The sequence below is a fragment of the Bos indicus genome, chromosome 16, assembly GCF_029378745.1.
Source record: "Bos indicus isolate NIAB-ARS_2022 breed Sahiwal x Tharparkar chromosome 16, NIAB-ARS_B.indTharparkar_mat_pri_1.0, whole genome shotgun sequence".
NCBI classification, from domain to species: Eukaryota; Metazoa; Chordata; class Mammalia; order Artiodactyla; family Bovidae; genus Bos; species Bos indicus.
In genome coordinates this window covers 79,905,640-79,977,364 of record NC_091775.1, presented here as the reverse complement: position 1 = coordinate 79,977,364, position 71,725 = coordinate 79,905,640, and the positions used below count along the sequence as shown (strand labels likewise).

The 71,725-nt window shown below is 45.2% G+C and overlaps 2 protein-coding genes across 3 annotated transcripts; one reads left to right on the top strand and one right to left on the bottom strand.

The window, feature by feature from the left end:
* Positions 1 to 18,505: 18,505 nt before the first annotated feature.
* Positions 18,506 to 57,307, bottom strand: LOC139176464 (uncharacterized). Its single transcript, XM_070768741.1, has 6 exons — positions 56,638 to 57,307; positions 51,199 to 51,343; positions 39,932 to 40,576; positions 37,236 to 38,563; positions 36,931 to 37,085; positions 18,506 to 36,817 (listed from the first exon to the last, which is right to left on the bottom strand). The coding sequence occupies exons 1-2, from the start codon at positions 57,247 to 57,249 to the stop codon at positions 51,326 to 51,328; spliced, it is 630 nt and encodes a 209-aa protein (XP_070624842.1). The 5' UTR covers positions 57,250 to 57,307; the 3' UTR covers positions 18,506 to 36,817; positions 36,931 to 37,085; positions 37,236 to 38,563; positions 39,932 to 40,576; positions 51,199 to 51,325.
* Positions 57,212 to 62,183, top strand: ZNF281 (zinc finger protein 281). Of its 2 annotated transcripts, none has more exons than XM_070768739.1 (2): positions 57,212 to 57,308; positions 57,454 to 62,183. In XM_070768739.1, exon 2 carries the CDS (start codon positions 57,472 to 57,474, stop codon positions 60,091 to 60,093), a length of 2,622 nt encoding a protein of 873 aa, XP_070624840.1. In that variant the 5' UTR covers positions 57,212 to 57,308; positions 57,454 to 57,471; the 3' UTR covers positions 60,094 to 62,183. The 2 variants fall into 2 exon arrangements, with proteins under 2 accessions (XP_070624840.1, XP_070624841.1); XM_070768740.1 differs by having other exon boundaries at positions 57,221 to 57,308; positions 57,458 to 62,183.
* Positions 62,184 to 71,725: the final 9,542 nt, after the last annotated feature.

Here is a 71,725-nt window from a genome sequence, read left to right as displayed (position 1 = left end):
AAATAGATGGACTAAAGAAAAAGTCACCCGTAGTTCTACTACTCAGAGAAGAGTCAGGGTTTTTTAATCTTCCTGAGTGGGAATACTTGGAAATTTTTAAACTTGTGCTTACGGTTATGAAAGCCAGACATCTTCATCACAGAAACTTTGGGAAAGGCAGAGAACCATAAAGAAGCAGAGAGGAAGTAGGTCATAATATAGAAAGATTTGTTGATGAAGAGTATTTCACCACGACATACATGGAAACAAAAACGTCAGAGCGGTTGAGAAACTCTAAAGAAAAAAACACAAGATAGAAATGTCTCTCTAGGGGAGTTCCCTGGAGGCCTGGCGGCTGGGATTCTGGGCGACATTACAGCTCTCAGGAACCATGCTGGGGACGCTGAGGAGGTGACGGCAAGGGGCTGAGAGTCACCTCCAGAGGCAGGGAGAAGGGTGAACGGCAGCAGTGCGTGTGGGTGCGTGGCGTGCGTGCGTGTGTGTGCGTGCGTGCGTGCGTGCGTGTGCGTGTGTGCACGTGTGCGCATGTGTGTGCATGTGTGTGCCTTGTGCATGCATGCGTGTGTGTGCACGTGTGTGCGCGTGTGTGCCTGTGTGCATACGTGTGTGTGTGTGCATACTCGTGGAGGAGATGGGGAAGGAGAAGGGCTTGCCTGCACACGCACTCAGGGTGGGGAAGGCCGAGGGGCGGGGAAAGGTGGGCGGTGGAGGCTACAGAGGTGGCCCTCGGGTCCTGGGGACGTCCGTCGGACACGGAGGTCCTAGTCCGCCCCAGACCCTCTCAGAAGCAGGTGGCCTTCTCTGGTGGGATTGTCTTGGTCACAGGTCACAGCTCCTGTGCTCCAGCTGGGGCACCATCTAGCCGGGGAGACTCGGCCAGGGTTACTGGAGGGGCCCCGTGGAGGGCCAGGCCTCCCGGACTTGGCTCCCGTGGGAGGCACACTCTAGAGGCTCACGACCGCCCCAGTGGCCAGCCTGTTCTGTTCATGCTGCTTTTTATTTTCAAGAGAAATCAATGCCTGCCTTGCTTACCTCTCTGGAGAATTACAAGAACAAAATGCAGCGGTGAACAGGAGAGACAATCACTGTTACTAACTGTGATATTCTGCGGCCGCTCCCCCTTGGATCTGTTAGGGTAGCACCCCCTCCAGAAGCCGCTGGGAGCCCCAGTCGGGGTGAGGTGACTCCAGTGGCAGCTGATGAGCGGTCAATTGGCGTCTCTGGCTGAGCCGGTGACCGGGGCTGGCGGCTCCCTGCACCCTCGTCCTGCACCTGGCGGGCTTCCTAGCGCTACTGGGGACGCAGTCAATCCATGACAGCTGCACGAGTGAGCACGTGTTGCTACTGAGTCCTTGCAGGGTATAATGCAACAGTCTCTCGTTTGCTTTTTATTCGAGGAAACCGAGACTGAGAGGAACAGCAGAACCAGGAGGCTCGGGCCACTCCAGGCGTGTTTGCAAGGCAGACTCGCCCACTTCGGCTGGAAGCGGCCCCAGGACAGAGCGCTGCTGCTACTCTCCCCGCCAAGCCGGCTCCTTGAGGATAGCAGGCTGGGGAGGAGGCGCGGGGCGTGCAGTGTCCCGGCCCCGAGTGAGCGGGCTGGGCACGCGATCGCTGCCCTGCAGGGGGACGCCCACGACACGTGGGTCCAGGGATATAGGTGTGGGCAGCGCCCAGAGAGATGGCGGGTTCGGCCGCGAACGCCCTTCTGCCTCGCTGTCTGACAAGAATCAGACCAGATCAGTCGCTTAGTCGTGTCCGACTCTTTGCGACCCCATGAATCGCAGCACGCCAGGCCGCCCTGTCCATCACCAACTCCCGGAGTTCACTGAGACTCACGTCCATCGAGTCAGTGATGCCATCCAGCCATCTCATCTTCTGTCATCCCCTTCTCCTCTTGCCCCCAGTCCCTCCCAGCATCAGAGTCTTTTCCAATGAATCAACTCTTCGCAAGAGGTGGCCAAAGTACTGGAGTTTCAGCTTTAGCATCAGTCCTTCCAAAGAAATCCCAGGGCTGATCTCCTTCAGAATGGACTGGTTGGATCTCCTTGCAGTCCAAGGGACTCTCAAGAGTCTTCTCCAACACCACAGTTCAAAAGCATCAATTCTTCGGCGCTTAGCCTTCTTCACAGTCCAACTCTCACATCCATACATGACCGCAGGAAAAACCATAGCCTTGACTAGACGAACCTTTGTTGGCAAAGTAATGTCTCTGCTTTTGAATATGCTATCTAGGTTGGTCATAACTTTCCTTCCAAGGAGTAAGCTCCTTCTAATTTCATGGCTGCAGTCACCATCTGTAGTGATTTTGGAGCCCAGGAAAATAAAGTCTGACACTGTTTCCCCATCTATTTCCCATGAAGTGGTGGGACCGGATGCCATGATCTTTGTTTTCTGAATGTTGAGCTTTAAGCCAACTCTTTCACTCTCCACTTTCACTTTCATCAAGAGGCTTTTGAGTTCCTCTTCACTTTCTGCCATAAGGGTGGTGTCATCTGCATATCTGAGGTTATTGATATTTCTCCCGGCAATATTGATTCCAGCTTGTGTTTCTTCCAGTCCAGCGTTTCTCATGATGTACTCTGCATATAAGTTAAATAAACAGGGTGACAATATACAGCCTTGACGAACTCCTTTTCCTATTTGGAACCAGTCTGTTGTTCCATGTCCAGTTCTAACTGTTGCTTCCTGACCTGCGTACAAATTTCTCAAGAGGCAGATCAGGTGGTGTGGTATTCCCATCTCTTGAAGAATTTTCCATAGTTTATTGTGATCCACACAGTCAAAGGCTTGGGCATAGTCAATAAAGCAGAAATAGATGTTTTTCTGGAACTCTCTTGCTTTTTCCGTGATCCAGCGGATGTTGGCAATTTGACAAGAATAGAGACACTTAAATCAAAGGTGTGAAAAGGCGGGATTTGGGCCGTGTGCCTGGCTGAGTCTATGTGGTCGGGGCTGGGGGCTGGGGGCTGGGGACCGGGGCGGGGCGGGGTGGGGTGGGGCGGGGCGGTGGGGCTGCACCCCACCCTGTTCATGGAGCTGGTTGTGCCCGTGAGGCATGCTAATGCTAAACAGAACAGCAGAAAGTCGGTGTGCGTGTGGGTGGGGGGCGGCTGGGGGAGCCCAATGGAGGTCTGGGAAGGTTAGAGCCGTTTATTGAATCACAGGTAATTTTCCTTTGCTATTTTTGGTAATTTTCTTAGGATGCAACGTATTCCCCATCGCCACATATTTGTATCACTTGGCTGATGGCTGGCCCCCAACTCCCGCAATTGTTCCTAGGCCCCAGACATTCTGTATTAAAACTGTAAAATCATCTCTAAGCACTTTGTCATTTTGTTGCTAGACTCTTGGCCTTATTCCATTTTCAAAGGACCTAACAAAGCAGCCAATATATGTCAGTGTTACACTGACACTGTGTTTAAGGTGTGCCTCATGGGTATAGGCGCAGAGTATCAAATATCTCCAACTTTAGCTTTCAGCATCAATGGCCCTGTATTCGAAAATGAGGCGCCTGCTTCTTGAATCTCAAAAGGAATATATTCAGGAAAGAACCAAACTGAGATTTGGATGGGTGGGACAAAAAAGTAATTTTATTTTCTTTAATAAAATATTTTTCAGGAGAAGACAGTTTTGTTTGGATGTAGGTATTGCGGGATGAACTTGTAATGGTCTCACTGCCTCTCTACCGTATTATCACTGTGCCTGCTGCTGCTGCTGCTGCTGCTAGGTCGCTGCAGTCGTGTCCGACTCTGTGCGACCCCAGAGATGGCAGCCTACCAGGCTCCCCCGTCCCTGGGATTTTCCAGGCAAGAACACTGGAGTGGGTTGCCATTTCCTTCTCCAAATCACTGTGCTTATTTAGGAGCAAAAAAATCTCCTCCTCAACTCAGGGCAGGACGTTTCAGATCCAGGAGCTGGGTCTAACCATCAAAAGAATAGTTGACTTTTTCTACTGTGCAATCCTTAAAAATCGGTGCATGTTTTGAGATTAGAGTGACCCATCATGCATAGAAATTCTCCATTATTACTCCACAAACTTTAAAAAAAATGGTGTTTCAAATGAAGAAAATAGGTTGCAGACTCATTTTGCCTGAGCCCAAAAGAAAAGCGAAGTTTATTCTCTTCCAACAGACAATGTCTAAAATTGATGTAGAAATAAGGTTTGTCCTTTGTTTGAACAGAACAATAGCTCGGCCCAGCGTGAGGGTGATTTACCTCTTGCTAAGCCGCCCTAACTGTTTATGACGGCGAGAAGACAGGGATCATCAACCTTAGGTGCTGAAAGCGTAGAATTCATGGGAACGACTTAGAGAAACACTCGCCAAGCCCCAGCCCTGAGTCTGTGGCCAGCAGGTGAGCCTCGTGAACCACCGCACAGACCCCTGATGGCACACAGGAGTGGGGTTTCAATATGGGGTGGGGGTCGGTTTTATGTCCTGTCTCTCTGAAGTTGAAGAAAAAAATTGTTTTTAGGAAAAATGGATCTATATTCCAATGAAGGTATTTTTCCAAGGCCCCAGAACCAAGTTTATTTGTAAATCCATAATTTACTGAACCGTTTTACCCCACGTTTTAAGTGGTTCCTGTGTAAATTAGGGGTGGATTCCTGATTAATTTACTTTTGCTGCTGTTCTTAGAAGTTAAAAGCTTGCATTCCTCAAGATCACCTTTCTTCACAAATATCTTCAATAAATTTCAGCCCAGAATGACAGCTCAAGCCCTTTTCTCCTTTGTGGGATGATATAATTGAGCATTCTAAAGCAAATATGAATTCGGTGACCCCCAAAATGTACCAGATTAAAACCCACCAATACAAAATGAAGTGAAAATACTCTGCAGGGAAATACCAGTGAAAACACTCTGCAGCTGCTCTTTGCTTTAGACGCAGAGCAGCACTGTGGATTTGGGATAAGATCTGGTCTCGGCATGGCATGCCTTAATTCACTTTAAAAAATCTTGTACATATGTTTATCTTCTTAGGAGCGTACTGCTGTACTACACTAGACTTACTTAAAATCTCTTGAGAGTATTGATTTTTTTAAAAGAAGAGTCACCATAGTAAGATGGTCTCTCTCCTCTTATAAAGCCCATTAGAGGAAACCAGAATCGTGTTGACATAAAGGAGAACACTTCCTAATGTACGTGACACGTCGCCGTGGTTCAGAAAACCCAACTCTCCTTCAAATCTAATTATCTGATTTTGTCAAGCTTGAACGCCAGCGGCAGTCTCAGCCTGCACCGTGATCGCACCTCTATCAACACCAACTCCCTTAGTTAGTAACCAGATGCAGCTGAAAAAACGGACTAATCAGAACAGAATCTAATATTTTACCACTGTGGTAACATTATAATCTAGCAATGACACAAACTGCTGGAATTTCACCTGGGCAGTTTTGTTTAGAGATAACGTTCAATTGCTATGAGACTGGAGTTTCAGAGTGTATGACTTAGCTGCAAGAGTTTAGTAAAACTCGATAGATAAAACAAATGCTCTGCATTCCCTTATTAGACATTATGATTTTGACATCCTCTTATTTTAAAGAGATTACTGAAAGTTTGACCAAACGAGCGGGGGTGGCTACCATTGAAGCTGACAGTGTCTACACGGGGAGAAGCAGGGAAATGATTACATTTAAGGGACCGGCCACCCCCGCCACCAGCACACGCTCTATTCTGGTGAAATGAGTGCATCTGGGAGCTGGAGCATCTGCTCGCTGCTTTTGTTCCTCTCCGCTGCATTTCAATTGGATTTCCTCACGCAGGTCCCAGGCCTGTCACCGCGGCCAGGCTCTGTTAAGCATGGCCACCGGGCCGCATTAAGGAGGAGGTTCAGGGCTAAGCTAATAACTCGCCTGCCTCCCTGACTGATCACAGGCGTGCTTTCTGCGGCCACTCATCCTCGGCTCCTGCGGAGGGGGCTCTTTCTCGTCCAAGCCTCTGGGGGGGACCGGTCTTGTCCCCCTGTTCCCAGATCCCATGTGAGAAGACAGAGCCTACTGTCGCTTCTGCAGGGCGCCTGTGTCCCCCCCCCCACCCCGCCCCAGGCCCTGTCGAAGGAACCAGCCTCGCTCTCGAGGTGTGTGCTCCTGGGATCACCTGTAGGTGATGATTCCCTTCCTGCGTCCCCCACCTGGAAACAAAGGACGGAATCTATCACTAAATACAGTTTAAAGAAAGCTTCCCAGGTGGCGCTAAGTGGTAAAGAACCTGCCTGCCAATGCAGGAGACGCAAGAGATGTGGGTTAGATCCCTGGGTCAGGAAGATCCCCTGGAGGAGGGCATGTCACTCCAGTATTCTTGCCTGGAGAATCCCACGGACTGAGGAGCCTGGCGGGGTACAGTCCATGGGGTCCCAAAGAGCTGGACACGACTGAAGTGAATGAGCACGCATGTGCACTGGCCCAGGTCCCCCGTGTGGATCTATTGCGAGATGGAAAAGAGATCCCGGTGAGGACTCACCCCAGAGTGAGCAGGTCTGGTTACTGAAGCGTTGGAAATGGGGTCAGGGCGCAAGGCTCCCCCGACCCAAGTGGTGGTCTTCTTTTGGGGGAGAAAAAGGACGAAAATATCCAGATTTCTAACTACAGAAGCCCTACCCCTGGCCTTTCTAAGTACAATAACGCCTCTTTTGTTCTGATTTTATCCGTTGCCTTTGCATATCCATTTTCCAAGGACTTCCGAAAAAGAATTCCACTTTCTAGCTGTGGAAACCTGCTTCTGAGCTTGGTTGTTAGAAGCCCAGAATTACATTGTTAAAGTGGTTTGAGCTTTAAAGAGGAAATAAATTGATGACGTAAAGAGTCAGTGGAAAATTCTAGCATTTTGGGGTGAGCCTGTGATTTTCCTTTTGAGTTTGCTGGTAAAACAAAGAAAAACAAACCAAAACACCCAGCAGCTGCGGACACCGCCGCTTCTGTGGACACCGCTGGCTGATTCTTTCGAGTCTCGACAAGGCCAGCCTTGGACTCTGCACCTCCCTGCCGTGTTTCTCTGTGTTCTCACAAGGATCCCATGAGGTCTCTGTTGCCTTTATGGTCACTGAGCTGAAGCAATGCGGTTGTTCTGAAAAGTCGTCTGCACAGCAGATACCTCCTCCTGCTGGACATGGCTGGTTCCCCCCACACTTCCCAGACCCCACTCCACCTGTGCCCTCAGGGGTCAAAACGACCTCCTGTCCCACGTCAGTGTAGGGGGAACCTGAGCCACCTAAGCAAGATTAATTCACACGCCTTGTTTCATTTAAAATTTTTTTTAAGATTTTTTTTTTATGTGGACCATTTTTTGAAGTCTTTATTGAATTTGTTTCAGTTTTGCTTCTGCTTTATGTTTTGATTTTTTGGCCGAGAGGCCTGTGGGATCCTAGCCCCCTGACCAGGGATGGAGCCCACACCCCAGCTGGATTTGAAGGTGAGGTCTTAACCACTGGGCAACCAGGGCAGTCCCCCCAAATATTTTATTTTTAAATGATTTCGTATACTACTTGTATTATCTCATGGGCAATAAATAAGAGTACCTGACCATAACTTTCTGTTTCTATTGTCGTTTTCTTATTTCGGAACTTTGTTTTACTTCGACACAGTTCTTCTCAGGCACCAGCTCAAGTCTGTACCCTAATTTTCTCCCCCTTAGCATTATATCCTAAGCGTAGCATTTGCCATGGTTTTAAATATGACACAGAGATAAGATTTTAATGGCTGTATAATATTCCATCCAGTGGGTGATCCAGTTACCCAATAGCTCATGCTTCAAAATATGAGTTTCCAAATTTTTACTGGCAAATGTTTGTATGTACAAACGTTTTAATAACTAGGATATCCTCTATGTCATCATCCAAGAATCACTGAGTTAAGCATCGTGTGTAGTTGGAGATAACTGAGATTCTTCAATTTTTTAATAACATAAAGAAAGCTGTCTTTCAATGATTTAGTTTAAAACTCCTATCGTGGTGAATTTGGTTATCTTATTAATTTTATCAATACATGGAGTGGTTCCTGACTTATTCAGAACCACTAAGGTGATAACCAAAGAGAAATGTAAGGTGAAAAAAAGCACCATTTCGTACTTTGTGTTCAATGCAAATTTTCCAGAAGAAAAAAAATCTGATTTATCTTCACATACCTATAAGTTTGGCTTGTGAATATATCTTAGGGAAGGCAGAATTAGAAGGATGCAAAACCAGAGAGGGTGTATTAATAGGTCTGTAATGATATAAAATTTATTCTGGGGGTGAGGTAAAACTTAATGGTTCATAAATAGCAAATTCATTATATTTCTCATCCTCAGGTTATATTAACACCATATAACATCTTTATGGTACCATTAGTAGCATTTAAATCCTTGACTCAACTTGAAAAAACAAACATTTCCAAATCTTGACCCTGAAATGATTAGCTAAATAAAATGTTTTAATAAATATTACTGAATGAGAACATGGTTTGTTGGGTCATAAACTGTCTTATAAATGTTTTATGTCATCTGTTACACTGCATTTTTAAATGTTAACAAATTAATTTATTTTAAAGGCCACATCAAGGTGAAAACACCTTGTTTTCACGGGGGCATTAGGCAACGGGACAATACATCATGCAGCCGTTTCTCATCCAGCCACATCCCTGGCAGAAGAGGTGTTAAGACATAAAAGGTTGTGTGGGTTTGTTAAATATTCATTTATAATTTGCATTCATTATTAAATTATGTGTTGGGCTGATCTTTAATTTTAAACATACACACAGTGTCATAAAGCTCTCAGAATACATAATAAATATTTCATAATTTAGTGTTACTTTAAGCATTGACTAGAATGCACACAAATGTTTGTCAGTCATGATACCTAAGTATTCTAAGGCAATCTGATCTGCATTGGGGTTGAGCTCTGTAATTCATTCCAGCCTTCAGGTGACTAAGAGAAATATCAGTTTAGGGGTGCCATCTTCTCGTGATGAATGGCGATCCAGCTTCGGGCCCCTAGGGTAATGCTGTCATTCTTTGCCCCAGACCATTTCAACACGGAGTGCTGACTTGTGAAGTGGTGGCTTAGAAGTGGCGGGATTGTTTTTTTGTGTGGTCTCAATTTCACTTGTGGGACCTTGAGAATTGAAATTCTTTGAGATTCAGTCCTGTGAATCGACTATCCCAGAATATAGTAAATTCCAGGCTAAGAATTTCCCATGCTTGAATAGTCAAGTATTTGACAAACCTCCATAGCCGTGAGATTCAATTTGCATTTGCTAAACTGAAAAAGTACAGCCATCGCGAGCAGGCGGCATGAGGCAGCGTGGTGATTTGTATTACAGGAGCCTGGTAGCTGCCCAATGAACCATGTAAAAACAGTTCATTAAAATGTTTATGTGCTTGGCTGGTTAATGCAAAGAGAGCTTTATTGCAGCCTTATAAGCCCTTGGTAACTTCAAGATGGAGTCAGATCAATTCACTGTAATAACTCAGGCATATGCTCTACTTCTCCTGGAGGGGAAGAGGATCCAAGAAACTTCCGCATCCTCCTTGCTTCTGTGACCACCTCTTTTCAAGTTTTTGAAGCTAATCTGGACTGTTTTCCTTTGGTTCTTTTTAAGCAAGATGAAATATTCCAAGTTCATTTGCAGGCAATTTGTAATAACTTTTATTTTTGCATAACACCATGGACTTTTGATCATAATAAACCCTGATCAATGAATATGTGACATTTCTGCATCTCTGCCTTTTGATACATCTGTATTTTATTTGGAGGTTAAATTTTTATGGAATCTGAACTGTGCTGATGCTGAAGCTCCAATACTTTGGCCATCTGGTTCAAAGAGCCAGTTCATTGAAAAAGGCCCTGATGCTGGGAAAGATTGAGGATAGGAGGAGAAGGGAGCAACAGACGATGAGATGGTTGGATGGCATCACCGACTCAATGGACATGAGTTTGAGCAAGCTCCGGGAGATAGTGAAGGACAGGGAGGCCTGGCGTGCTGCCGTCCAGTCCACGGGGTTGTAAAGAGTCAAATACGATTTAGCGACTGAACAACAACTATATTGAGCATCAAAAAATAATTGGTATTAAACTGGATGTCAGACATGTTAGTTTTCTCACCAGCTATTTTCCTTATTGCTTCAGTGATTCTGGGGATGCACAGACATATTTTCAGCTCATGAGGGTATGTCTAACAGACCAGGGTTAGTCATTTAAAAAAAACAACACTTAACTATTGGGTGTATAACAGAAAATGCTTTTTTTTTTAAAAAAAAAACTTCCTTAAAACTGGGACTTCGCTGGTGGTCCCGTGGCTAAGACTCTGAACTCCCAATGCAAGGGACCCAGGTTCAACCCCTGGTTTGGGAATTACTAATCGATCCCACAGGCTGCAACCAGGAGTTTACTCAGCTAAGACCTCAACTAAGACCTGGGCAACCAAATAAAACGAATAATTAAAAGAACACCCATTTAAAATAGAAAATTGATCCACATGGACATTTGCTTCCATGGGATAGACAGAACTAGACCTTTAGAGGAATAACAGTGTTTCCATCCATCTACACCATCTTCCAATAAACGGTTTATTCATTAGTTTGGTATGCTCAAAACTGTCTCCAAAACTACCATGAGGAAGAAAGATGCTTTCAGTTGGAAAACCAAGGCACTGAAATCCGAAAATAGTGTGATATTAAGACAGACATCCTGTATGTTTTCTCTCCTTCCGTCATTACACGTCACTATCGGTTATAATAAGCAGCACACGGAGGGAAGAGCCCAGAAGGCCCCGAGTCTGTGCCGACACTCAGAAGCCATCAGTTAAAATCAGGGCTCCTTGCATGCAGCATACTTCTCAGAACATTCTTAATGTTCTGTGCTCAGCAAACCATGGCATCTTAATGTACTGCTGCTGCTGCTGCTGTTAAGTCGCTTCAGTCGTGTCCAACTCTGTGCGACCCCATAGACGGCAGCCCACCAGGCTCCACCGTCCCTGGGATTCTCCAGGCAAGAACACTGGAGTGGGTTGCCATTTCCTTCTCCAAAGCATGAGAGTGAAAAGTGAAAGTGAAGTCGCTCAGTCATGTCCGACTCTTCTCCATTCCATGGACTGCAGGCCACCAGGCTCCTCCATCCATGGGATTTTCCAAGCAAGACTACTAGAGTGGGGTGCCATTGCCTTCTCCATCTTAATGTACTAGTGAGCATCAAAAACCACTCCCGCCCTCCCACCTCACGCCGAACTGGAGACTGGACAGCTGCCCCTCACTGGCAGCTGTTTTCCCCTAATTCCTAGGACTGTTCAGTCCTTCAGTCAGGGAGTTGTTTGGGGATTTGGTACTACATCAAATAAAGATGAATTTGACTCCAACACATGGTGAAAGTGAAAAGTGAAAGTGTTAGTTGCTCAATTGTGTCCAACTGTTGCGACCCCGTGGACTGAAGCCCCCCAGGCTCCTCTGTCCATGGGATTCTCCAGGCAGGAATCCTGGAGTGGGTAGCCATTCCCTTCTCCAGGGGATCTTCCCGACCTAGGGATTGAACCCGGATCTCCTGCATTGCAGGCGGATTCTTTACTGTCTGAGGCATCAGGAATATATTCAAAATTGTTAGTAACACCTGAAACCAACATTTAGCAAAATGTTTCACACATGGCAGTACTCAATAAACTTTTGTGGGATGAATGAATGTTTCTAGGAGTGGTCTTTTAAAGTCTTTGAAATCCAGTGGCTGGGTGCCCTCTTATCTGAGAATATGAGGCTGGAAGGAAGGAAAGGTAGAGAAGAATCCAGGAACTTAAATACTTACAGACAAATATATGTCTGCTCTGGAGCCCTAGCCTCTCTTCAGATGCACACGGAACTCCATTTAACATGTCTCTCAGCACACTGCTGGACGCCAGATATTCTCCTTCTCTATGTGGGTTTTAAAGGAGACTTGTGTTGTTGAATTGGGTCTGGAGCCACATGCACTCAAGAGCACCCGATCGAGAATCTCTTCTTATTTTGAACTGCAGTTCCATCAGCTTTCATATAAGACTCAGGACGTGAGCAGTGATACAGACTCTGAGTGCATCATCTCGACTGCAGACGGGACACTTAAACGCACTGACCTGTAGCTTACAGCAGCACAACGGACCGACGTCGACGGCAGACTGGGACTTGGATGGCTATTTTGAGCTTCAGAGGAGATTCAAAGCAAATCATACTGAGTGAAGTAAGTCAGACAGAGAAGACAAATATCATATGACGTCGCACAGATGTAGAATCTAAAAAAGCGGGACGAGTGAACTTACCGACATGTACAGAACAAAAACAGACTCACATATATGGAAAACAAACTTATGGTTACTGTGGGGGGGGGATGGAGGGATAAATTGAGCGATTGGGATTGACATGCACTCGGCTATGCATTCGATAAACAAGGACCTATTGTATAGCATGGGGAACTCTACGAAATACTCCGTCACGACCTATATGGGAAAAGAAGCTAAAAAAAGAGTAGCTTTGTGTGTATGTGTAACTGACTCACATTACTGCACACCTAAAGCTAACACATTGTGAATCACCTGCTGCTGCTGCCGCTGAGTCACTTCAGTCGTGTCCGACTCTGTGCGACCCCAGAGACGGCAGCCCACCAGGCTCCCCCGTCCCTGGGATTCTCCAGGCAAGAACACTGGAGTGGGTTGCCATTTCCTTCTCCAATGCATGAAAGTGAAAAGTGAAAGTGAAGTTGCTCAGTCATGTCCGACTCCTAACAACCCCATGGACTGCAGACCACCAAGCTCCTCTGTCCATGGAATTTGCCAGGCAAGAGTACTAGAGTGGGTTGCCATTGCCTTCTCTGGTAAATCAACTATACTCCAATAAAAATTTTAAAATGAAGAATCACTGTTTCCCAAATTTGACTAAAATCTGTGTATGTATGCATGGTGTAACTCTTAGTGTGTGACTACAGCGAGAAGGGGAACACTTCAAGACTTGAAACTCAATATACCTAAGGTCATGGCTTTTCGGATCCTACGATGAAAGAAGAGCTTGGATACGTTTAATTAAGCTTCCTCATCTCTCACAGCTTCAGAAAGCCCGAGTAGGGTGGAGAGGGGAAGGCTTTCGAGGCATGTGGGTCCGTCCCCTCAAGCTCCCTCCGATTTAATTGAGAGTGTAAATGACCCCCAGTCCTGCAGCATCTCAACCTGATGTGTGTAATTGACGGCCAAACATGTTTTACAGGCTGTTAAATGGTGCGCCCACAATGAAATGTATATACGGTTGATTAAAGTGATTTTTGTACAAAAGGGTCAGAGACATTAACAAGTTAAAAGAAAGCATGAGCTCTGTTCTTATTCTTCTAACCTTTGTTCGGTTTCCCCCCATAATTGACACCACATGTTTACTATGCCTGTTTTGGTCAAATTTAAGGCTGTAAGTATTGTATGTATTTAGAAGTGCTCTTGAGATTAGGGCTCTCGCGGAGTGCTCAGAAAGGTAGATTTCAGATATTATTGTAGCACATGATGAAGGGGAGAGATTGAAATAAACCCCTCCAGCGTGCCCTGCATTAAGTTGTCTGGCTCGTGATGGCAGACGAAAGTAACAGTCACTCTGAAAAGGATTCGAGTGGACATCTAAATGATAATTACCGGGTAATTTTGTTTTGGTTATAATTTGTGGTGTTATTTTTATAACTGACATGAGACATAATAGATTTTCAGGGCTCTGCAACAACTAAGCAACAAATGGAAGCTGTCAGAAAACATTTGTAGGAACGGTTCTTGAAGAAAGCTGTGACGCTGCTGAAACCTGCACAGGCCGAGCATGTTTTCAGCCCGCACGTCAGTGGAATAGTTTCCTAAAAATGTAACTGCCCCGGCTTGAAACATTCTCTGATTTTCATTAATGGGAAACCCACAAGGTCTCTTTCGGGATCTTTCAACACGTCCTGTGTTGCAACGTGAACATCGCTGGGCATCTGGTGCTGTGGGCGCTGGTCGTCTCCCCGCCCGGGGTCTGGCCCCGCCCTCCCTCGCCCTCTCTCTGCGTCTCTCGGTCTCTCCAAGGACGCTGCAGGCTCTTCAGCTCCTGGTCCTTAACTGGCAGCTCTCAAATCGACTGCGTGTACTGACCTCTGCCCGAGCCATGAACTGAGACCGACGCACAGACCACCCAAACTGCCCGCAACTACCAGATGGCGCTTACACTCGGCCCTTCCCGAGCAACGTAATTGGGTAGAATTGACCTCTCTGCTCATATGGCTCTGATTATTTGCTGACTTGTAATTTCAGGTCTTTATGTGCACGTCTGATCTTCCTCGCCCGACGATAAGCTCCTGGACCACAGGAGCGATGCTGCACGCTTTTCGTGGGTCTGCCCTCACTCCCTGAGCGTGGCGTGGTGCCCCGCACAAAGTGGAAAGTCGGTAGGGACGTGGAGTATCCTAAAGGCAATTGGCAATGCCCGGATTGGCCACATCCCTGGCTAAATCTGCAGCTACTCAAAGTATGTTTCCAGTACCTTATTTCCATAGGTAGGAAATCACGGGGGTTGGGGGGAGATATATATTTAAATTTCTACAGTATCTTATTTCCAGAGATTTGAAATCAAGATGTTCCATCTTCCTTCACTGAGTAGGAAATAGCTCTCATGGCCTGCAGTGGCAGTACAAGGCTGAAGGAGTTATAATAATCCTTGGACTCAAATCTGATAACACATTTTATTAACTGGTTGGGGACCGGAACAAGACTTGTGGGGGAAATCAGCATGACTCAAGCAATTCTATTCTCCAGGCACAGAAACTGTACTTTTATGTGAGCAATGGCTTTACTAAGGGAAATTCAACCAATTGTTTAATTTCTTTTTAATTATAGGAAAAGAGAAACTCAGCCTCAAGCACCCAGATACACTTGCTATTATAACAGTTAGGCTGGCATTGCATTTTGTTTGCTTCATGGTGATCTGGGGGAAATACACAAGAAGCTACCTATGTTTATTTATGAATGTTTCTGACTTTCCTAATTTTTCTTGACTCAGCTTTTCCATCACACAGGGCTCTTGCAATAATGAACGCACTTGGGACAAACCAGTGCTTTTCCATTTATGTTGTTTTCCAGAAAAAAAAGATCCTTTCATTCCCAACTATATTTGTCCTCAATTTCTGTCCAGTCCTTGATATTCAGTTTTAATTGAGATGAGATATTTTTCGAGTCACAAGCTCAAGAGTGCAGACAAGACCTTTCTGTTATAAGAGTGAAAATTCAAAAATGCCTAAGTTAGAAACCATGTTTCTGATGGTTTTTTCCCATGACTAACCCATGTCTATTCTCTATGAAATTGATGTCAGAAAAGTATTATATATTTTCAGTAGGAAATAGAAGGCTGCCCTCTACTATCCTTGTCAGGACGCCGTACCCCTTTAATCATACTTTTCATTTCGGTACATTGAAATTTCCGTTGCCAAGGACAACATCATAAATAAAAGTGTTTGTGAAATTTTACCTGCAGCTTTCTAACTTTGTGCATTAAGCATGAGGCCAGCAGAGAGGTGGTCAAATGTGAAAATTTATAATCATTTATTACATACGGCTGAAGCAAGGAGGGAATAAAAGCGTGAAGGCATACATCCATAAACGGAAGCCGAAAAGCTTAAATGAAAAGTAAAGTGAATTTCTGTGTCTTGTCACAAAGTAATGAGAAGCTAGAGCTTTTATTCATAGCAACCCAAGATGCATTTACTCTCAATCTAGCTTCGGCAGTAAACGCTTCCCTGATGTATTGCTTTGGACTTACAGAGAAATATTTGTGCTCTACATAATAGTATAGTTAGGAGAATTACTGCATGGTTGAGAAGATTCTATAAAGGTTTATAGCTGGCGGTGTTACTGTAATTTAATCACAATGTAGCTAATGTCGTACTTTAATATCACAGGTTACTTTTTTATTTACCATTTATTAGTAACTGACAGAGTCAATCATCTCTACATCATAAACAAATCATGGGAGGGTTCTATAGGAACCCTAAAACCCCAGAATAGATGGACTATGTTGTCATACACTGCCACATTTCCTGTAATGAGCTAACCGTCGGATTATTATTCAGATCTGTGAAATGCAAGTCAGGATTCTCGTTCGCAGCTCATTGGCCAAAGGAAACTTGAGAGCATTTTAACACATAATTAACACTGCACATCCTTTATACATGGAAACAAGTCACCGGTCCAGTATGAGCAGTGGTTAGGAGGGATTTCTGAAGACTCCTAAGGTATTCAGCTAGGGATTTTATCTACCTGTTTGTAACATATTCATGAACATTACCACAGTGCTAACCTCAGGTTTAATTGAAGTATAGCTGGTTTACAACACTGTGCTCGCTTCAGGTGCACGGCACAGTGATTCAGTGTTTTTGCAGATTATATTCCATTACAGGTTTTTACAAGATAATGGGTATTATCTTCTGTGCTATGCAGTCAATCCTTATTGCTTACCTATTTCATATACAGTAATTTGTAAGCTTGAACTGATGCTTTCTCATTAGAATTTTCTACAAAAAGATTTTGTTTTTACATTTGAAAATTAAAATCAACTGCTACTATACTTTACTTATATACACTCGTTTTGCTAGATAGATGGGTAGATAGAATAAATACATGTAGAGAGTGAAAATTAGTGGTTGTATACATCAAGCTATGTTGATCGATCGATGCGAGCAGTAATCCAGACTAGTGAAAAAATGGGACTCGTGTGCGGGGGCCGTGGGATGTTGTGGAAAGTGGACTGAGGCCAAATCTACATCAAAGCCAAGTTTAGTTTTCCAGCCGTGGACAAGTCTCCTGACTTTCGTGAATGTCAGTAGCTCCATCTGTAAAACTGGAGTGGTGGTGACTTCCCTGGGGCTCCAGTGGATAGGACTCAGCGCTTCCATGGAGGGGGCGAGGGTTCCATCCCTGGTCAGGAATTAAGATCCTACAAGCTGTGGGACACAGCAAAATAAGAGAGAACAAAAGGAATCATGCCACTTGCCCTACTCACCCCTCTACTGCTGTGAGAATCAAATAAGATATTATAGGAAACGCATTCTGCAGACTGAGGAGGTGCATGAGCCATCTGTGCATTGGACATAAAAGACACTGAAATAAACAGAATTGAGTGCTCAGAGCAGATACTTTTCTATAACACTCGAACAACTTTTATGACGATATGGGTAAAAGAGTCAGGCCCCAGAAAAGTCTGTCATTGAGTTAGTAAGCACTGAGCACCTCCTATGTGTCAGGCACTGATGGAGCCTGTCGTATTAAGAAGAGTTGGTGAACATTTCTGAAGGGGTGATGAACCTGAACCAGGTCCGGTGAGAGTCCCATTCACCTCCTCTAGCACCTTGACACAGAGGCAAAACACTCCTCCATCCTCAGTGGGATTGATTAGATTTTCTACATTCCTTAATTTCTGGGAATGTGCAGACTTTCAAATGCTCCACAGATGTTCAGCTCACGTAGGGCTGATTCTGTGTGAAGTCGTTAGGCTCTAATTCAGTGACAATGACTGATCTCTGGTTAGGAGGTGATGCTTCTGGAAATAAAAATAGTCCTGCTGCAAAGAACAACCTTAGATTAACAACTCAAAGCAAGAGAAGCAGACTTCAGGTACCTGAAGTGACTGTTCAGTTGGGAACTGAAATGTCAACACGGTCGTGGGCTTTATTGATTTTCCCATGGATGTTATTTAGTTCTGGGTGTCTGGGAGATCCCCTCCTTTGTCTGTCAAAAGTCTTGCTAATTTTTCAAGGTGCCATTAGAGGGTCTACCCCTCGTATGCCATCACACTATTTCTTACTTATAATTCTAAGATTCTGCCTATGTTCTGTTATTTCTGTAATTATTTAGTATAGTTTAAATTTTTTAAAGCAAGGGCAGTAGTCATCTTCTTTGAGCTCCTCTGGCTTCTGGTAGCATGTCTTGCACAAGAAGCAAACCAAATAATCATTAAACCTAATTATTTAGGTTAACTTAACCACTTAAAAAATTGTCCGACATAGGTGAGCATACAACATTAGGATTCTTATTAGTAACACTCTGGCGACCTCAACAATAACAGCTAAAGCTGTTTCAGGCCCTAAAGAACAGTGGCATACTGGGTTGGTTTTCCTTTAATGAAATTAATTTTAAAATATCACCAGTCCAGGGACTTCCCTGGAAGTCCAGTGGTTAAGACTCTGTGCTCCAAATGCACGGGGCATGGGTTTGATCGCTGGTTAGGCAACTCAGATCCCACATGCTGCATGGCACAGCCAAAAATATCACCAGATTAGCCTTTAAATGTGGTTTTAAAATTCTGTTTTCTCCTTTGTCCATCGTATGACAGGTTCTTTAGTGAAAAGCAACACTAGTTCCTACGTTTTTTAGCGCTGCAGTGGGTACAAAATAGACTCAAGAAAATAGAAGATTAAACACTTGCGAGGAGGCTTAACTGTCTGAGAATTACAACAAACCCAGTGGACTGGCGCCCATCAGAACAAGCCACTGTGAAGACCCCATGAGGAGGGGTTTGATCTTCGGGATTTGATGTTGATGGAATCAAAGGGGAAAGCGACGGGATGGGATGTGCCCGCTTTCCCAGCTTTCCCGAGATGGGGGCGCGTCGTCCCCATTCTAGAATACGGAGCATTTCATCTCAGGAGAAGACAGTGCAGAACTGTAGCAAAATAGGTTTGATAAAATATGCCCAGAGCCTTCCGTTTGAGGTAATTTTTAACCATTTTCTAAACACGTTTATCTTCCTTTTACTCTAAGATGTAGAAATAAGCTTAAATATTTGTGTTAGTGATAACAGAAAATCACAAGTCAGTGCACAAAATCAACCTTGGGGAAGCTCTCTGTGTTACAGCAGCTTGAACACCAGGTACACCCCCGGCCATGCAGGGTCACTTGCATACGCGTAGAACATTAATTTTTCATTTGTTTCACGTCAAACGTCTAATCGCGCCTTTAACGTCAGCATGTGTGCACCTAGTTCTTCAGTTGTGTCTGACTTCGAGATCCGTGGACTGCGGCCCGCCAGGCTCCTCTGTCCACAGGATGCTCCAGGCGAGAGCACTGGAGTGGGTTCCCTTGCCGTCCTCCAGGGGATCTTCCTGACCCTGGGATCAGACCCACATCTCTTATGTCTCTTGCATTGTCAGCTGGGTTTTTTTTTAACACTTGCACCACACGGGAAGCCTTTTAACATTAGAGACCAAGATGGTTTAGTTCAAGCTTCATAACAGTTTTGAAAGTCTACTCTTGCAGATCTTTTCCAGGTGTATGCAGGCATGTGTGTGCGCCTACGTTCTGGAGGATTCTGTGAACAGAAAAACAGGTCTGTCCTGGCGGACTGTGCAGACCTGCCCACAAGGTCAAATGGCTTACCATGTATGACGCAGAATCACCTTCTTCACAAGGGATTTCATTAAGTAGGATCTCTCACACAACGGTCAAGACACGTTTTCCCAAGTTCTTTGCACGTTTGTTGTTTTTGTGTATTTCAAATGTCTATCCTCTTGGACTGGAATCTATTATCTTTTGCAATTTAAAAAGAATTTTTTTTTTTTTGCCAAATCTTGGAAACGATCATTCTTTCAAAGAAGGGATAAATACACACGAGTTTTTCATGACTGGATTAATATTTAACTCTTTAATCCAAGTTTTGTTAAAGCAACATTTAAACCACTGTGAACCCTGGTACTTTTCCTTCACCTTTCAGCCCAGTGATCACTCCCTGGAGGCACTGGGGCTGAACGGGCCGGGGGTGGGGGGCCCCCTGCTGCCTCCTCCCCAGGCAGGATTTCTCTCCCTCATGTCACTGATCCAGTGATCCCGGTTGAATCTGATTGTGATGATATGTTTCTTCCTATGACTTATTTTACTTTGTGATGTATAGACTGCAAACACCATGCAAACAGGAAAAAGTTCTGGTTTTGTTCAGCCTTGTATTCAGCGAGGCGGTGGCGGCGGTGATGGGGCTGAAGATGGAAAGCAGCAGACCCGGCACACAGTTAGGATGTGAGGTTGTCAGGACGGGACCAAGTTCCCGGGTCACAGAACTGGGTGAGGGGTGGCGTCATTTTCCAACAGAGGAAAACCTGGAAGAGGGCCAGCTGGATGTGCCTTGGAGACACGCAGTGGAGATGTCGAGCAGACGGCTGTCTTCCTGGAGCTCGAGAGAGCGACCAGGGCTAGAAATGACAACCTGAGAGTCCTCAGTGTGGTCACAATGAAGATGCCTCAGGAGAGGTTTTAGAGTGAGGAGAGTACGGAGCTGGGGCCAGTCCTGGAGGAAGTCTCACACCTGGGAAGGGAGGATGAGGCTGAGGAGACAGGGTCCAGGGTCCAGCCCCAGCCCCCTGATTTCTGGTAGCCAGGATATTGCGCTGTTTCTTTTTATGGAAAAAAAAATGATCTCATATTCTACAAACTCTGATCTGAGTCATTGTGTCTCGAGGCAAATCTAGATGGTTACTCATGGTTCTAAAATCTTTAATTGAACAAAGATGTGTTGGCTTGTGATGCAGTTAGACCACGTAGTTCTTCTGTTCAAAAAACCCTTCCAAAGGTTAAAGTTTTGCTATTTTTTCTCCTGTTTCCTGAATTACAATGAGGTTGATCACCTTTTCCTTTTCTTACATAAATAGGTAGGTGGGAGCCGCCTTAAAATTTAGAGTGGGGGGTGGGGGAGAGGAGGATAGGAGGGGGTTTGGGGGAGAAGAGGACCCGGGGAGGCACATTTCCAGAACCCTGATAGCTCAGTTGGTAAAGAATCTGCCTGCAATGCAGGAGACCCTGGTTCTATCCCTGGGTTGGGAAGATCCCCTGGAGAAGGGAAAGCCTTCCCACTCCAGTGTTCTGGACTGGAGGATTCCATGGACTGTGTAGTCCATGGGGTCGCAAAGAGTCAGACATGACTGTCACTTCCCTTCCCAGCTGCAAAACCTCTCCTCCCTCTGCTCCCATCGTCAGAGGCCTGACCACATTTACTTGGAATAATTCTCAGAACAGAAGCAATCACCTCGCCTGGGGAGAGACCCAAGCTGCCAGGAAGCCTGGACTCCAAGCTTCTCAGATGGAAGACCCTCCAGGGGTGCAGGGTGGAGGGGCGGTGGCCATCTGTGCCTGAAGCCAACACCCCGGATGCCTTTGTGGGTTTGCCCCTGTGCTGACACGGGGAGGGGGGCCTCGGGGTCATTTCAAGGGAAGGCCAAGCAAGACGTGGCCTGGAGTGTGTCCATGAGGCTGAGGAGGTCACTTTCAGTGGGGGCGGTTTGGGGAGAAGGGGTTTTCAGGGAGTGAGGACTGGGTGGGAGGTGAAGGGATACTGAAGAGGCAGCAGATGACGCTACAAAACCACATCATCACTGACAAATTTTTGTTTTAATCCAGTAAAACGTGAGAATGTGTGTCCTGGGTGGAATGGAGGATAAATTAGGAGTTTAGGATTAACACTCACTACTATATACGGAGAAGGCAATGGCACCCCACTCCAGTACTCTTGCCTGGAAAATCCCATGGACGGAGGAGCCTGGTGGGCTGCAGTCCATTGGGTCGCTGAGCGTTGGACAGGACTGAGCGACTTACCTTTCACTTTTCACTTTCATGCATTGGAGAAGGAAACGGCAACCCACTCCAGTGTTCTTGCCTGGAGAATCCCAGGGATGGGGGAGCCCGGTGGGCTGCCGGACGTCTATGGGGTCGCACAGAGTCGGACAGGCCTGAAGCGACTTAGCAGCAGCAGCAGCACCACTGTATATAAAACAGATACACAAGGTCTCGCTGTACCGCACAGGGAACTATACTCAAGATCTCGTGCCTGCGTGCTCAGTTGTTCAGTCGTGCTCGACTCTTTCGTGACCCACTGGTCTGTAACCCACCAGGCTCCTCTGTCCCTGGGGTTCCCCAGGCAAGAATCTTGGAGCCGGTCGCCATTTCCTTCTCCAGGGCATCTTCCTGACCCAGGGACCGAACCCACGTCTCCGACTTGACAGGCGGATTCTTTACCACTGAGCCACCCTGGAAGCCCGGATTAGAGCTATCTAGCTAGTGGCTCAGTTCTAGACAAGGGACCCCACATGCAACTTCCAAAGAGGAACCGAAATGGAGGGGAGAGTGGCAGGAAGGGGAAGGAGGGTGAGCAAGGAGGACGGACCGGGGAAGTGATTCCCTGACGCGCGACGTCCTTGCGGGCTGCTGAGACCCCGATTCCCAGCAGGAGCGCCTAGCGCCCCCGCCAACGCCTCCCTCAGGAGAATTTAACGACCGGCACGATAAGGAGAGAGAAAGCAGAGATGTGGGGGTGAGATTGGGAGCTTCAGGGTGGTGCCCCTCAAGTCCGTTGCCACCTACCGCAGACTGCCGCATGCCCGGGAAGGCAGACCCCGGCCCCGCTGCACACCCGCTCCGGTGAACCTTGGGCCGGAGGAGGGCTGCGGCCTGCCGGGTGACTTGTGTGCACGCTGAGCTGGGAAGACTCCTAACTTGCGGAAGCGCCAAGAGGTCGGTGGTGGGTGCCATGACAAAATCATAACGGAAGATAAGCTCGTCTTTCCAGCTCAGTCTTCAAAATTTAGTCTCGGCGCTTGCTTTGCTAGCACGTATGCTAAAAATAACTTACAAACAACAACAAAACTCAAATAAACACAATTACTTATAGCTTACTGGGATTATTTTTGGAAAAAAATTAGGAAACCTAAGAAAATGTACAGATAATAAAAATCACAGAAAGTTCAACAATTAGAGAAAATCCCCACTACTATTTTGGCTATTTCTTTTCAGTCTTTTTCAGTATTCAGATCTCGATATAGTTATATAATTGAGGTCACCTGCTCTATCCTCTTTTTCTCCTGACATCGTATAAGGAAAATTTCAAATTGCTAAAAAGCCTTTGAAAAATTAATGACTGCTTAATGTTGTCACTTGGATGAAAGGAACTATCAACAATGTTTTCATCATTGGACATTTAAGTTTCTGTTTTTTCCCTGTTTTATTCAGTATATGGGGCTTCCCAGGTGGCGCTAGTGGTAAAGGATCTACCTGACAATTCAGGAGACTCCGGTTTGATCCCTGGGTCAGGAAGATCCCTTGGAGAAGGAAATGGCACCTCACTTCAGTGCCTGGGAAATGCTATGGACAGAGGAGTCTGGTGGGCTACAGTTCATTGGCTCGCAAAGAGTCGGACACGACTGAGGGACTGAGCACCGTTCAGTGTACCGCATATAGCTTTTATTATTTAAGATCCAGCCTCATTAAGTTAACGGGTCTCTTTCTCATGTCTCTTAGCTCCAGCAGGCCTCACTGCAGAGCTCTGAGAGGCGTGTATATCAGGCTCAGTACTTTGCATCCTGAGAGGTACGTCTGTTGAGCTGGGGTCCCAGGGGAGGGTTCTCTCTCCATGTACAACCATGGACGGGGAAATCAATTTGGCTTAGAAGGATATTGTCAGAAAGAGTGAATGAAACAGCTATCCTAATAAAATCGAAACCAGGGGATTTTGCTGAAGCTGCTTTCAAAACATGAATGACCCATGCAGACATAAGGAAAGAATAAAGATCGAAAGGTTTGGTTTCTATATGATTGTTTTGGAATTTTTCCAGTTACAAAGTGTTATTTACTAGTACTGTAAAAGTATGCCAAAAATACATCTTCGAATGCAGAAGAGATAATTAGGTTTCACTGTCCCAAGTAAAAGGAAAAGAATTATTTTCTATCTGATCTCTCAAACTCTGGCTACCTGCCTGGTATTTCCCTGCGATTTCACACTTTGGCATGGCCTTCGGGCAGGCACCCGGAACGGTACCAAAGAACAAGGCTGCCAAAATAACCCTTTCACCCACTTTTCAAAGGAAACCAGCCATCTTAAATCTATATTTAGAGGATAGCTAAAATTAACCATTGCTTCTGAAGATTATTGTTTTTGTGTCATATTTCTTACACTGCAGCTATCCCTGGTTACAAGCCAACAGAATCCATGGAATTCATAATAAATACAAGTTATCTCACCTGAATCTTCAAGCTTATAGAGCTTTAACTAGATGGTGTCCATTTCCCTGCAAAACAAACCTTAGGCAAATTTTTGAAAAAGGAAAATTGTGTCTTTGGATATTCTTGCTTTGATTTTTTGGGTTCCTTACATGTTCTTCTTTTTCCCTACATGCAAACCAGGAATCTCCATTATTAATCAGTACATCAGGTGACTCTGAGGCACCTGACAGATATATAATGGGAAGAGGCACAGATGGGTAGGATTATATAAATACTGCCAGTGGGTGGTTAAATTATCATGTTGAATATTGGGCTTTTTCCTGTGTTTCCTAAAATGGAAGCAGGGAGGAGGCCCAAAATCTGTCTCCCTCTGGGCTACATTTATTCCTCAACTACTCACTCACTCATTCATTCATTCCCTCACTCATTCATTCATTCACTCATTCAATCATTAATTTACTCATTCAATCAGTCATTTAACAGATACATCTTAAATATAAGCTCTTATTAAACTGTAGGGAGTGGAGGGTGCAGAGCACCCAAGGTGGGAAAGACTATATTTGCCATGAATTCTAGTGTGGAATTTGCGCACCTTAACAGGCAACCACAGTGTGAGACAAAATTAAAGAAATACCAAAGGATACCTGCAGAGTACATCATGTGGAATGCCGGGCTGGATGAAGCATAAGCTGGAATCAAGATTGCCAGGAGAAATATTGATAACCACAAACACATGGATGACACTACCCTTATGGCAGAAAGAAGAAGAACTAAAGAGCCTCTTGATGAAAGTGAAAGAGGAGAGTGAAAAAATGGCTTAAAACTCAACATTCAGAAAACTAAGATCATGGCATCTGGTCCCATCACTTCATGACAAATAGATGGGGAAACAGTGGAAACAATGAGACTTTGTTTTTTGGGGCTCCAAAATCACTGCAGATAGTGACTGCAGCCATGAAGTTAAAAGACACTTGTTCCTTGGAAGAAAAACTTGACCAACCTAGACAGCATATTAAAAGGCAGAGACATTACCAACAAAAGTCCATCTAGTAAAAGCTATGGTTTTTCCAGTAGTCATGTTATGGATGTGAGAGTTGGACTATAAAGAAAGTTGAGCACCGAAGAATTGATGCTTTTGAACTGTGGTATTGGAGAAGACTCTTGAGAGTCCCTTGGGCTGCAAGGAGATCAAACCAGTCCATCCTAAAGGAAGTCAGTCTTGAATATTCATTGGAAGTACTGATGCTGAAGCTGAAACTCCAATACTTTGGCCATCTGATTCGAAGAACTGACTTATTTGAAAAAACCCTAATGCTAGGAAAGATTGAAGGTGGGAGGAGAAGGGGACGACAGAGGATGAGATGGTTGGATGGCATCACCTACCCAATGGACATGAGTTTGGGTAAACTCCGGGAATTGGTGATGGACAGGGAAGCCTGGTGTGCTGCAGTCCATGGAGTCACAAAGAGTCAGACATGACTGAGAGACTGAACTGAACTGAAAGGATACCAACATTTTCAGGAAGTCTTTTTTTTTTTTTAACTTATTTCTACCTCATTTGGCTTCAAAAGAGGATTTGGGGTAGCTCCAGGGATACATGTAATGCAACAGAATAAAAGTAAAATAGATGAGAAAGGCAGAGGAACATAAGGGTAGAAAAAGATGAAATCAGAGTCAACACCGTACACGAAATGTCTATCTTCAGTTAAGCACGTGCATTAGTAGAGGTGGGCTGCACACTTGGGTCTGAGCTTTCTCAGCTGCCACAGGAAAGAGTCCCATCCTGTGGTGAGTTCACTGTACCAGTAAAATATAAAGTTTCCAGGGATCGAGGTCTGAGAGAAGTCTCTTTTGTGGGTCTCCATTTAGGGTACTTTCGTGAGGCAGTGGACACTGTTCCCAACCACATCCCTTGCAAAATACAAAGCTGTGTTTCACAAAGCTATCTATTGTAATACTAAAATGCAAAACAATGAAGTTGGGCCCTTACCTCACACCATATACAAAAATTAACTCAAAATGGATCAAACCCCTAAAAGTAAGCCCTAACACTAGAAAGCTCTTAGAAGAGACTTCCCTGGTGATCCAGTGGTTAAGACTCCACGCTTCCACCCAGGGGATGTGGGTTTGATCCCTGGTCAGGGAACTAAGATCCTCTATGCCTCGTGGTATGACAAAGAAAAAAAAAAAAACAGCAAAAGAAAAGGAAAACACTTAGAAGAAAATATAACAACAAATCTTGGTGACCTTGGATTTGACAATGGATTCTTCTATATGGCATCGAAAGCACAAACAATAACAACAACAGATAAGTGGGACTTCACCAATATAGAAATCTTCTTTGCTTCAAAGGACACAGCAAAGAATGAAAAGACCACCTGTAGAGCGGGAGAAAATACTTGCAAGTATAAGGAACTTCTTTCAAAGTATAGAATATAATACTATATTCTATACTGGCAGTATAGAGTATAATACTATATTCTATAATATAGAATATAATACTGGCAGTATTTATAAAAGAAACTTATACAACTCAGTAATAAAAAGACAAATAACCCAATTTAAATAATAGACAATAATGGGCTTCCCTGGTGGCTCAGATGGTAAAGAATCTGCCTGCAATGCAGGAGACCTGGGTTCGATCCCTGGGTCGGGAAGATACCTTGGAGAAGGGAATGGCTACCCACTCCAGTTTTCTTGCCTGGAGAATCCCGTGGACAGAGGAGCCTGCTGGGCTACAGTTCATGGGGTCGTAAGAGTCAGACGTGACTTAGCGACTAAACAACAACAACTTGGGGAGGACTATGCCGCTGCAGCATCGGCACTACCAAGGTGAGATGTCCCCGTTTCAGAGGATGCTGCTGCTGCTGCTGCTGCTAAGGCGCCTCCGTCGTGTCCGACTCTGTGCGACCCCATGGACTGCAGCCTACCAGGCTCCTCTGTCCATGGGATTTTCCAGGCAGAGTAGTGGGTTGCCATTGCCTTCTCAGATTTCAGGGGATGCATGGTGCTCATGTTAAGTGGTGAAAGAGGCGAATCAAAAGACCACATATTACATAATGCCATTTATAGGAAATGTTCAGAACAGATGAATCTGTAGAGACAGAAAGCAGATTAGTGGTTGCTTAGAACAGGGGAAGAGAGACAAAGAAGAGGGGTAATTAAAGAGTGGCTTTTTTATTTTTTGGTTAGGCAACTTAAACGTTCTAAAATTGACGGTATTGACGAGAATACAACTCTTGAGTGTTCTAAAAACCAAAAACCATTGAATTGGACACTTTGAGTTAACATTTATATCTCAGTAAAGATGTTACCAAAACAGAAACAATCCCAGGAGAATTTAAAACATGGCAATCAAGTATATGGCCCTCTGATGGTCTGACTTGTCCCAGACAAGTCAAGAATATCTAGAAAAAGACATGCTGCATATCTTTCTAAAAATCATCCATTAATGTCATTTCTCATAAGTGAGCTCTGATACGAATGGAGTACCAGAGAGTTCACATTACGCTTTCTGGCAGGATCGTAAAAATACAGTTTTTGTGTGTGATTAAGGATAAGTTCTTGTACCTTGGCAAACCAAAATGGTGTTCTTTCACGAGGCCTGATGGTTTAGATATACTCTGGTGAGAGCGCACTGAGGTGTCTGGACAACAGCACTGCTCAGCGCTGAGAATTAAGATGAAACAGTGAGTTTAGTCAACAGAATGACTGTTCACCACACAGAACGAACCTGAACCGTTACACTCGATGTGGTCCCAAGCACCAGAATGAACTGAGACGACATACATTAAAAAAAAAATAAAGTGGTATCTGTTCTGATTTTCTTAAAGTAAAACAGACACTGTAACTAAAGTAATAATAATTATTATTATTTTGAAGACGGGTATTCAAGGGACAGTCGGACACAAGCTCTGGGTGAGTCATCATTATCGGCATGGCTTCACATTATCTTGTGTGATGTGTGAAGTTCAAATATTATTACATTGCCTCCCTCAAAAATAACTACAGTACAAGGGGAGGGAAGGCCAAAGGTCATCTTGTTCTGGGTAGAAACCCCAGATCAGTCTTCTCCTTGACGTCATCCAGGGATGACGCCTCGCCTGCTGGCATCGCCCGCTCAGAGCCCAGGTTTCCCGCTGCAGCGCTGTCTTTAGAAGCCCGGCCTGCACCCTCACCTGCTGGCCTGCTCTGGGCGCTTTCTGTCACTGGTGTCTCACTGGAGATCACCCAGGTCCATCTCTGTCCCCTCAAAGCTCCACCTCTCTGCCTCTGCATCCTGCACGCAGTCCTCATCTCAGGCTTTGGCCCCTCCCCAAATCAGTCTCTTCTTAGTATTTGTTTTTGGCCGAGCCACGTGGCATGTGGGATCCTAGTTCCCTGACCAGCGATCAAACCTGTGCCCCCTGCAGGGGAAGCATGGAGTCTTAACCATGGGGCTGCCAGCACGTGTGTGCTAAGCCACTTCAGTCATGTCTGACTCTTTGTGACACCACGGACTGTAGCCTGCCAGGCTCCTCTGTCTGTGGAATTTTCTAGGCCAGAATACTGGAGTGGGTTGCCATGCCCTTCTCCAGGGGATCTTCCCAACCCAGAGATCAAACCCAGGTCTCTTATGTCTCCTGCACTGGTAGGCAGGTTCTTTACCACTAGCGCCACCTGGGAATTCATGCTGTAGTTCTGCATTTATTCCCTTCAAAAATACAGATGGCGAGAGAAAATAGCATGTAACAAAACAGAAAATAGTATGGTCCTATTTTTTTTAAAATGTACTTTCATATCAACAAGCATGGAGTTTCCTTCTCTGGGGTCCACGCTGCGTGGCTTGTGGGATCTCAGTTCCCTGACCACGGGCTGACCCGGGGCCATGGCAGTAAAGGCACCACATCCTAACCACGAGTTTCCTTTTTTTACCAACAAACGTGAGATTATACAGTTTGGCAACTTAGGTTTTTATGTTTTATGCCATCGACCTCTCTCCGTTCTTAAAAATGACAAAACGTTATTATCCATACAAATGTAAAGTTACTAATAAGTCATGTTCGTTTTCTTTGATACTATTATAAACACAGATTTGTATGTATTTTTAAGTGTAATCACTCCTAGGGAGAAGAATTTGGGGTGATTTTTACTTTCCTCTTGTACTTTTCTTGTTGTTTAGCCGCTAAATTGTGTCTGATTCTTTTTGATCGATGGACTGTAGCCCTCAGGCTCCTCTGTCCACGGGATTTTCCAGGCAAGAATACTGGCTTAGCTGCCATTTTCTCCTCCAGGGATCTGCTTGACGGGGGATCAGAGCCACGTGTCCTGCATTGCAGTTTGCCACTGAGCCACCGGGGACACCCCTGCGTATTTTTCCCACCAGATTTTTTTTTTTTACAATGAAGAAATATTTTTTTAAAAGCAGTAGATTGCTCTCTTAATCATAAAAAGCTGGTCTACATAACAAAAACAAAGAACATAAAGCTCTGATTTCAAATCCTCCAAATAAAGCACAAGAGAGGAGAGGCAATTGGATGGTTTATGTGAATAAGATCTGGGGTTTTCCGTCACTTTATGCATCTCACCCGAACCCAGGAACCCTGTGAGGTGCTGTGGTGCTGAAATTCTAACGCATTTGTAGGAGACGTTAACGCTGAATTATGGCATGCCGACCGTTGGCTTTGAGCTTGTTCAGACACTCACAGATCAGCTCCAGTTGTGCATGGTCAACAGAGGCCTTACAATCCAGAGAATGTTCAGACAGAGGACAAAGATCACAGGTCAGTGCTGAGAAAACCCCCAGCAATTGGCACAGAAGATGCAAGAGGATGTGTGCGTGTCCTCAAATACTTCCTGCTTTTGAAAGCAGGATGGAGTCCTTCTGTGTTGCCCCAAAGAGCAAAACTAGGCCAAGGCACTGGGACTCATACAAGCCAGCCCGATACCCCCTGTACACCAGCGCTGCAGCGAGCTCCCCACTGCTCTTAGCGTTTACTCTCTGGGGGCTGATCCAGACGACAGCCAAGCCCCCTTCTGCCCATAAAGGCATATCCTCAGTGGCCTCATAACCTGCTCACTTCTCAATCTCTGTCTTCAGTCACTTCAGTTCAGTCGCTCAGTCGTGTCCGACTCCCTGAGACCCCATGGACTGCAGCACGCCAGGCCTCCCTGTCCATCACCAACTCCCGGAGTCCACCCAAACCCATGTCCACTGAGTCAGTGATGCCATCCAACCATCTCATCCTCTGTTGCCCCTTCTCCTCCTGCCTTCCATCTTTCCCAGCATCAAGGTCTTTTCCAGTGAATCAGTTCCTCATATCAGGTGGCCCAAGTAATGGAGCTTCAGCATCAGTCCTTCCAATGAATATTTAGGACTGATCTCCTTTAGAATGGACTGGTTGGATCTCCTTGCAGCCCAAGGGACTCTCAAGGGTCTTCTCCAACACCACAGTTCAAAAGCATCAATTCTTTGGTGCTCAGCTTTCTTCATGGTCCAACTCTCACATCCATACATGACTACTGGAAAAACCATAGCTTTGATTAGATGAATCTTTGTCAGTAATGTCTCTGCTTTTTAATATGCTGTCTAGGTTGGTTATAGCTGTCATCTCTGTCATATCACTTACTTTGAACTACAATATCATTGGGAAGGATAAACTAGGAGCTTGGGATTAATATACACACACTTCTACATAAGACAGATAACCAAGAAGGACCTGCTATAGAGCACAGGGAATTCTACTCAGCACTCTGTAATAACCTGCATGGGAAAAGGATCTGAAAAGGAATGAACATGTGCATGTGGATAACTGGGTCACTACCCTGTACACTTAAGACTAACACAACACGGTGAGTCAACTACATGCCGATAGAATAAAAAACAGCACAACCGCGGCTGCGACAGCTGCACGGCTCTCAGTCAGGGTAGCCTGCGGCCCACAGCTCGGGGCTCATACCGAAGAAAATAGGAGTGCATCTTGCTGAACAACCTCATGTCTTTCCACTTGCAGGATTCGTCTCAATAAAGGAAAGTTTTGCTAATAACAGACAGGCAGTGCTGCCTGAAATTGGCAATGACGATTCAATCGCCTCCCCCTGATGACCCATCAGAATCACCCGGCAGGACTCCCATCGATTGTAGCATCCTCTGTTGGCAAGGACACTTTTCTGTGAATCACTGGTGTCTACGCCGGTTACAGTCAGGCTTATAACACTTTAAATGCTATGAATAAGGTTGTTTTATCACAGCTATTTAAAGATGGCCATTTTGACCACGTATTCTGTGTGACAGTCTCACCCCTTAAGGCTGGCCCTCGTGTTAATTTTAACCCGCACTCCTCTTCTGTCCCATGCCTGAGTCTGGCTCCGTTACAAAACCTTACCCATTCCTTTATTCCTATCCCACAGGAGTCTAAGCTCTTCCTCATCCTCTCCCATCGAGGAAAGGCTGTGATTCCTCAGGAAACGGTGTAGAAGGCCTTAGGTAGGTACGAGACATAATTTCTCATCTCTCTCTGGGTCCCCTATTTTAGATGCAAAAATGTGAAAGGCAAGGAGTCAAATGAAGAAGGAGTGAAGGAAGATGCTAAAGTAGTGCCCCAGTGGCCAGGATAGGATTGCTGCTGTTCAGTTGCTAAGTCCTGTCTGACTCTTCAGCGACTCCATGGACTGTAGACCTTCAGGCTCCTCTGTTCATGGGATTTCCCAGGCAAGAATATTGGGGTGGGTTGCCATCCCGTTCTCCAGGGGATCTTGACCCAAGGATTGAACCTGCATCTCCTGTGTTGTAAGCAGATTCTTTACCACTGAGCCACCAGGGAAACCAAACTCCTGAAGGGAGGCTCATTTTTTTCAAGCAAGATTATTTATTGATTGTTTGTAATCTCTGTTTCCTTTCTATTATCTTCTATAATGAGAAAGCCTTTATTTGGTCTTGCTTAGAAGTTTCACTTCCAATGAAGAATCATAAAGGATTAATTTATTGATTTGTTGATTTCCTCAATTATCCATTCACGGATCCATCACACCCATATCGAACACTCTGTTCAACAGGCAGGGAGATGAGAAGGGACAAGACACAGACCTGCCCACCAGGTGCCCATTCTGCAAAGTGGGCAGGAGCTCCCTCCTCGATGCCCTCCAAACGGTAAGGTCAACATTGGGACACCGATGATGTCATCTCTACTAGTGAATTCTCTTCCCAAAGGCCAGGCTTGAAGAAGCGGGTTTGTATTGAGATGGCAGCTCTCTGGGAAACTCCTGTTCACCCTTTGAAACTTACAGATGACACTTAGCGTACTGCCTGGCTTCTTATCTGGTAAACGTTCCCTGGCTTGTCCTGGTGTTGTAGGGTAACGAGTAATTCCCCAGACAACTTGGGCACTTCGTTGTTTATCTTTCTGTCTCCCTCTCCCAGAGACTTAACTCCTCCGGGAAGGACTGGGTTTTAGTACTGCTGCACCCTAGCACCTGGCAGTGAGCCGGGCACATAGCTGGCACGTGTTGGCGCCCCGTCTCCGGAAGGGGAGTCAGGGCCGCCTCTCTGTTCGGATCTCTCCACAAACTGTCCGGATGCCAAGGTGCTGGACCGGCTGAGCAGCACGGGGAGGGAGGCTTAGAGAACTCCTTTTTACTTAAGGGACAGTTCTTTCCATTCTAAGTCTTAGCATTGTCTGTCTTCCATGCGAAGCTTCCAAATGGGTTTTCCCCTTGATGGGAACTGCTGACCATAAATCAGTCATTTCTGTACATCTGTGCTTCATCCAGAGCAGCGCAGTGGAGTCCTTGTGTTTAGGGGTCCTGCCCTCTGCACCTCATGTGCTGGTCTGAGCCAGAGAAAGGAGTTGTTATCATCAGGTCTGTTACCCTGGATACCCTGGTACCCATAGTGATCAGATTTTATAAACAAAAGTCAGAGATTATGTTCAGTCGTGGAGGGAGGACTCACGGAGTAAGGCAGAAATTGGGGCGTGGTGGACATGATGTCCACAGTGGGGTCACTGGGCCCCCCGCCGAGTCCAGCTCTCAGAGTGTCTCGTGTGCGCTGTCCTCTTTTAAAGGCACCACAGTGGTCAGCAGGGTTAATAGAGCACCGAGCCGTCCTTGCCCCTTACGCCGTGAGAAGGGCCCTGTGCTTGGACCTGGGCTTGAATTCCTGGCTCTGTTACCTACTGACCTATGACGCTGGGCGAGTGGGTGGGCGTCTCTGCGCCTCTCTGCGTTCCTGCTGCAGGGTGAGCTGGAGAGCAAGTGCGCTGCAGCACACGGCCTGTGCAGTAGACACCATCGGCACTGCGTGCACGCTGAGGCCGCTTCTGTTTCCTCAGCTCCTGGGGACAGGCGGAAATGATCATCTTACAGACCCAAATCAGATTAAGCCAAAACAAGATTTAAACAAATGTTAAAAAAGGAAAAGACAACAGCTTTAAAATTCTGGCTTCCAAATTCCTGAATATTTCACTCCAGGAGCTGTCACGTTCAGAACAGCCTGGGTTACAGTTGGATTGGGGTTCCCTCACCCCACTGTGGGCGCCAGGGCTGGACACTGTGTATTCCTTGGGGTCAACAGAGGCCAGCTTCCCTCTGTGTAAGGGCCCCACTTGGCCGAGCGCAACGTTGACTCTCCTTTTGTCACGGATGTTGCTGAGCGCTGTTCAGAGTGCGATTCACAGTCTTGTCAAAATCACATTCTGCATTTCTTCAAACAGATACTGAAGTGTATGGTCTATCATTTTGTGTAGAAACTCATGGTCTCTGAAGATCTGCTTATGTGATGTTTCTCAGCAGTAACATTGTGAAAGCTGGTGGTTGTCTAATAAAGGTTCCTGGTTTCAAAATCAGTTTATTTCCTTGTTTCCTTATAAGTGTGTTTAAGTTCATTCTTGATGGTTTTTCCCTAAATTTTTCCAAGCTATTAAAAAGAGGCTGACTAATGCATTTGTACAATGTACACAACACTCTGAAAGGAAAACAATCCAACTGAAATGAACCACAGTGCGACTGTGGTTGAGATTTGTTATTACGTGAAAAGCAGAGAGGACAGAAACAGCCCTCCTTCCCTTTTAAACATACATACATATGTAACATATGTGCATGTTTAGGTATGATAAAGATACCTGAAGATAAAAGACCAGAAAGGTACGTACCAAGCTGGCAGCAGTGGCTAGCCCTAGGTGGCAAAAATAGCAATGACTTAAGGTTTTCTTTTTCTAATTCCTAATTTATGGGTCCCTTGACAGTCTAAAATGAGCATGGGTCCCTTGTTTAAGAAGGGTGGAGAAAGAAAGTTACTTTAAAAAATATATTTAAAATATGTTCTAATTTAAGTATTTTATATTAATAATAGAATAAATACATTTTATCATATATTATATAAAATGTAATATTTAGAATATTTTAAAAAATCTGACTTCTAAAATAATAAGCTGGATGGACAATGACGTTAAGGTTCAGTTCAGTTCAGTCGCTCAGTCGTGTCCAACTCTTTGCGACTCCATGAATCGAAGCACGCCAGGCCTCCCTGTCCATCACCAACTCCTGGAGTTCACTCAGACTCACGTCCATCGAGTCAGTGATGCCATCCAGCCATCTCATCCTGTCGTCCCCTTCTCCTCCTGCCCCCAATCCCTCCCAGCATCAGAGTCTTCTCCAATGAGTCAACTCTTCACATGAGGTGGCCAAAGTACTGGAGTTTCAGCTTCAGCACCATTACTTCTAAAGAAATCCCAGGGCTGATCTCCTTCAGAATGGACTGGTTGGATCTCCTTGCAGTCCAAGGGACTCTCAAGAGTCTTCTCCAACACCACAGTTCAAAAGCATCAATTCTTCGGCGCTCAGCCTTCTTCACAGTCCAGCTCTCACATCCATACGTGACCACTGGAAAAACCATAGCCTTGACTAGACGAACCTTTGTTGGCAAAGTAATGTCTCTGCTTTTGAATATGCTATCTAGGCTGGTCATAACTTTCCTTCCAAGGAGTAAGCGTCTTTTGATTTCATGGCTGCAGTCACCGTCTGCAGTGATTTTGGGACGTTAAGGTTACTTATGTGCAAAGCTCTAACAGATCAATAACATCTCAAGTGCCTCAACAGAAATATTTATAAAGGGCCCGATGAGACAATTCATGAGAGAAAAAATTTCAGTGTCCAACCCAGGTAGGAAAAAACTAGACCTCGTTCTTAATCAAAGAAACAGAAATTAAAGACAGCAAACCTCATCAAATTCTCATTAACTGTTTGATGCTGGAGCAGAGCGGTGAGTCAGTAACAAGAGCCCCCATCTATTGAGTGTTTGCTGACAGGCAGGCACTGAACTGAGCCCCAGAGCTTAAGTAACCTGTTCGTGACGACTCTGAAGCCAAACCAGGCTCTGTGAACTAGAAACTCCATGGGTCAGTGGGGCAGAGAATAGAAACCGCAAGGCTCCTGAGGAATACTGACAATCTGCTTTCCAGGAGTCTGCCTCAAAACAAACCCTCTTGCCAACTCGTCAGATCCTACCTTCTAGGAATTTACCCCTCACAGTCAGATAATTATTTTTATTACCTGAAAATAATCAGAATGCCAACAAAAATAAACACAAAAGTGTGCTAAAGTAAAACGTGTAACTTAGAGAAATAGTGAAATAAATGATATTATATTATATCCTATTTTGCTGTCCTAAACGTAGCTATTTTGAGGAATTTTTAGCGACCTAGCAAAAGGCTCATGATTTAACACTTTAAACTAGTAAAACACTCTAGCCAGATCACCATTTGGAGAAGCCCACAGTTGATAAGCTCTCATCCCCAGGTACAGAGCTTCCAGCCAACTTTTATTGTGTCCCACTCTTAAATATATGAAAGAGAAAACTAAAAAAAAAAAAGACACCCCCAAATTGTAAAATTAGTATCATTGGTATCCATGAAACGAGAATAAGATACTGTTAAAGGATAAGAGAAATTCAGGGAAGAAAATAAGAGTTTTTGAAAATTAAAATAGTATGGCATGACAAATTAAAAACTCAACACAAGGTCAGAGACTTCCCCAGTGGGCCAGTGGCTACGATTCCGAGCTCCCAATGCAGGGTTCTGGGTTCAGTCTCTGGTTAGGGAACTAGACCCCACATGTCACAACTGGGACCCCACATGCTGCAACTAAGACCTGGAGCAGCCAGATAAGTGAATATTTAAACAAACCAACAAACTCAGTAAGAGGCGAGAAGATAAAGTTGGGGAAACATCCCAGAAAGCAGAATTGTTGTGCTTAGTCTCTCAGTCGTGTCCGACTCTCTGCGACCCCATGGACTGTAGCCGGCCAGGCTCTTCTGTCCATGGGATTCTCCACGTAATAATACTGGAGTGGGTTGCCATGCCGTCCTCCGGGGGATCTTCCCCACCCAGGGATCGAACCCAGGTCTCCCACATTGAAGGTGGATTCTTGATCATCTGAGCCTCTGGGGGAAGGGGTAGAAAGCAGAATAAATAGATAAAATATGGAATATGAGAAGAAAAAAGGAAATTAATGATTCTATCCAGGAAATCCAACATTAAATAATAGAGTGTTCAAAGGTGGGAGGTGGGACATCAGGGGAAAGAGAGGAAATGATCAAAGAAACTATTTGAGAAAAATTCCCAGACATAAAAGATAAGTGTTTGCAGACTGAAAGAACCTCCAAGTGCCAGCTCCATGAGTGAGACGCCACGACACCAAGAACACCATCAGTACCTAAGTCAGCTGTGCTGTCGTTTCGTCACTCAGTCGTGCTTGACTCTGTGTGACCCAGTGGACTGTAGCCCGCCAGGCTCCTCTGCTCATGGGATTCTCCAGGCAGGAACACTGGAGTGGGTTGCCATGCCCTCCTCCAAGGGATCTTCCCGACCCAGCAATCGAACTCACATCTCCTGCATTGGCAGGTGGGTTCTTTACCACTGAGCCACCCAGGAAGCGCATATTTTAAGAATAAGCAGATCAGCAGAGTCTGGGACTTGTCTGCCGCCCCGGGGACCCCACCCACCTCTGGGACTGCTCGTCCATCTCGAAGAGTGTCAGGACCACCTCATCCGTGTAGGCCTGGGCCAGCACGTGGAGCACCTTCCAGATGGTCTCCTGGGCCGTGGCGTCCGTGGCACTGGGCATGTGGTGGTAAACGTGCTTGATGATCTCAGGCACCTGCGGGGGGTGGGGGGAGTGCGGAGTGCCTGCTTCCTGGGTGCTCGACACCCGCTCGGCAGGAGCCTCGGACCCAGGCATAGTCAACTATACTTCAATAAAACTAAATGAATAAAATAAAGTTTAGAATAATAAATAAATAGAACGAACCTGTGCAGATGCTGGGACTAATGAAGAACAAGCTTTCAGACAGAACAATGCAGTCTTCACAGAAAGGATCAAGAGTAACAGTGACATCCAGCTCTGAAAAGCAGCCCTAGAAGCTGGAGGATAACTGCTAGAGGCCTTCCGACGTCTGAGGGAAAATCATTTCCAGGCTAGAATTCAGTACCGTCCACCAAGCATGAGGGAAAGACAAAAGGCATTTTCAGATGTGTGTGGCCACAGCTTCGTCTCCGGTTCACCCTTTCTCAGAAAGCTACTGAAGGACACACTCCACCAAAAAGAAGGGGTAAATGCACAGAAAGGACAGTCAGGGTCATTGAGTAGAGCGGGGCTATGGGGAGCCAAGTCCACATTTTCCACTGTGGAATGTCCATAGATGGAATGAAAACCGAGAACTAGGAACTAGTCAGAAAAGCGTATCATTTAGACATGGTAAGCACGAAAACAATCAGCTCAAAGAGTAAAAGTTAGTCGCCTCTGGGGAATGGGAAACTGGAGGTGGAGGTCCATGCTTTTTATCACAGGTCTCGGGCAACCGTTTGATTCTGTAACCTCTGTATAACTTCTAAAAGAATAAAAATTCAGCTTAAAAATTCACATAGATAATACTACTGGCTGAAGGAAACTGTGCAAACATGATTTGAATATATTGCTTTCTCACGGTGTCACTTCGTGCAGAACCAGCACTCTGAGACTCTAGGAAGAGTCGACAGACCCCATCCCGTAGCTGTCAGGTGTCCCGGACGCCTCTGACAAGTGCTGGGCGGTGGTCAGTGGATCCTTGAAACCCTGTCAAGTGCCTGAAGGGCCGGCCCTCGGTGGTGGTGGTGGAAGGGCCGCCAAGAGGCTCGGAAGCCTGACAGCCCAGGCGGGTCTTCCTCCCACCACACCGAGCAGCTCTGCGTCCTCTCGCAGCTGGGTGTGCACGCTTGCACACGGCTGGGGCAGGTGGGGTACATGTGTGGCTTGCTCCTGAGTGTTTCCAAGCTCACTGGAAGCCCACAGTCTTGCTGCAGTAACACGGAAGTGCTTATTTCAGCCCGTAGAACTCTGACCTGAAGAAGGCAGCCTAACGGAGCTCTCAAGATGCCACGCGACAGCGCCCTGAGGATCTGGGTGCCCCTGCCCCGCCGGGGCCTCTCACAGCTACTTTCGTATTAAAGTCGTCCGACCGGAGACGGTGCCCTCGCTGTCAGTGGACTTGATGCTGAGCTGCCGCTGCCGACTCTCCTGTGTCCATAGGATCAGCTGCTTCTGAGGTCAGCACCCAGGGGAGGCACAGCTCTCCAGGCCATCCACTCAGGGGTCAGAGCCTGCTTAGAACAGGATAACTATTATTTAATTTAACAAAAAAGTGAGAGAATGGGGAGCCTACCTCCAATCCGTATTTTATACTGCTTAGGAGTGAAGGTTCTTTGACCTGATCTCAGCAGTAACGGGCTTCCCACGTGGCGCTACGGGTAAAGAACCCGCCTGCCAAAGCAGATTGACATAAGTGACCTGGCTCAATCCCTGGGTTGGGAAGACCCCCTGGAGAAGTGGCAGCCCACTCCAGTATTCTTGCCTGGAGAATCCCATGGACAGAGGACCCTGGTAGGCTATGGTCCATAGGGTCGCAAAGAGTCAAACACGACTGAAGTGAGTTAGCATGCAGAGCAGTAATATCATGCTAATAAATTTTGAAAAAAGAACGACTAATCACTCAGGATGTGGGGACAATTTAATTCTAGAGCCCAGAACTCGGGCTGTGGGTGTGCCACAGAGGTACACGTTACTTTCAGCTCTCGTGGGCCCACTGCTCCTGAGAGCTGCTTGATCTCACCAGATTGTAGGTTAGGTCCAAAAACTCATTGCCTAAAAAACTCAAGATATGTGGCAGAAATAGTAGATTTAGTCAGTTTTGCCTTTCAAAGATGGGTTAAATGAGCTTTTAAATCCATCTTAAGAAATGGTGATTACGCAGTATCTTCTGTAGGAAATTCACCCCTTAATTTTTGGCCTACCACACGAAGTAGGTGAAGATGACAACTACAGGAGTAAAAGAAAAAGCAGCCGGCGGGGACAGGCCATGTCATTTGTTAAGGAGGAGAGTGTGACACCAGAAAAACGCCAGCCAGGAGCCACAGCGTGTAGGTTCTGTCTCCACTCTGCTGCTCTGCAACGTTGGGCAAATGACTTCTTTTCCTAATCTTTAGAATGGGATGTTGTAGGTCAAGATGAGATCACGCTCTGTAAAAGTAACTCACAAACTATAAAGTACTATGCAAATGTTTATAAGGAATAAATGAAATACCAGGAACTGGAAACGGGAACTTGCATGGGCCAGCCTCAGGAGTTCTGGCGCTTACAAATAAATACTATGCCGGGGGTTAGATTTGAGGGGGGATTTCCAAGCAGTTTGGACTTGTGCCATCTTACTGTTGATTTTTAAAGTTTCATACTTATTCCTTCTTTCAAAAAGCTGTTTTTTTGGGGGGAGGGGTATACATGTAATAACACCACTGAATTTTACACTGATTGGTATATGTATGTGTGATAGAGGAGCCCGTGAACGTGATGAGATGGTCTGGAGACCCGAAATCTGAAAGTTGACTATCTGGCCAATTAAAGCACTCAACAACACACGCTCACAGTGCACGCTCAGCAGTATTCGTCCAGTGATGTGGGTGATGGGGGCCTACCTGCAGGGTGCCTCTGCCAGCGTAGCACCTTGATCTGAGAAGCTGCTGGACTACCGACTCCACGTGCGAACGGTGTGAGTTCCGAGGGCTGAAGCTGACTTTGGCAGAAGATACAAGTTGTTTCAACATGCCAACATTTTTAGGCTTTCTTTGTTTTTCGAATTTCTCAGCAGACCATGGCAGCCACTCAGTGGGTCTGTTTGCCTGGAGCCATTTGCCCGAATTGCATAGAAGAGGGCACCACGGGCATCAGCAGCTCTCCTCCACGCTCTGTTTCCAGACACCAAAGCAGCGAGATGCCCCTGTCTTCCTTAAACTGTCCACGCCGTGTCATTATCTTCCAGACACAACAGGAAGTGTGGAAGTCGTCCTCAGCTCTGATTTTTCTGGGATGTTCTAGGAAACCACAGGTTGTCCGATCCTGCTAAAATGTTGAGCTAGTTTTGCAAAACTCTCCCAGAAATATGTTGTGACATCTTTTTTAAAAAATGCAAGTGGAAGTCTAGATTTACGACAGACATAGTTCACAAATAATTAGCAGAGTAGCTACTCTGGATAGTTTAGAGTTATTAGGCTTTTAGGCCCACAGAGTTTTTTATATTACTTTGGAGGAGCAGTTCTGATTGTAAAAGACACACCCATCCACTGGAGAAACAGAAAAAAAAAAAGAAAAACAGGAAAAAGGACATTTTCTTAAATTTTACCACATAGTAGCGACATTTAGGTGTATTTTTTCCATTTTTTTCTACGTGTACCATTGTATCTTTGTGATTGTATTGTGACACAAATATGTATGAAGATTTTTGTCATTTAACAGCCTAGAATATTTTTGCCTCATGCTATTGAAAAAATCTTTTAAAATCTATTTTTACAAAGCATATTTCTCATAATAAGAAACATAGAAAATTCAAAAAATATATAGTAGATGTGGAAAATAAAATAATCCATAATCCTACAACTCAAAGTAATCATCATTGATACTTTGCCATATTTCCGCTCTTCTCTTTAAATGCATTTTCTTTTACATAGCCAAGATAATACTTCTTTATTCTGTTTTCCTTCACTCACATATCTTAAGCAGTTCCCCACAAAATTAAAAACATTTGATAAAAATTATTTTTAATGTCAGCAAGTGTTCTAGCATGTCAATATACATGCTGGTCATACCAATGTATCATATGCACGTATGTGCATGGTTAGTCGTTCAGTCATGTCTGACTCTTTGTGATCTCATGGACTGTAGCCCACCAGGCTCCTCTGTCCATGGGATTTCCCAGGCAAGAATACTGGAGTGGGTTGCCATTTCCTCCTCCAGGGGATCATCCCAATCAATGTACTTCCTTAAACACTCCTCTTCTCAGTCAAGGTTTTTTTCTAACAGGTTAAATCTTTCTTTAAGTAATCCAGGAGTCTTGAGTTTTGTATTAATTTTCAATAAAAACTCCAATAGCTTGAGAAATTCTACCAAAGCTAAGGAGGAGAAAATGGGTCACTATAAATACGAAGTCAAGACGTCATCGTTCTTAACCTCAGGTACTGAGCTGGGCCTTAAATATTTGCTGCATGTACATTTGCTTCTCGCCTTTTCCAAAAAGAGCTTGAGAAGGTTTATAGAGATCCTCAGAAATTAGGACAAAGCACAGAGGTGCTAATGGCAGGCCACACTTTTGATTCTGAGCATCCAGCTGCCAAAGCAAATTACTCTTAAGAGTCACAGTTTCCTTACAATGGAAACTACGCTCAGCTCAGAAGGGCCACTTTGCCTGGTATGGAGACCCAAGAGACTTCTTTAAAAGAGAGTGAAAGCTTTGGGCTTGGCGTTGGAGGCTGTGCCTGAGCCTAGGAGCAGAGGGTCTGAATTCCAGCTCTGGCCTGGCCACTCACTAGCAGAGCAAACTGGGTAATCACTTGTTTGCTCTTACAGCCTTTACTTCTGTCACTTAGGGGTCATTTTTTAAGTACCCCACCATGTGTCACTAAGATTGGAAAAGCAAATAAGAAGCTTGTGTCCTGAAGGAGCACAGATCCTGGTGGGGAAGACCAATGTGTGCGTTGCTTGTTTGAAAACTCGGCCCAAAGCTTATCATAAAGGTGTAAACCAGGGCTCCCCTGGTGGCTGAGTGGTAAAGAATCTGCCTGCCCGTGCAAGGGACACGGGTTTGATCTCTGGTCCAGGGGACTCTGGAAGCCGCAGAGCAACTGAGCCCATGAACCACAACTACTGAACCTGTGCTCTGGAGACCGGGGGCTGTGACTACTGAAGCCCATGAGCCTAAAGCCTGTGCTTCACAGCAAGAGAAGTCACCGCGATGAGAAGCCCACGTACCACAAGGAAGAGGAGCCCCGCTCGCAGCAGCTAGAGAAAAGCCCACGCAGTAACGAAGACCCAGTGCAGCCCAAAATAAACAAATAAACAAAACCATATATATATGAAAAACATTATTTTTAAAAAAGTATAAATAGGTCTGCGAATGTCCTATCTGACACCTGTGACTTTCAGGTTAATCCAGACACCAAATAGCACCTTCTGCAAACTTCCATTATGCTGGTCAAAATCCATGCCCTGAATTAGGGAACACTGAAAGCTTAATAGGATTGAACCTTCTCAAGCATCGGTGAAGCAACCAGGGCCGGTATGACTTGGAAAACTGAGTGCGCGCAGAAGTAAGTGGCGGTGGTATTCTCACTCCTTTGTAATTATAACGCGGGTTGTTTTGCAAAATCTGTTCCAGCAGAGCGCAGTCTTTTTGAATTGCATGCCCTATCGGAAAGCCAGCCCTGTCTTTCTGTCCCTACATCCACTTCTCCGGCACGACGGTCTGGCCAAGCCCTTTCCAGTCTCTACGTGATGCCCTCCCATCCACCTGTCCACGCAGTCATCGCAAGTTCCCCTCTACTGTTCCACCTTCAAGTTGAAAATATTCACATTTCTTTGGCACTGAGTTTTCTTTGGTTTCTTGTATCCAGTTCATCAAACTTGACAACTTTTTTTCCTATAGCACACATTCAGGTTTTCCACTCACCTCTGTTCTCACAGAGGCATCCTGGCCTCTATTCTGGGGTTTCCCAATAGCTTCCCCTTGTGGCTTTCTGCATTTTCCCCCCAAGCCCCCTTCTAATTATTCCTATAGATCTTTACATTATTAGCTTCTACAGTGACTTGGAGAAGGCAATGGCACCCCACTCCAGTACTTTTGGAAAATCCCATGGATGGAGGAGCCTGGTAGGCTGCAGTCCATGGGGTTGCTAGAGTCGGACACGACTGAGCGACTTCCCTTTCACTTTTCACTTTCATGCATTGGAGAAGGCAATGGCAACCCACTCCAGTGTTCTTGCCTGGAGAATCCCAGGGACGGGGGAGCCTGGTGGGCTGCCGTCTCTGGGGTTGCACAGAGTCGGACACAACTGAAGCGACTTAGCAGCAGCAGCAGCATGGTGACTTACTTTTTAGAATTCCTTTAATAACTCTGCTGTTTTCCAGAGTAAATAACTACTTTGGACTCAGCGGAAAACTATAAAGACTCTAATCAGGATTTTCCATCCAAGCAAGTTTTTTTTCACATAATCTGTCTCTCAGGCATGAGACCTCTCATTGGTCACTATGATACTCCCTCCTCTTTTAAGACTCAGAATCCCAATTCACAAGAGATTCTTTCATATTTTTATTATTATTATTTGTTTAGGCTGTGCCAGGTCTTAGTTCTGGCATCTGGGATCTATTTCCCTGACCAGGGATTGAACCCATGCCCCTTGCATTGGGAGTGTTACCCACCGGACCACCAGGGGAGTTGTGATCCTTTCATATTTAACTTTGCATTTTCTAATTCCATAATTTACGTATATTAGCCTTGGAGAAGGAAACGGCAACCCACTCCAGTATCCTTGCCTGGAGAATCCCAGGGGCAGGGGAGCCTGGTGGGCTGCCGTCTCTGGGGTCGCACAGAGTTGGACATGACTGAAGTGACTTAACAGCCTTTCTGCACTTTTTTTTAAATGTTTGATATAATTATTTAAGATTCAAATCAACATTTCGAAGCAGACTTAACTCATTGGAAACACTATTAAGGCAGAACGCCAAATGAGTCAAATTCAAAGCGCTATTATTTCTTCCGTTCACTGATGGAGTTTATTATTCGTTTTGCATTCATTAATTTTTTTAGTCTATGCGTATCTGTATTTCTTTTTTTTCTCTAATTTTATTTTATTTTTAAACTTTACATAATTGTATTAGTTTTGCCAAACATCAAAATGAATCCGCCACAGGTATACATGTGTTCCCCATCCTGAACCCTCCTCCCTCCTCCCTCCCCATACCATCCCTCTGGGTCGTCCCAGTGCACTAGCCCCAAGCATCCAGCATCGTGCATTGAGCCTGGACTGGCAACTCATCTCTTACATGACATTTTACATGTTTCAATGCCATTCTCCCAAATCTTCCCACCCTCTCCCTCTCCCACAGAGTCCATAAGACTGTTCTATACGTCAGTGTCTCCTTTGCTGTCTCGTACACCGGGTTATTGTTACCATCTTTCTAAATTCCATATATATGCGTTAGTATACTGTATTTATGTTTTTCCTTCTGGCTTACTTCACTCTGTATAATAGGCTCCAGTTTCATCCACCTCATTAGAACTGATTCAAATGTCTTCTTTTTAATGGCTGAGTAATACTCCATTGTGTATATGTACCACTGCTTTCTTATCCATTCATCTGCTGATGGACATCTAGGTTGCTTCCATGTCCTGGCTATTATAAACAGTGCTGCGATGAACATTGGGGTACACGTGTCTCTTTCCCTTCTGGTTTCCTCAGTGTGTATGCCCAGCAGTGGGATTGCTGGATCATAAGGCAGTTCTATTTCCAGTTTTTTAAGGAATCTCCACACTGTTCTCCATAGTGGCTGTACTAGTTTGCATTCCCACCAACAGTGTAAGAGGGTTCCCTTTTCTCCACACCCTCTCCAGCATTTATTATTTGTAGACTTTTGGATCGCAGCCATTCTGACTGGTGTGAAATGGTACCTCATGGTGGTTTTGATTTGCATTTCTCTGATAATGAGTGATGTTGAGCATCTTTTCATGTGTTTGTTAGCCACCTGTATGTCTTCTTTGGAGAAATGTCTGTTTAGTTCTTTGGCCCGTTTTTTGATTGGGTCGTTTATTTTTCTGGAGTTGAGCTGCAGGAGTTGCTTGTATTTCTTACATACAGCCTTGTTTGTTTTGCTCTCTCACTAAGTTGTGAGTCCTGGGGACAGTGAGCTTGTCTGCTGGAAAGTCTTCCTGGGGCGTCAGACATTTCTGTCTATCCCTCTCCATGGCTTCAGCCCTGTGGTCTGAAGGGAAGAGACCGTCTTTTCTTAGGATCTTGCTTTTCCCAGTCACACGATTGGTTAAGGGGTAAGACTGTAAACCAGTGTGAGCCAGTCACAACAGTCCACTCCTCAGACCACCCGTGATTGGCCCACCAAGGGACATGTGACCCACATGAGGCCAGAGTCCTGTCTTATGACTTTGGAGAGAAAAGCTGCTTTTCCCCTGTTGTGTGTAGAGGTGTAAGAACCAGGAGTCTGGACCTTGTTGGGCATGACATCTCCCACCCGCGAGAATGGTCTGGGAGGATGTGGAGAAGCAGGCCTCTTCACATGCCTCTTCTCGACATTCTGACATTTAATTATTCAACTAGCTATTCAATTCTGATAGCTACCCCAGTATCCTTTCAATAAATCTCCCATTTTATGTGTTTCATCTAGTTTCAGTGGAGTTTCTGTCGTTTGCAACCGAGAGGGTCCTGACATAGAAAATGTAAACTGTATTCTGGAGTCCTTGTAGCAGAGAGCTGTAAAATGCTAACACACATATAATGCAAGCCTTAGAGAATATCAGGCCAATTATCTTAACTTCAAAAAAGCTTTAGAAGAACATTTTTGTTGCTAAAATTCTTTACATTCTGTCCTGGAATTCTTCCTATTTTTGTCTTTACTCCCCACACCCTGTGGTTACAACACCTAAAAATTGTCACGAGATAGAATTTATTTGGTCTTCAGATAAGGGAAACTCCAACCTCTCTAAAGTGAAACAGACTTATATTTGCTGATTATTCCTTAAAACACAAAGTACCATGCATAAAATAGATAAGGTACAAGGATGTGTTGTACAGAACAGGGAATATGAGAGTATTTTACAATAAGTCTAAATGGAGTATATCTATAAAAATGTTGAATCACTATGTTGTATACCTAAAAGTAATATAATACTGTGAATCAACTATACTTTAAAAAATGAGTTGTTTATTGTACATGACAGATATGTGTACAGTGCTTATATTGAGCCAGGCATGTGCTAAAATTTAACTCATTCGATTATCCCAATGAATCTCTGAGGTAGATACTATTATTATTGCCATTCATAATGAGGTAATTGAAGCACAGAGAGATGGAGTAATTTGCCCTAGGTCACAGAGCTAGTGGAATGAATTTGACAATTTATTACGCGTCGGAACCAATGGGGTGTGCATGAACAATGCAGATTCCTGAGACCTACTTAGTCAGAACCATACCAAGGAAAGGTAAGACTACTCTTCCCATTTTTTCACATTGACCCAAAACCCTGATCTCTCCTCTGCAAGCTTTAGCCGTCTCAAATCTGGTCAAGAATACATTTCGTTGTCTTTGATTTTTGTAATAGAATGAGATTCTGCCACATGTGGATCTGATACTTCAATTACAATGACTTTGCTTTAATAAATAGTGCCAAATATACACTCTCAAGTGTTCACGAGAGATCTTAGTCTTGACTGTCCCCCTAGCTCACTGCAAAAAAAAATAGTGGAAACAGATATTTGAGACAGACTTAACCAAAGAACAGGCTTACCATTCCAGCTTTCAGCCATTTCCTTACTCTATCATGCAAACAAAATAAACCCACGGGCTTGGACTTTGTTAGTTTGCTTCTCTGTGGAAATGCTTTCAATCTCTCTCTTGATAAACAAGCTGCCATTCAATGCTGTCTTAACTGCAGTCTGGGTACTCCCCCCAACCCCGTGCTTGTGCAGCGGCTGTGTGTGAGGTCAGCAGCAGCCACCTGGAGACCACAAATGTGGAACCCGAGGAGGTGTTTTCCAGAGCCAGTCCAGCTCGGTTCAAAGACTGCTCTGCCTCTTCCTGGCCCCCAGGGGCTTTCCAAATCCCCCTGTGCCACTCAGTGTTCTTATCTGTAAAATGGGATAATTATGGTACCCGCATCAGAGGGTAGCTGTGCAGAATGAGCGGGGTCAGCCCATCAGGTGAGGAGAACACCACACACGATCCACATCCAATAATCCTCCTTCACCAGAGTCTGAGTTCCATGAAGAGCAGGTTCATTGTTTTGTTCATGAATCTATCTAGAGTGAACTGCAGCCACGAAACTAAAAGACGCTTGTTCCCTGGAAGAAAATCTGTGACAAAGCTGTGAAAGTGAAAGTCGCTCAGTCGTGTCTGACTCTTTGCGACTGCATGCACTACACAGTCCATGGAACTCTCCAGGCCAGAATACTGGAGTGGGCGGCCATTCCCTTCTCCAGGGGATCTTCCTGACCCAGGAACGGAATCAGAGTCTGCTGTACTGCAGGTGGATTCTTTACCAGGTGAGACACCAGGGAATCCTAGACAGTGTATTAAAAAGCAGAGACATCACTTTGCTGACAAAGGTCTGTATAGTCAGAGCTGTAGTTTTTCTAGTAGTCATGTACAAATGTGACAGCTGGACCATAAAGAAAGCTCAGCGCCGAAGAATTGATGCTTTTGAACTGTGGTGCTGGAGAAGACTCGAGAGCTCCTTGGACTGCAAGGAGTTCAAAGCAGTTAATCCTAAAGGAAATCAACCCTGAGTATTTACTGGAAGGGCTGATGCTAAAGCTGAAGCTCCAATACTTTGGCCACCTGATGTGAGAAGCTGACTCACTGGAAAAGACCCTGATGCGGGGAAAGACTGAAGGCAGGAGGAGAAGGGGGCAACAGAGGATGGGATGGTTGGCTGGCATCACCGACTCGATGGGCATCAGTGTGAGCAAACTCTGGGAGATAGTGAAGGACAGGGAAGCCTGGCGTGCTGCAGCTTATGGGGTCGCAGAGTCAAACACGACTTACTGACTGAAGAGTAACTATCTAACATGCCTAAAACACAGTAGGGACACAGACCTAAAAGGGATGAATAAACCCCTCCCAAGTCCACTAGGGCTTCAGGGCCTTTATGTGACCTTACTGTGAAGTCATCATTTTGACCTTACTGTGAAGTCATCATTTTGACCTTACTGTGAAGTCATCATTTTGACCTTACTGTGAAGTCATCATTCAGTGGCAATTACTCGTGCCACGGTCTGTTCTAAGCACTTTATAGACACTTTACACCATTTAATTCCTGTAACAATCCTGTGAGACAGTTACAATGCGTGTGCGCCTTTTATGCAAGATGAAAGTGAGCGACAGAGATGTCGAGTACTTTGCCCAACCTCACAGAGCTGGCAAGCGCCAGAACTAGATCCCTTTAACCTGCGTTTGCCACTAATTATTTCTTCCTCCTTGAAACGCTCTTCCCATGTCTTCCCTGAAAACACCCTCTTTTAACCTGATTCCTCCTTCACTGGCTCCTTTCTTTCCTTTTAAAGAAAATGTACTGAAGTATGGCTGATTTACAATGTTGTGTTTAATTTCTGCTGTACAGCAAACTCGCTGTTACACTATATACTCTTTTTCATGTTCTTTGCCTTTGTGGTTTATCACAGGATATAGAATATAGTTCCCTGTGCTGTACAGGAGGACCTTGTTGATCATCACTGGTTCTTTTCTTTCTGTCATCTCTGCCGCAGAAATCACGCCCCCCAGAGTCTTGTCCACGGCCCCTGTCTCTACTCTCACCCTAACGTGCTGACCTGGGTGTTGGTGTCCTTCTCCCACGAACTCTGTGACTCCCAATCCATACAGATTTCCATCCCAGACATCCTTCCTAAGGCTCGAACTTCTGTGTCCACTTGCTCACCAGACCACACTCACATCCAGCATATGAAAAACAATAAATGGTTTGGTGTGAAGCTTTCTACTGTTTTCTCTAGTTTAATCAGTTCTATTTGGGCAAGAGGAAGGGAAGGCTTGTCACTCGTTTTGCGAAAATGAGACGATATAACGCACGTGTCTGTCTTCTCCCCTTTTCTTATTTAACACCACACGGGGATCTCTCCAGGCTGGTACACAGGCTCTCACTCACGCTTGCAGCTGCCTGATAGTCCAGGGGCTGGAGGTGCCACCGTCTTTCGCTGTGTTTCGGTGTATTCGGGTCGGAGGGCCTGCGGTTGTTTCCAGGTCTCTGCCACCTCACCGCGTGCTGCCGTGAGCAACCTGGAGCATATGTGCCATTGTCCCCTGATGCTTTGTTTCTACGGGATTTTGTCCCCCAAATGGGAATTGTTAACAGCAGCTACTTTGGAGCGTGATTTATAAAGAAATAAACACACGGAGAGGGCCATCCATGCAAAGAAGTTCGGGAGATGCTGATAAGGATATGTGACTATACGGTTACTTAGCAGGCTTTGGATGTGAAAAGATACATTTCCCAGCAACTAGCAACAGGTATCATTGAAGGAGAATTTGGTAGGAAAGGACAAAAGATGGGGCCTGGCACAGAGCAGCTAAGGATCACCCTTGCGAAGCCCATTTCCTGCTGCACTTGCCAGGCCCTCTTAGGCTGGCAGAGGAGCAGGGTTATTACTGGAGACTGAGTCCCTGATCTTGAGCTAATCAAACTGCAAGATGCTTCCAGCAAACTCCAGCTCTGAAAGATCTTTCCAAATGCATTATCTTCAAGCTGGTGACTTAAGTCATGAAAGTGTCTACTGAAGGCAGGGGGTGTGGAAGAGCATCGTGTGAGGAGTGAGAACTCACGAGTCCTTGGCTCCGCCAGCTTGTCCGCGTGCTGGCCCTCCAAGCGAGCCTCCAGATCCCCACAAATAAGATAAAGCCAATAATACGCACGCCGCCCACTTGGCAGCATTGTGGTGAGGAGCAAACGGAATTATGTAAATGAAAGTGCTTTGAGAGGGCTCTACATATATTAGCATTGTTAATCTGATTCAGATTCCTGAGTAGGCGGTATACTGTGTCTGTGGCACCTTTCCTGTTCTTTGTATTGCCAGGAAAGAACATATTAGCACTTCAAAGAAGATTATTTTGTAGCAGTCACGAAGTGCCCTATGAAGGTTCAGGACAATAATATAGAAATAACAGACTAGGTATCAGCCCTTGAATCCATCACCAGACACTCTTCCACGGACTTCTGTAACAGTATTTACAAAGCTGCCTCAGTTTTGAAAGTTTTATAGATAAATGAGAATAAAGAAACAGGATGAGTCCCACCTCCTCCCCTTAAGTTCTATTTTTAACTTCTGTACAGTATTAAATGTGACATCCTGGTGTTCTTCCCCTTTATGGCTCTTGCCTGTAAGCACGCACACGCTACAGGAATCCAGCCACACCTGGGGTGCTCCCTCCCAATCAGTGTTATTTTTACCGGGACTAGGGGTTTCCCTGCTGCCTCAGAAGGTAAAGAGTGTCCGCTGCAATACGGGAGAACCAAGTTCGATCCCTGGGTTGGGAAGAGCCCCTGGAGAAGGGAACGGCTACTCACTCCAGTATTCTTGCCTGGAGAATCCCATGGACAGAGGAAGCTGGTGGGCTACATGGTTCATAGGATGGCAAAGAGTCAGAGTTGGACACGACTGAACAACTAACACTTTTCACATTACTGGGACTAAAATATTGAGAAAGCGGTCCCTCTATAGGTAAGGACTCCAAACACACGATGGCTGGGTGTGTCTGGATGGAACTGCAGAAACTTCCTAACAGACGTGCGGGGTCATTCATCCGGAGATGTGGCACACTCCAGTATTCACCCTGGCAGCACAGAATGTGGGCGTAAGGAGCCCCAGGAACCTAGTGCCAGTTGAAGTTTGGCAGTTGCTTCCTTCCAGCTGTCCTTAAAGGCATTCTCTGCGGGGGCTGGAGAGTGGGTCATAGTTATGGCTCAGGACCGCTCTGTTTCGCTGTTTCTCTTTTGATTTTTCTCATTGGAAAATAGAGGAAATGGGATGTTTATCCAGCAGTGAAGGGTTTATGAAATTCTTCAGAGTTAGGTGCAAACCATCACAACTGTTCAATAGCTGGTAAAATCAGGGGGAAAAAAGGCATCGTGGGTGAGGCATACAGGTCAATTAAAAATTAATTATCACTAACACTTTACCTTTCAACTGGTTGTGGTGGTATCAGGGGCACAACCCAAGAGGAAGAAAGACAGGCATTCTTTGGAGTGACTTCGAGGCGCAGACTTCTTGGGGTCTTGGGAAATCATCATTTAGGGGCTTTGCTCATCATGCTCTTAAGTGTGTCTGTTGAAGAAACAGGAAAAAGAGAAAAAAAATGTTTGAGACTGAAGCTGCTTTTATTTAAAAATCTCTTTTCAGTCTAATTTCTTTTTTCAACAGGGAGAGTTTTGATGTTGATCATTTTATAGTACTTTAAGGATAAATGTATTAAATTTTAAAATGTGTAACAAGAAATATGGAAGTGCAATAAATACAAATATTCTCATCACTTCACCAAGATGTGAGGGCAAGTGTGACTGTTTATTTTTTTTCCCTCTTGGAAAAATTGAATTTACAAAATAAATTATTGGAGTAATTATACAAATTTTAGAAGAGAAATGATTTTCAGAGCATCCAGTGGATTTCATGAAAACAGCTAAATTTCTTAATATATTGATATCATAGTGCATATTATTCAATATACAGGAAATTGTATTTAGTCCCAAAGTCATCTATTACTGTAAGCAATATTGACTTCAGGGAGAGTGTACTGATTTCTGTACCAAAAAGTAAGACAGGTTGATGGGTGATAGAGGATGGACAGATTGACAGATCGGCAATTAAGCATATATAATGCTGTGTTAATGGCAAACTCTTAAAAAAAACTTATCTATTTCACAAAGCAAAATACTCCTATCTCACAAACAGAATTAAAGTCTGAATGACCTACTCTTAACTTTACAACTATAGAACACAATACGATATAAAAAGCAGCAGTTACTAAAGGAAGGAGGGGACTGCCCAGGTGTCGCAGTGGTAAAGAACCCGTCTGCCAATGCAGGAGACGCGGGTTCCACCCCTGGGTCAGGAAGACCCCCTGGAGGACGGCATGGCAGCCCACTCCAGTATTCTCGCCTGGGAAATTCCATGGACAGAGGAGCCTGGCTGGCTACATCCACAGGGTTGCAAAGAGTCAGACATGACTGAACACACACACTCACACACACAAAGGAAGGAGGGATGTCCGTTATCTTACAGCTTTTTCATAAATCGGAGAAAGAAGTACTTCTTGAATGATCCAGAATACGTACGAATAGCCCAGAACATGAGTGGTACTTAAGCAGCTTAAATCCAGTGGGCACTCTGTATATCTTGTGGGCACTCTGTGTATCTTGACAAAGGCAACTTGAAAGATGCGGTGCGAGTACTGTAATTGTTCTAGTTTCTGGCATTACATAGTGGTCTTGAAAACCAACAGGATTGATTGTAAAAAAACGTGCCACACTAACGTAAAATGTTGACAGTAGAGGAAATTGAGTGCAGACACAAGCAAGCCCTCGGTACTATCTTCTGAATTTTTCTGTAAATATAAAATTGCTTTTAAAAAATAAAGTCTGCTAAAAAGGAACCAGAACAAAGAACAAAACTCATTTCTGTTTTATTCAGTCTCCTTGTTCTAGGGTGGTTCCCATAGTCTGTAAGATGTAAGTATTCAGAGGTAAAACAAATGTTTAAATTTTCCTGTAATATTTTCTTTTTGAAAATGCCATATTACTTTATTTGAATCAGGTCCAGATTTTACCCCAGACACCTATTTAGTATTTGATTTATTAGTACCTAACAAGACTAATACAATACAGATTTTTATTTCCTCTGTAAGGCAAAAACACATGGGAAATTTCTTGCTCCATATTATTCCTAAGTTTAAGCCATATCAGTTTTATTTACTTTTAAAATGTAAGATACTAGATTTAAAAAAATGTTTATTTTACTGAAGTATAGTTGATTTACAATGTTGTGTTAACTTCTACTGTAAAGTGATTCAGCTGCGTGCGCGCACGTGCGCGCGCGCACACACACACACACACACACACACACACACACACTCTTTTTCATATTCTTTCCCACTGTGGTTTATCACGGGATATTGAATATAGTTCCTTGTGCAACTTTAGATTTAAGAGACAGATTTAATTTATATCTTACAATTAAGTATTTTCTAATGCTAAGAACTAATAAATACAGATCTTTGGAAGTTTTATTACATATAGGATACAATAAAAAGATGTGCAGTTTCACAACGGCTGATAATGTGAAATTTTAACTTGAAGTGGCATTTTAAATATTTAAAAACTATTCACACTTACCACCCTAACTTTATTCTTTCAGCTGTTTTATACTTTAATATTAAAAAAGATTTTTTACCCCACTGAAGACTGTGACAAACGTATTCTAATTGCTGTAGTCTAAAAGACTGGTTATAAATACTGATGCTTAGCGCTCTTTCTCTGATTCCTTTGATGACATTTCCTGAGTTTGTTTTCCGTTACCCAGCTATCTTTCAGAGACTGGTATACTGATTTTTCTAATTCATATTCTACATACCTGGGATGGCATTTTTATTTTTTCATTTCTAAGGAAAACTGAATAGCACAAGCACTCTAAGTGATGTGCTGGTCTGTTATCTTATAAATGCTCAAGGCACCGCTTCTAATGTTGAAAAATAGAAAAATAAATTGACCTTGATGAAGTGTGTCTTCTTTTGTCTGTCCCCAGGAAAGTTTATTTCAGGTATTTCTACTGCTGAAATGATTAGCGGTAACAGCTTTTTCCCTCCATTTTATTTTACAGGGTCTCTTCATCTTCCTGATATATGGGGTGTACAACACAGAGGCAAGTCGGCTTGGAGTATCTCAAGGCTGACAGAGTGAAGGAGAGAAATGACAGGTTTCTTATCTTGATAACTGAGGAACAAAGTTGGCTTTTCATATGAGTGTCCTGCTGCCCTTCATGCTTGGACTAGCTTATATGCATCCCAGCTTACCATTAAACACTGCCACCCCGAGTAAAGGGACAGCCTCATTTCTCATAGGCATTGACTAATACTATACTCCTGCCTCAAGTTTGTGAATCTTCAGTCTTTCTTTTAACACTTAACTGTACTTGACAGTATCAAAGTTGCAGTTTATGTGGCAGAATACTTCAGTGTAGTTGCACGAGGTTACAAAAATACTAATATTTCTCTATTCAAAATACTTATTAAATACTGTCTCTAAGTTTTTGAGGAGCTTCCCTGATGGCTCAGCAGGTAAAAAAATCTGCCTGCAAGGCAGGAAACACAGGAGACATGAATTTGATTCCTGGGTCAGGAAGATCCCCTGGAGGAGGAAATGGCAGCCCACTCCAGTATTCTTTCCTGGGAAATCCCATGGACGGCTACAGTCCAAAGAACTGTAAAGAGTTGGATGTGACTGAGCGATTGAGCACGAGCTTTTGAGCTCAGAGAGGCCCGTTTATTGTTGTTTAGTTGCTCAGCTCAGTTCAGTTCAGTCGATCAGTCGTGTCTGACTCTTTTCGACCCTATGAACTGCAGCACGCCAGGCCTCCCTGTCCATCACCAACTCCCAGAGTTCACCCAAACTCATGTCCAAAGAGTCGGTGATGCCATCCAGCCATCTCATCCTGTCATCCCCTTCTCCTCCTGCCCCCAATCCCTCCCAGCATCAGAGTCTTTTCCAGTGAGTCAACTCTTCACATGAGGTGGCCCAAGTACTGGAGTTTCAGCTTTAGCATCATTCCTTCCAAAGAAATCCCAGGGCTGATCTCCTTCAGAATGGACCAGTTGGATCTCCTTGCAGTCCAAGGGACTCTCAAGAGTCTTCTCCAACACCACAGTTCAAAAGCATCAATTCTTCGGCGCTCAGCTTTCTTCACAGTCCAACTTTCACATTCATACATGACCACTGGAAAAACCATAACCTTGACTAGATGGACCTTTTTTGGCAAAGTAATGTGTCTAATGCTTTGCGACCCCCTAGGCCTGGCGTGCTGCAGTCCATGGGATTGAAGAGTCAGACATGACTGAGCGAATGATCTGAACTGAATTGCTGCATGCTAGGCTTCCCCATCCTTCACTATCTCTTTGAGTACACTCAAACTCAGGTCCATTGATTCAGTGATGCCACCCAAACATCTCATCCTCTGTCGTCCCCTTCTCTTCCTGCCTTCAATCTTTCCCAGCATCAGGGTTTCTTCTAAGGAGTCAGTTCTTCGAATCAGGTGGCCAAAGTATTGGAGCTTCAGCTTCAGCATCAGTCCTTCCAAAGAATATTCAGGGTTGATTTCCTGTAGGATTGACTGGTTTGATCTCCTTGCTGTCCAAGGGACTCTCTAGAGTCTTCTCCAACACCACAGTTCAAAAGCACCAATTCTTTGGTGCTCAGCTTTCTTTATGGTCCAACTCTCACATCCATACATGACCACTGGAAAAACCATAGCTTTGACCATATGGACCTTTGTTGGCAAAGTGTTGTCTCTGCTCTTTTGCTGTCTGCTGCTGCTGCTAAGTCACTTCAGTTGTGTCCGACCCTGTGTGACCCCAGAGACGGCAGCCTGCCAGGCTCCGCCGTCCCTGGGATTCTCCAGGCAAGAACACTGGAGTGGGTTGCCATTTCCTTCTCCAATGCATGAAAGTGAAAAGTGAAAGAGAAGGCGCTCAGTCGTGTAAGACTCCTAGTGATCCCATGGACTGCAGCCTACCAGGCTCCGCGGTCCATGGGATTTTCCAGGCAACAGTACTGGAGAGGGTTGCCACTGCCTTCTCCTAATTTTCCTTCCAAGTAGTAAGCAACTTTTAATTTCATGGCTGCAGTCACTGTCTGCATCGATTTTGAAGCCCAAGAAAATAAAATCTGTCACTGTTTCCACTTTTCCCCTTCTATTTGCCTTGAAGTAATGGGACCGGATGCCATAAGGATAAAATAATAATTTTTAAGTTTCCAGTTGGGAAATTTCAATGAGACGTCATTTCTTATTTAACCATGAGAAGTTATTTGGCTAGAAATACCAGCAATGGACTAGTAATTTCAATGGACTAGTGAAGCAACGGACTTGTAATTTCATTATTAAAATGTGCCATGCAAAGAAATTATTGTCATAAGGCTGGTTTTTATCTGAAAAAAAAAAAAAGTCTGGGATTTACATACAGTCTTGGTTAGAAAAGTTGCTGTCTTAAGTTTCTACGTGCTTAACATGAAAGTGGGTGCCTTCCTTGTGTGTACATTAAGCAATGAATATATATTTGTTCGATTTTTGTTGATCAGTGATTTCATGATTTTGCTTTGTGACTTTCTCTTAAGAAAACAAATTATAGTGATTTTGCCCGCGTTTCTCCGTATCCTATAGAAGGGAGAGTGGATCGGAGGAGGGCTCTTAGAGGGGCCTGGCGGTCCATTTTTCGTAAATAACACAGACCGCCAGGCAGCAACACAACAGGGCCGGCAGACTCATTAGACAGACTGCGAAGGTATGCGGGCATTTAAAAAACATCTGATGATGATGAAGTATGTGTGTGGGCGTGCTTTACAGGGTTGCCGCACCTGGATTACACGCGGTCTCCTCTTCCCGTAGCCTTCAGGTAGGTTGGCAGTAAGACAATGTTTGTTTTTTTTCCTTTTTTCAACTGTACCTCTCTCCGCTGCGGTTTCAAAGCGGGCCCCTCCCACAAATGCAGAGGGTCCGCGCCCATTATTAAAGAGTGTGCCAGCCCAGGAGAGGCGCCATAAGCGCCCCGTCTCAAACCCCGAGCACTGGACGCCCCCTGCAAAGCGGGCAGAAGCCACGGCGCCCGAGCTTCCCCCGGGTCCGTGCCGGGATTCGGGTGCGACAGCCGGCCCGCAAGCCGCAGAGACAGGAGAGGCCGACCCCGCCGCGCGCAGCTTCGCGTCCCTCAGGCCTTCCGCCGCCGCCGCGCAGCCGTACAGCCCGCAGCCCTCCCGGCGCGCGCGTCCCCACCAATCGCACCAGGCCGCCCCGGGCCTCCCCTCCCGGGGGGCTCCCTCCGCCCAACCGCCCGCGTGATTGACAGACGGCCGGGCGGAAGCCGCCGCGCAGGCGCGTTGGCCGGCGCCGCGGCCCTCGGGCCGGGTCGCCGAGCTCCCGGCAGGCTCCGCGCCGCGGCTGCGCAGTGCCGCGCAGGCTTTTAATTCCATTGTGGAGAGGACGGCGTTATTTTTATTAACCGGAGGCGGCGGCGGCGGCGGCGGGACCCGTAAGTGCGGGGCGCGGGCGCGGGCGGCGGCGGCGGCGGCGGCGGCGGGCGGGCGGGCGCGGGCCGGGGGCGCGGGTGGCGGCGGCGGCGGGCGGGCGGGGGCGCCGCGGCCGGCGGCCGGCCCACTCCTCTCTCCTCTCCTCAGCCAGGCCTGCTCCGGGGCATGAAAGTCGGCAGCGCGTTCCTGAGCGGCGGCGGCGGCGGCGCGGGCAGCGGCGGGCGGGCGGAGATGGAGCCTAGCTTCCCGCCGGGCATGGTGATGTTCAACCACCGGCTGCCCCCGGTCGCCAGCTTCGCGCGGCCGGCGGGCGCGGCCGCCCCTCCCCCGCAGTGCGTGCTGGCCGCCGCCCCGGCCGCGGCCCCGGCCGCCGAGCCCCCCCCGGCGCCCGCCCCGGACGTGACTTTCAAGAAGGAGCCGGCGGCGCCCGGCGCGGCCTTCCCGGCGCAGCGGACCCCCTGGGGCTTCCTGCAGTCGCTGGTCAGCATCAAGCAGGAGAAGCCGGCCGACCCCGACGAGCCGCCGGGCGCCCCCCACCCCCACTACGGGGGGCTGTTCGCGGGGGCCGACGAGCGGGCGCCGGGGCTGGGCGGCGGGGACGGGGGCGGCGCGGGCGTCATCCAGGACCTGAGCGCCCTGCACCCGCCGCCGCCCGCCCCGCACCAGCACCCGCACCCGCGCGACGTGCTGCTCGGCCGGACTGACGACCCCCGCGGCCCCGAGGAGCCCAAGCCGGACGCGAGCGTCAAGAAGGCCAAGAGGCCAAAGCCAGAATCTCAGGGAATCAAAGCCAAGAGGAAGCCGGGCGCCTCTTCCAAGCCGCCGCCGGCGGGGGACGGGGAGGGCTCCGTGCTGTCCCCGAGCCAGAAGCCCCACGTCTGCGACCACTGCAGCGCGGCGTTCCGCAGCTCCTACCACCTGCGCCGGCACGTCCTCATCCACACGGGCGAGCGGCCCTTCCAGTGCGGCCAGTGCAGCATGGGCTTCATCCAGAAGTACCTGCTGCAGCGGCACGAGAAGATCCACAGCCGCGAGAAGCCCTTCGGCTGCGACCAGTGCAGCATGAAGTTCATCCAGAAGTACCACATGGAGAGGCACAAGCGCACGCACAGCGGAGAAAAGCCATACAGATGCGACACTTGCCAGCAGTACTTCTCCAGGACTGACCGGCTGCTGAAGCACAGGCGCACGTGCGGGGAGGCCCTGGGCAAGGGGGCGCCCGGCGCGGAACCTGGGTCCTCCGGCAGCCACAGCGGCGTGGGTAACCTGGCTGTGTTGTCTCAGGGAAATACCAGTTCTTCGAGGAGAAAAGCGAAGTCCAAGAGCCTCGCGGTTGAGAGCAAGGAGCCCAAGGCGGGGAAAGCGAATGAATCCCACCTGTCCACCAGTATGAACACGCAGAGTTACTCCGTAGAAATGCCTGCCGTGCCTTCCAGTGGAGGCATCGTTGGCCCTGACATAGACGAGCTCCAGAAGAGGGTGCCAAAACTGATCTTCAAGAAAGGAAGCAGGAAGAGCACCGATAAAAGCTACCTGAATTTTGTGTCACCGTTACCAGACCTGGTTGGGCAGAAGTCCTTGTCCGGGAAACCCAGCGGCTCCCTTGGCATCGTGTCAAACAGTAGCGTGGAGACCATTAGTCTCCTCCAGAGTACAGGTGGCAAACAAGGTCAGATAAGCAGTAACTACGATGATGCCATGCAGTTCTCAAAGAAAAGAAGATACCTGCCAACCGCCAGCAGCAACAGTGCCTTTTCTGTGAGCGTGGGGCACATGGTGTCCCCGCAGTCCGTCATTCAGTCCGCGGGCGTCGGTGTTCTGGACAGTGAGGCCCCGTTGTCCCTTATTGACTCCTCCGCCCTGAACGCGGAGATTAAGTCTTGTCATGACAAGTCAGGAATTCCTGACGAGGTTTTACAGAGTATTTTGGATCAGTACTCCAACAAGTCGGAGAGCCAGAAGGAGGACCCCTTCAGCATAGCGGAGCCACGAGTGGATCTGCACGCCTCAGGAGAACACTCGGAACTGGTTCAAGAGGAAAATTTGAGCCCTGGCACCCAAACTCCTTCAAATGACAAGGCGAGCATGTTGCAAGAATACTCCAAATACCTCCAACAGGCTTTTGAAAAATCCACGAATGCAGGTTTTACTCTGGGACACGGTTTCCAGTTTGTCAGCCTGTCTTCACCTCTCCACAACCACACTTTATTCCCAGAAAAACAGATATACACTACGTCTCCTTTGGAGTGTGGTTTCGGCCAGTCTGTTACCTCAGTGTTGCCATCTTCATTGCCAAAGCCTCCTTTTGGGATGTTGTTTGGGTCTCAGCCAGGTCTTTATTTATCCGCTTTGGATGCCACACATCAGCAGTTGACACCTTCCCAGGAGCTGGACGACCTGATAGATTCTCAGAAGAATTTAGAGACGTCGTCAGCCTTCCAGTCTTCATCTCAGAAACTGACTAGCCAGAAGGAACAGCAGAAAAACTTAGAGTCCTCAACAAGCTTTCAGATTCCATCTCAGGAGTTAGCTAGCCAGATAGATCCTCAGAAAGACGTAGAGCCTAGAACAACGTACCAGATCGAGAACTTCGCACAAGCGTTTGGTTCTCAGTTCAAGTCGGGCAGCAGGGTGCCAATGACCTTTATCACTAACTCTAATGGAGAAGTGGACCATAGAGCAAGGACTTCAGTGTCAGATTTCTCAGGGTATACAAACATGATGTCTGATGTTAGTGAGCCATGTAGTACCAGAGTAAAGACCCCCACCAGCCAGAGTTACAGGTAAGGTCCCAGGAGTGACCAGGCTGGAGGTCTTCTAATGTAATTTTGTTTTATTTTGAGAACACTGCCATTGGAATGTTTCTACACGATCCTATTAAGAATAATGTAATGCCCTTTCAATGCAACTTTTCATATTTAGTTTATTTTGTTAGCGTGATTTTAGCTCTGTTTGTATTATGATTTTTAATCAAAATCAATAGATTAAAATAGTTTGACATTCGAAGTGACAATGTTTAGCAATCAAATTTACATGTATAGATTGTCAGGGAATAGCCCAAAAGTTTTAAATGCAAAAAAAAAAAAAAAAATCATACAAAAAAACAAAACAAAACAAAAAACCACAAAAAAAAAACTTTGTTGCTAGGATTAAGGTTATTCTAATTGCTTTACTCTCAGGAAAGTGTAATAACGCATGGGAATTCTGTACGTTATCACTGTAATGGAATATCCAATTTACAGATAGTATGATAATACATTTCATCACATAAGTAAGGGATCGAAAACATTTCAAATTGCTCTATCTGGGCTGATGTGATACACGTTTCATCATTTAAGGGATCGAAAACATTTCAATTTGCTGTCTCCATCTGGGCTGATCCAAAATTCTGAGATGTTGGCTACCTATATTTTGTTGCAGCTTTTAAATGTACTCTGATCTTCCAAACCACATTCATTCCAGCCTGGTAGAACAAATATTCTTGGATCTTTGATCAAAGCCTGGAATGATAGCTTTAATAAGAGAAGGAAAAGAAAAAGCACCCTCTCCTTATCCCAGTCACAGTAAGAAGACTGTGACTCCATCCAGAGCTGATGGGCACAGTGTTAAAACCCACGTGGTTGGTTGGTTCCAGTATTAGAACCCAAGTTGGAATTACATAATTCTTTGAGGTTTGGGGTGTGTGGTATTTATACATGGCCTAAAAACATTGTTCTCTGTCTCTGTTATTACATGTCACCCACACTCTGGGGGAGTTTGTTATTTTGGTTCTTAACCTGTCCTCTCTTAAGAGTTCTAGGCCTTCCTGGTTCCCTCTGCTCCCTGTCTGAACAGTTTTAATTCTAGAATGATTCACATTCCAATGCATGATTCGTCGTGCATTTCCTATGCCTTATGGCATCCAAACACCAAACGATAGGTCAAACACCCCCATCCCCCTTTTTAAAAAACAGCCCACACAGATGTCCATGTATAATAAAGCCCCACATACTCGGAGCTGTGGATATTAATAAGGTGGTAATTCCAGCTGGTGACAGAGCCAGTGTGAGGGTTAAAGTATCTCCTTTAGTAAGTAATGACATCAGCACCTCTTTGTGAAATTGCAGCCTGTGTAATGTACATGTTAAAAGGGTGCGTTAGTCAGTATTGTAGAAGGGTCCTGTAAAGTCATCCAAACTTGCTTTGAACGCTAATTGCCATTTGAGGCCACTGGTAGACAGTGGCTCTGCTCTAAACCACTTTTTAGCAATTGTATTTTTTTCCTGATTATATTTTTAATGTACTTTGATGTTTATGCTGATGAGTTTTTTATGTACTTTTCGTGATGTTTCAGTCTTATGTACTCTTCTGACGTCAGAAAAGTACCACTGGCTGTTTGCAGTCTTATTGTGTAATGAGCCTAACACAGGCTTCCATGTATAATAAAGTAATTAATATTGTGCAAGTGTAAAACACTTCTGTTATGAAAGCAGTGTTTGGAAAATGAGAAATTATTTAAAATGGTTACAAAATAGTTAATTTCCTATCCCCACTTTCCTCTTTTAAAGGTCTGCTTTACCAGCGAAAGTGTCACTTATTTGTCATTGCAAGATTCTTAGAAAACGTGTTTAATCCTCTTAAATACACTCAGCACTAAAAGTCTGTGTTATCTTGGTGAGTGCTGTCAGTCCTGTTGGGCGCAGAGTACAAGCTGCAGTCAGGATGGAGAGGACCTTTCCCACTGTATCTCTTGAGCTGTATGATTTTTTTCTCCAGTGTTTTGTTTTATACAGGTTTTGAATTCCTTTAACTTTTATTGTGTGTACTGAATACTGCATTGTACTATTCTGATTGTTTGCTCTAGTTTACTACCAATAAAAGACCTGTTAATCACAAAATCGAAGAAAGGAGATATCACTTAATATCCAGCCACATTTTTCAGGTTTTTATTTTAAATACATCTCATAAAATACTTACGTCAGTAATACAACCTGCAGTTTAGGGACTGGGATTTTATGTCTGTGTTTTTAACTTGAGTGTTTTATGTTTTCTAGGTTTTATTTTACTTGAAAATTGGTTGAATATTTTCTTCAAATTGAGGCGTATGCAACAATAGAAACTTAATAGTATGGAAGTTAGAACATGGAAATGCGGTTAGCCATCCCAAATATTATTCCAGAGAGATTACTTATTGAGGTTTCATTTTAAATCAGATTCCAGTATCTCTGGGTTCTAGGTGCATCCTTTTTAACCCCAGAAAATTGTAATGAAAGAACAGTATGATACGAAGGTGGCCCTGAGCATTTTTAGTAGGGAAGAAAACATTTTTAAATCATAGTTTAACAGTGTTTCAAGAAGTTGTGAGTATAGATATTAGAGGGAGAGAGCCAAGACATGTAAATACTGAGGATGCAGAAAAGGTTTGAAAGTTAGTATGTATGTTAAGTTTTAAAGATAAAGGGGAAGAATTGTATGTGTGTGTAAAATCTGTGAGAAAAATTATGCTTTGAAATTTAGAGGGTAGAATAGGTGTTTGAGGCTTTGCTTTTTTCGTATATCATACTATGTAGACAAATGATACATTCATGTTAAGCGTAAACGTGGATTTCTCTGTAGAGAGGCTGTCTACTCATGGAGCCATTTAATTAGGGAAAGTAAATTTGTTTTCTCTTTGCCAAGATTATTCCCTAGATTTGGTCGTTTTCTTGAACAAGAGCACTAAGTGAAATCTCACTGATGCTGCGTTAAAATCCAACTCATGATGTCTTCTGCACCGGTGACTTATTTCTCTGTTCTAGATTAACCGTAACATTAATTAACCTTAGCATTAATTTTGTTCATCTACTGACCCTCCCCCCTTTTTATCCTTTGCATGGAATGTCTGTATCTGAATATGATAATTTTAAAATTAAGATTTTACTCCTCACATATTAGGCTATGAAGTAGGGAAATATGCTTTGAATTTGGACTTCGCTGCTGTGAATTCAAGATAAGGTCTACCATAATTTGGCAGTTGTCTGTTAGTGATTTGTAAGGTAATCTTATTCAATAATGAAAACAAAAAAAATGTGGGGGAAAAATCTGTACAAGTTTTTTTTAAAATTGCAGTTTACAAATATTTCTACCTCAGATAGTTTTTCTGTATTACACTCATCAGACGAGAGAGGCATAGCTTTTGGTTCACCTCTGGTGTCTGGTTTTGTAGTCACTTGTCATTAGTAGCGTTCAAGCCTGAACTGCGTGAGTTTGAGCAGTCCAGCCTCCTGAGGCCACACAGTTCTTAGCTTCCGAATTCCTAAGTTCTTGCTGAACTGGAGAATTTCGCTCAGAAAAGAATTGACTGCTGGACTAAAGAGCTCCATTTTTAGTGAGCTGCGCCTGAAGACTGCCGTTTCACAGTGCCACGGTCCCTGTGTGCTCTGAGACGCGACGACAGGAGCTCGTCTCTGGGATGTGACGCGAGGCTCCTCCGTCAGCGCTCTGCTGCCAGCCTCGCGTTGTCGAGGGAGGCGGCGTGGCTCTGGCCCACGGATGTTGGCCGTCTGGTGTTCACGAGGACAGTTCTGAGGGGCTCCTCCAGCCTGCTGTGCCTTCTAAGTGCGATAGACGGTTTCTGATAGATTTTGAGCAACGGTGTTGTTTCAGTTTCCACTTGTTATTTCTCTATCTCCTTGATAATTTATTCCTTAAAATGCACATTAGCATGAAGACAGCATCTGGGAATTCTTATGTCCTTAACCCTTGATCAAAAAAAAAAAAAAGATCTACAAAAGCCCCCAAATTCTCTGAGATTATATGGTTTTAAAGGAGATCGTTACCGTAAAGAGGGCATGCATTTTTCAGATTATTTCTGCTTTGTTTTTACCTCTCTTCCTTTTTCAAAAAGTATTGACTGTGTGAGTGTAACATAAGCAGATTCTATTTGAATTCTTTGTGAACCTTTGGGAAGAGTTGCATTGCATTTCTAGGGTCATGGACTCTGGGCAGCTCATTATGGAGTGGATGTCTCCCCGCCCCCTGCATTAGCAGAAATATATTTGCACATGAAAATTTACAAGCCCATCACATAGGCTCACAAGAACTCCCCCCCACCAAAACCTGGTAATGGTAAAAAAAGTTCAGGTTAAGGGTCCTTTCTTTAGAAGGCTGTTTAAACATTGAACTTTTGTCGTATAAATAACATAGGCAATACTTAAAAAGCATGGAACAGTGGTTTTCAGTATTAAAATTTCTTTTATCTGTTAGCATTTATGGAATACATTCAGGTTACATAAAGCTATAGAGTTTTATGGTAAGCTGGTCAAATAATGAATAGAATTGATAATTCTTTGCAGTTTCTCATCTGATAATAAGTACTGTCGAGATGCTAGGCTAGACAATAGTTCAGTCTTTTCCATCAACAAAGAAATGTGTTAACAGCGCATAATAACTACAGTCAACTACTGTGGTTCTTCACTTGCACGGAAGTAGCTTCCTGCATAAGTGTATTGGCCAGAATGAAAGCCCACAGCCTGTTTGTCTGGAAGGAATAATTGTGAGTTTTTAATAACACGAAGCCTGTACCTCAGGTAGCCTGAGTGACTAGCTGGGTTGAAATACACTGTGCAAGATAAAAGCCTTGTAAATAAAGCATGTTTTGTGTTGAAATAGGTATCTTCTTGGGAAATGTAGATGAATAGCCACAGAAAAATGTAATGATTCGGACCTTACACTCCACAGGGGAAAATGTGCTGCCTGTTTCGGAGAAGTGGGGAGAGGTGGTGTGTTCAGGGAGAGAGGTAGGGATCTCTTAGAATGGAGGCCAGAGGGAACAGGATTTGAAGGGGAAGTAGGGATTGTAAAACAGCCCAGTACTGTTGGGGGTCCTGGAGGGTAAGTGATCAGAGGGTAAAGGAGCTCTGTGATGGGAAAACAGTTCTTTTGTGATTTTTCAGTTTAGGCTTCCTTGGGTACTTTGGTATGAACTGTAGTTCATTGTGGAGCAATTAATAAATAACAGACAACCGTGGTGAACTTCTGTTTACATTCCCAACTAGGAAAAAGATGGCTAATCTTTGTGTTTATATATTGTTATCTTTGCTTTAGTAACTCAAAGTCACATAGCTTCCATTGGTTGGTGAGAATTTTAAGTGACTTTCTCATCAAAACGATTCGAGTCAAAATTACTGTTACATGTGATGAAGTGAATATGCACAGAATTTAGGGATTAAGACAAAAGCTCTTGAGTTGCCCTTCCCAACCCACAAAAGAAAGAAAAAATGACAAGTACAGTATATAAAGGCGCACTTGGTTATGACAGTGGAAAAGTGTGATTGTAAAAAGTTGGGAACTCCCTAATTATTTTTTAAGGTTTGCATTGCAAAATGTTTAATTTTAACTTGTGATGGCTCATCCGTTCTTTCTAATTTGAATAAGAATCTTGTTTTAAAGCATTATCTATTGGAAAGTTAATTTTAGTTGGGAACTCAAGTTTTGATTTTGGGGATGCAGATTTTTTAAGTCTGAAAGTGATACTTTAGATTGTTTTTTTTTTTTCTTTAAGGAGTGGATTGCAAAATTGAGTGACAGGATCAGCAGTATAACTGTTTTATGTTTGGTTGTGCATAAACTAGGCTCTTCCTACAAGAAAGCCAAGTGCAAACATTTGAGAGTTCCTTCTTTATGGAGGGTGGTGAGAGCTGTAAATGGGTATCCTTCTGGGACTCTGGTAGACAGCCTTGACCTTGAGAGCAGGACTGGAAAAATCCTTTCTGAAGGTGCCCTCTCTTACTTAGGGGCCCAAACAGTAAAAGTGCCTGTTAGTGATTACATTAAAAAAACCTTGATCTTGCAGTACTTTCCACTTTTGCTGTAAGTAGACCTTCAGTGAACATCTTTAAATGGGGTTAATACTGTTGAGGGTTGTGTTTGTGAGGTAAGTTACTGTGGAATTCTATTTCTCTGGATTCGGGAGACAGTCCTGCAGAAGTTATAGACGTTTAGCTTGTTTTTAATGAAGTCCACTAAGATATTGTAGGTGTTTCTATACTCAGTCACATTTGGAATAGTTAGCTGTGTGTTTTTCTTAGAGGTGTCGGTAATTTAGCTGATCTTTTAAGGTTTAGAAAAATCTGAGCCCATTTCTCGCTAACGTTTTAAATTGCTTAATTAGTAAGGAAAATAATCAGGCTATGACTAGATTTAACATAGTTTACTCTGAGAATTTATGTGAATATAAAAAACCTATTTTATATTCACATAAACGTAAGGATTTATGTGAATATAAAAAACCTATAAACGTTGAACAGAACATGTTCAGAGTATTAGAACTGTTATGGCAGATTCGTCTTTGAAAAGGAAGGAAGGACTGTAGGTGTAGAGGGAAGAGGGATCCGGGAGGTTGGTATTAAAGGGCGTTTCCTCTGGTTGTATCGTTGAAGGGTCCTGAAGGGCTGAGTGAGACAGCTTGGGAAGACTGGCAGTGGTGCCAAGCTGACGTGGGTTCCTGTGGGTTCCTGCCGGGGAGACACAGGAGTGCACGGTGGAGACAAAATAAGATTGGGGGAAATTTTCTATAGAAGACTGATAGAATGAATAAGAAAATCACAGCCTTTCATTTTGTTCACTCTGAGTTTTACTAAACCTCTGAAATTGGTGTTTGGCAAGAAGAGGAGAGGACTATTAATGACATAATAGTATTTTTGCCGATGATGCTGGTGTAAATGACGTGTGAAAAGGAGGACAGGTTGTATGCGTGTTTTATAATTTAACAAGCAATGATCCCTCTGGATTATATTCAGTCAGTCCACCCAGCTGAACCAGTACTCCATCTGGAACTAAAATACAAAAACATTTTGAATGGCCTGAAAGTACTGTTCGTTAAAAACGTTCAGTACTGAAATATCAGTTGGAATCTTGGCAACTGAATGTGAGAAAAGAAATTTAAAATATTTGTAGAATTTTCTTTCATGTTTCAGCTAATGATTTTGTTTAAAAGCCAGGTGTAAACAGTTATTTAGGTACTCAAATTTATCCTCAGTACTCCTTGCCCAACAAAATATTCAGGACACAAATTACTAGGGCTGAATATATTCCTTAAAGAAAGAATTTTCTGATGAAATACCAGTAAGAACAGATGGTGGGTACGTAGCTCAGCAATAAATAAGATTAATATATTCAGAGCTCTTGAGATTCTGAAGACAGGGGAAGAAAGTTTAGCCTGTCAAGAGGGAGCAACCACTGCCTACCTGAACCCAGCTTGACTTGGGCTTTGGAAAAAATTCTGGTCAACATGCCTAGAAAATTGAGCTTCACCTGTGTTTGAAATTCTTTGTTCACGTACGGTTTCTGCCTGTGTTTCAAGAACATCCACTTGAGACCTTTTGGGGGACCCGCAGGTGTTGGGTGGCACCAGTCAGGCTGATGGTAAAATGTGAGTTAAAGATCTTGAAGAAAACTGAAAGTTCTCACTTGATAAAATTGCAGTGCATTTCTAGAAATTTCTGTTGGAAGGTAAAAGTTAAACACCGAAGAGAGTAACATGTGAAGCGAATTATCTTTTAGGAATAATCACTATTGGGTATTTGATTAGAACCAAGAAATCATAAACTTGGTTTGCACTTTGGAAGTGGGTATCTTAAAAATTCTGTGATTTTCCTGTCATTTTTTTTCTATCAAACATCTTGGTTAGCTGAAACTTATTAATCCATAAATAATATAAGTTTTAGTCATTTTTTTCTGTTAGAAATATAGCATCACTTGATTTTAAATTAGGGGTAATTTTTTTTAAAGACATTTTGATAGTTGCGCATTGCTTACTTAAAGTTGCCTTTTGTAATAAAACTAAAGGGAGCGTTCTCCTGTTACAGAGGCTCTCAGAGGCAAACCTGCTTTTGTAAGTTGGAGATGGTGATGCTCAGTGCTGCTCTTAATTTTAGTCACAGTTACATTGTTGCCACCTCAGACTGAGGACCGCCACCTGCTCTTGGGCCTGCCGTGTCCCCTGCTCCGTAGGTGATGCTGAAGCAGTCCTGCGGCATTCAGTGACTGTGGAAAAGAGCGTTTGCTATCCCTCACTGAATGAGACACATTCATCATCAGTATTTATTGTATGGTAATCAGGAATTAAGCTTAATATTTTTAAATATTACAGATTCCAGTATATTACTGCCCAAACAAGACCAAAATGTATATAGATGGTCATCACATTGTGGACAAGATGTCGTGTAAACCTGGGATTGTTTAGTCTGGGATGTGCAGGCTCTCTGTGCACCTCCTTGGCCTTTGAAGCTAGAAGGCAGGCGGTACAGAGTTACACACGAGTGTGCTTTCCACGGGCAGGCCACTCTGGTTAGTCTTCCGTGGCCCCGAGTCTCCTTTCGGAGCAGCGTTGATAAGACCCTGCCCAGGTGCCCTGTGTGGTTGTCCCGGGGCGGGCTGTGCAAGGTGGACCTGCGCCGTGGGCATCACCTGGGCATGTGAGACCCGCAGCGTCTCAGCCCTGCCCACCTGGGCCTGCGAGTCGAAGATGCAGCGGAGCCAGAGCCTCCGGGATGTCTGCGGAGCGCTGCCCTAAGACTTCCACTGAGGCTCCCACACTTTCTCCTTGGCTTCCCTTCGATGGGAGAATCAAACTCCATCCCGACCCCGCAGGGCCTTAATTGGAATTTCTCTGGTTTCCTCTGTTCACCTTTTAAATAAACTGAGCCTAGTTGACATGTCACTTTGTCCTCGCTTTTGGTGTGCAGCGTGGTGACTCGGTACACGCGGTACATGGTGACGTCCGTCGCCACCACTGTTACAGTCGGCTTAGCTTTTAAAGTCAATCCACCAGTCAAACGCCTGGGTGCCAGGCAGCGTCCTGGGCGGTTAGAGATGAAGGACAGAGTGCCCTGCACCCCAGTAGGGGAGCGGGGCGGCCGGGCGCGTCGCAGGCTGCGGGCTGGGGTGTGTGCTTGCAGGGAGTCAGGGAGGCCTGGCGGGGGGTGTGGGAGGTGGGAGGGGGCCCTGGGGGAGGAAGGCCCGCAGGGGCTGCTGTCCCGCGTGGGGTTGTAAGACCGCAGGGCTGACACACCCGGGTGTCGGCACGCGTGCCTTGTGCTGGGGGTGGGCCCGATGTTTCCACATCCCTGGTGAGGCATAGAGACCCGGGGGAGGCCGCACGTTGGGTAGAAGTGGTGAAACCCCTTGGTGATTCTAAGTCTGGTGGGGCTTGTTTTGTTTGGAACTCTACCCCGCCGCACTGTGCCTTCTCTCATCAGGGGTCTTCTGGCCTTATGGAAAGGTCCAGATAGAAAACTTTACAGCTGGACGTGACTTAGCAGTGAGGCTCTGCGTTGGATGGGAGTGAAGTGACTTCATCGTCTGAACCTGAGTTTCCTGTCTGTGAAACGGCGCACGGAGCTCCAGCCCAGGGGCTGGAGCTGATGACCTTCCTTAACCTGCCAGGTCGCGCCCCATGCACTGCGACGCCCAAGGAGAGACAGGAAAGGCAATGGTTCCCAGCCCGGAGCTGTTCTGCCCTCTGGGGGATGATGGGGGGTTTCTGGAGACAGGTGCAGTTGTCACAGCTTGGAGCCAGGCTGTCTGCTCCTGGCGTCTTGTGGAAAGAGACCAGGGATGTCGCTAGACATCCCCCACAGCAAAGGTTTCCCAGCACAGAAGGTGTCTCTCGGGCCGCCTCTATTGAGGTGACCAGGGAGCAGGCCAGGGGAGCTCCTGGAATATGTAGATGACCTGACCAGTCTCTGTGTAAGAGATGCGTACAGGGCTGTGTGTGGTCAAAGACGGGGTGATTTTTACCCAGAAGCTTTGCTCAAAAGCCTCCTTGGGCCTACCTGATGCAGTGATTTCATTTTTAAGCTTGTTTTAAAGCCAGTTACTCTCATTGTTTTATCTGACAGTGATACTAGTTAATTGAAGGAACTTCCTGCTTCTTAAATTTTAAATTAAAATCGCTGATGGAGTATTAGAGGCATCTGGAGATTTGACTCAGCACTATAACGATTCTGGTGCATGCTGGACAATTTCTGGCTCACCATGGTGATGGGTTTAGGATTATTATGTGATATTCAGAGTTTGGGATCAGCCTAGTTTCTTTAATGAGAATAAATCTATTTGTAGTTAGCTAAAATTCCTTATTTATATTAATTTCATGTTTATATTGAAAGCATCAAAACACAAACTAGTGAAGGAAGAGATAACTAATCTCCCTTTTGTTCCAAGACTCTCTTCTCTTTAAAAAGGAAATGTCCCTTAAAGACCAGCCTTCAGCTGTGTGTGTTATCTGATAACCCCTTCACGTGTGGCGTGCAAATCACTGCTTCAGATCAGCAGCCGTTCTGGACATGCATGGAGCAGGGAGGGGGCCTGTCATCTTGAGAGGAGCAGGTTATTACAGGTGACCTGGAACTGTGCTCCATCGGCCCGAATGTCTGATTTTGGAGCTGCGTGAACCCCCAGGAGCCCGATTGATGTGTGCCCTGTCACCCCAAGCACGTGTCCTGAACTGGGTGAAGAACCCCGTTCCTGAGGTTCTGCTGGCTTTTGTGGTGGTGGGCCGTTACCAATTACCGAACACCTACTTTGTATAAGAGCTGGCATACTTCGCCTCATTTAGTTCTCCCGACAAGCCTGGAAGGCAGGATCATAATCCCCTCATCTTACTGGTGAACAGAGACGGTGGAAAGGGCAGAGCGGCCGTGTGAGTGTAGCCCAGCCCAGACCCCCTCCACCTTCATGGGGCTCCCTGCCCAGCTGGTGCCGGGCTTCCAGGAAATGGACAGACAGAGCTTGAGCCCCAGGTCCCAGAGGCGTGAGTTCTTTGAGCAGCTCCTGGCAGCAGGGCTTCAAGCCTCTGTTAAGCTGTTCTGGATGACTTCTCCCCGTAAGTATAAAATGGGTGCCTGCCTGGGTCTCGGGACTACTGTGACTGTCAGAGCGGGGACAGGAAATTGCTCTGTGACAGGTAAGGCCTGTGGCCTTACTTGAAAGAGGTTGACTTGGCAGAAGTGTGCTGAGTGGATGTATGGGAGTGAAGGTTTCTGTTTTCACCCTTTCTTTCTTAGACTCTGCCCGTCCCTGTTGTGATCCCAGCCTGCGGCGGTGCTGGTGCCGCTGTGCTCAGCCGTGTGGGCAGTTCGCAGTGTGTATAGCGGATAGTGCTAATGTTGCAGTTTGTACACTGGAAAAGGTTTTTTGAGGAAAGGACATTTTAGAACATGAGAAAGTAAATTGTTTTCTACCTCTACAATGTTGGATTATTTTTGTGGTTTCCATTGGCATGATGAATATAAAGGAAATTTAGTATAATTATGACCACCTTCCACATTTTGTTTCCCCAAAATATAACAATTTATAGAGAAATTTGTCTTCTTGTTATTCATCACAGCATTCTTAATAAATACTAATAAGTAGATAAGAGAAAATACAATTTTCTTAGAAAAGGGAGTTGTATAATGGT

What these genes read in the sequence shown, in the direction of transcription:
- LOC139176464 (XM_070768741.1), bottom strand. Translation starts at nt 57,249, where the DNA reads ATGGAATTAAAAGCCTGCGCGGCACTGCGCAGCCGCGGCGCGGAGCCT.
- ZNF281 (XM_070768739.1), top strand. Translation starts at nt 57,472, where the DNA reads ATGAAAGTCGGCAGCGCGTTCCTGAGCGGCGGCGGCGGCGGCGCGGGC.